General features: G+C 36.8%; 2 protein-coding genes across 3 annotated transcripts; both read left to right on the top strand.

Moving 5' to 3' along the window:
- The first annotated feature begins 25,818 nt into the window (after nucleotides 1-25,818).
- On the top strand, nucleotides 25,819-38,693 carry LOC149815847 (Profilin family protein). Of its 2 annotated transcripts, none has more exons than XM_089989831.1 (10): nucleotides 25,819-25,870; nucleotides 25,966-26,030; nucleotides 32,212-32,344; nucleotides 32,476-32,580; nucleotides 32,991-33,066; nucleotides 33,285-33,391; nucleotides 33,472-33,541; nucleotides 36,849-36,958; nucleotides 37,543-37,657; nucleotides 38,428-38,693. In XM_089989831.1, the coding sequence occupies exons 6-10, from the start codon at nucleotides 33,325-33,327 to the stop codon at nucleotides 38,558-38,560; spliced, it is 495 nt and encodes a 164-aa protein (XP_089845957.1). In that variant the 5' UTR covers nucleotides 25,819-25,870; nucleotides 25,966-26,030; nucleotides 32,212-32,344; nucleotides 32,476-32,580; nucleotides 32,991-33,066; nucleotides 33,285-33,324; the 3' UTR covers nucleotides 38,561-38,693. The 2 variants fall into 2 exon arrangements, with proteins under 2 accessions (XP_089845957.1, XP_089845958.1); XM_089989832.1 differs by having other exon boundaries at nucleotides 37,854-38,440.
- Nucleotides 38,694-60,418: 21,725 nt separating this feature from the next.
- Nucleotides 60,419-62,861, top strand: LOC149815846 (AAA-ATPase At3g28580-like). Its single transcript, XM_089989334.1, has 2 exons — nucleotides 60,419-60,861; nucleotides 61,740-62,861. Exons 1-2 carry the CDS (start codon nucleotides 60,434-60,436, stop codon nucleotides 62,797-62,799), a joined length of 1,488 nt encoding a protein of 495 aa, XP_089845460.1. The 5' UTR covers nucleotides 60,419-60,433; the 3' UTR covers nucleotides 62,800-62,861.
- The last annotated feature ends 9,228 nt before the right edge of the window (nucleotides 62,862-72,089 follow it).

Genomic DNA, 72,089 nt, shown 5'->3' with positions numbered 1-72,089 from the left:
TTCCTTACTCAAAAAGTATTCAGTACATCATCGAATTGCACAGATGAGTGGCCAGATCAAGGTCTCCAATAAGGAGATCAAACAGATTCTTGAAAAGACAGTCCGGCCGGACCGAAATGATTGGTCCCAACACCTAGACGATGCATTATGGGCATACAGAACTGCTTTCAAGACTCTGATTGGCATGTCCTCTTACCGATTAGTCTTTAAAAAGCTATGTCATCTCCTTGTTGAATTGAAACATAGAGCATATTGGGGGATTAAGAAGTTTAATTTTGATATGGCCCAAGCTAGTGCAGAGTGCAAACTATAGATGAGTGAACTCGAGGACTTACGAAACGATAAGTATGAGAGTGCCAAAATCTACAAGGCTTGAACTAAGCATTTTCATGATCAGCATATTTTGAGGAAACAGTTTGAGCCTGGTCAGAAGGTTTGGCTTTTCAATTTGCAACTCCAGTTATTTCAAGGAAAGTTGAAGTCTAGATGGGATGGCCCATTTATAGTCCAGAAAGTTTTTCCGCATGGTGCTATTGATATCTTGGACCCACAAATGGGCAAGAATTTTAAGGTCAATGGGCAACAGTTGAAGCCCTATATTTTTTAGGTCGTTACTAGTCAAGACATCAAGGTCATTGACCTCGTTGATGTGTGAGGCAGTGTGTAATGTATGTATGTTATACCATTAGTGTTTAGGCTGATTTCTTTCTGAGTTTTTCATAGTCTTTTGCATATTTCCTTCTTTCTTGGTTTCTGAGCATATATGATAGATCATGTATACATTTCATTCTGTTTGGGTATGATTTATGAGTTACAGGTGACAACAGATTCCATAACACGAATCAAGTGACTTCTACTCCTTCCCTTACATGTCTTTTGTTTCATAGTGTGCATTCATCTAGTTTCATGTAAGCATGGGAGAGTGCCACTAAGGACAATGTCATTCAAGCATGGGGCGGTGTAGTTTGCACACCCAATTTTTTTTCTTTCTGTCCATGTATCTATATTGATGAAAACTTATAAAAATTAGGCTTTTAAGAAATGAGTTTGAACCTATATGAATGATTTACACAATCTAACATTTTAGAGAATTTTTATGCCCCATGAAAAAAACAATCTGACACTAATTTAGAAAAACATTATTACTTATGTGGATTTTAAAGAAATGATGATAGATGCATGTTAGTTTTATTTTGAATCACAAATATGAATATGCATAGTTTATTTTTTAAAAACTAAGCAAATGAACAACGTTGAAAATAAAAACTCAAAAAGTGAAAAAGTGCATATGTTTAGTTGTTTGATCTCTTTATATTCCCTAGTAGTTGGGCTCAGACACAAGTTGAAGTGTTTGATTCTCATGTCGAAAAGGATAACAAAGAAAATCACTTCTTTATCTAAGTTAATATTTGTAGCCTATTTGGTTCGAACAAGTAGAGTCTGATGGGTGTTTACACCTGATTTCCTAAAGCCATCTGGTTTGAGAGCCACCGACCCGAAAGCCCATTACATGGACTTTATAAATGTTGACATTGCACATGATAAGAAGTAAGCTATACGTAAAATTATAAAAATTTAAGGTCTAGTGACTCGAGCAATTAGGTTTGGGGAATACTTTGTATCTGGTGCCCTAAGGTCGTCTGGCCTGGGAGTCACTGACTCAAAGCTCATTAAACGGGTCACGAAAACTAAAAATTTGATATAGTGCTCAATTAAAAGAAGAAAAAAATATGAAAAAAGTGAAAATTTGAAAAAGAAAAATGAAAGAAAATCAAGAGCATAAAGATAAAGTTCACTGCTTATGAATGATTTTTGAGAAACTTGTGCAAAAAACATATAAGTGAGGATAAATAAACAATGTCATGTGTGTATTCAATTTTCTGATAATAAAGCATAAATGATTACAATATTTAGAAAAGTAAAAGAAAAAACTTATATTCTTTAGTGGCATGTAAAGGCTCTAAATATGTTTTGAAAGTGTAATGGCATGAAATATTCATGAAAACAAACTCTTTAGCTTCCTAATGCTTCTTGAATTTGAATATTTTATATACATGACAAAGATGTTTGTAAGTAGCATCACTGCAAACCCTCACAAGGCCTTACTCGTCCACTAGGGTAACCCAGAGGTTTAAAGGGCTTGTTGCATATGCTAAATGCAACTGTGATTCTTACGAAAGTGAGTTAGGTTTTTGCTTTGTTTGTTTGCTTTTATTTTTCCTGTTCAGGATCAGTTTGCTCGATAACTAACAAATGATAAGCATGGAGAAGTTTTGTTATGCATAATTTTTGTATTTTATATACATATTTTTATGCATGATCCGTCAAAAAAATGCCTTAAAAATCCATTCTTGTCAATGTTTTCAAGAAATTGCTTTAAAATAAAAATAAAGATAAATTTGCCAATTTCAAACCTTCCCTGTATTTTTATAGTGTTTTGATTAGTTTTGCATTTTTTAATGTGTAGTTTAATTAGTTTAGGAGTTTTCAACTAACATTTTATTTTATTTAGAAGTGTCCTTTTTATGAAACACGCTTTTTGAGGAGTATAGTTTTTAGAATTTGTAAAACTTAATTAGAGTTTTCATAAAAATTGGTTTTAACCTAAATTTTTAATATAAAAACCAAATTTCAAGACAAAGGGGGCATCTTTCCTCTAGGGATTCATGCCCCCTTTACCTTCCTCCCTCTCTTCTCTTCTTCCCCTGTTTCGTTCTTGGTCGGTTTCTCCCTCGGTTCTTGCTTCTTCTTTGTTTCATCTTACTTCTAACCTTTGATATTGTCAGCTTCTTCTTATCCCCATCATTGGAGGCACATGCAGCCCGAAGAATGATTGTTTCTTCTTCTCAACCCCTCTGTCGGAAATGGATCGTGAGGTACATTTTTTTGCCCCCGTCTCTCCATAGTTTCTTATTTAGATTAGATTTTTTTTGTTTATTTCGTAGAATACCTGAGTAGTATTTCATTAGTGCATATAATATCGTCGAATCTTCACATATTTGTTGCATCTAGTTTAGATTGATTGCTTTTATCAGTTGCAAAAAGAAAAAGGAAAAAAATCATGTTTAGCATAGCATATAGTTAGTTGCTTTCATATTTATTCTTTATTTCGTTATTTTGTTTCCGTTATTCTTTTTAAGAGGACGCACAGTGCACTGCGAGGGTTGCAGAAATATTTTTACCAGATCTGTCATCATTGGCAGACCTGGTCATATTCACTTAGTCAGACCCAGAACTGTCTGATTAGTGTGAATTGGTGCAGGCCAGTCAGTGTGAATTTTTTTTACACATTGGCTTAGTGATTCGATTTGTCATCCATCGACTGCATCAGATCACATTGAGTCCAGTTGGTCACGAGTTCTTGGTCTAATAATGCAACCTGATACATATACAAGTTCACGTGTGTTAGTCAGATATCGCAGACCAACGTGGGTTGTTGCAGTCGGCCATACAATCGGTTCCCCAGCTCGTGGAGTCTAAAAACATTTTTGTTAAAACTGACTTGCTGGCAGATCAGACATAATCAGGAATTTAATCAACTTTATATGATCTGTAGTTCGCTGCCAGATTAGGTCGATTAAATTCGATTCAACCTCATCAAGATTGTATGCATTAGAAAACACGGTTTGAAAACCGATTCTTGTTTAAGTCTGAGTCGAGTACATCAGTGCAACGCACGCACCTTGTTGCTTGCATTGTTTAGTTAGAATATTTTCTTGAATTATATTAGGTTAAGTCATTTGATGTTTTAGTTGTTTGAGTTTAATCAGTTCACGCTAGAGTATAATGATAGAATTAACTAGTGGTAGCTTTATATGGTTTCTTTCATTATAGTCGTTATTTAAAGAATTTAATTTAGCATTAGTTTAGTTAGTTTATTTTAATTTGTTTCAAGATTAGTTTGTTTGTTAATATAATTGTTACTTAGTTATTTGTTACAAGTTTGTTAGATTAATTTGTTAGAGTCTTGTTTCTTGTTTTGGATTTGACTGACATTAGATTTTGGTATAGTTCTTTGTTTTTTTTGTTTTTTTTATTTTATCTTTTTGTGTTGCAGGGAATGTTTGCGTATGCGATAAGCCTTTCGAGCCCTCAAAGGTCCCTAAAAGGTCCCCTGGAGGTGCCTAAAAGGCCCCTCAAAAGAACCCTTATCAAGTGAGCAAAGAGTAAAGGAGCTTACATATCAAATGCTAGTAGCTCTGGGGTTCAAGTAAAGTAGTGTAGATCAAGGGACTAGAACTCAAGCAATAGAAGACCATTTTTTATTTATTCTTTTTATTTTCTTTTAGTTTTAGGATTATTTAATTTAATTGGGTTTGTAATAAGGCCATTTATTATTTTTTTGAGCCCTCTACAAGAGGGTAACCCATTGTAATTAGTTAGTCATTTTTTATTTTACTTTTAAGGCAATAAAGACTGCGTCTCTGTGGAATACAAGTTGTTTATCTCGTTCCCTAAGTTTGACCCGGATCTCACCCTAGTGTGAGCCGGTTTTTATTATTTGGTGTTTGGCTTTCACAAAACATTTTATCAAAAATATATATTTAAAAATCCATTTCAAAAAATTTACACCACTTGTCATTGTCAGCCCTATCATTTTCCAAGCATCAGAAGCAGTACTAAGTCCATGCATATGCCTTCACATGTATCTATGTTATGATACATCCATGATACCTTCATATGAATATACGATAATGGATTCAACCTTATGAAAATTATTAAAACACACTAAAAATGGTAATTTTGAAAATACAAAGTTACTTTTTAAGGTGAAAATGTAATTTTGATAGTTTTATAAAGTTACGTTTTTAAAAAAAATATTTGACTTTTTAATTCCCTCTAGTTGAAAAGACATGTATTGCTCAAAAAGTAATCTTACATTAAAAAATATCATTATTTTAAAGATATTTTAGCCATTTTTATAAGGTTGAATCTATCTAATGTTAAACCTAACTGGTTTAATGGTAGATTAACCCTAATAAAATTTAAGCTCATGATACATCCAAAGTGTGCATATCTTGTTCTTGAATAAAAAATAATATAATAAAAAACTCGAACATTAATAAAGATATATGTGTAAATATTGGCTATTAATGAAAGTACCAAACTAATGAGCTAGAAATCATAGATGAATGTTGTATTGACTTAATCTAACTACATAGATGTGTTCAGCATGACTCATTTGCTAAGGATCAACCCTTGGATCATGCTTTTTTTATGTAAAAATGTGATCTTTTTGAGTTATGAAATTTTGACACATTGTGAGCATTGATTTTTTTACCCCTTTAAAACCTAATTACATGATTCAAACAAGTTTCCTACTAAACAAACCATGTAGATTACATCCATAACATTTGATCTACAAAAAAGTAAAAAAAAAATGAAGAAAAAAGTGATTTCTTTTCATTTGTTGTGTACCTTCGTTAGTAGCCAATATTAACTCATAAAATATAATTAAAAAAATATATAAGAAAAATTAGAGCCAAGAGGCAACCATCAAAATTATGGCACAATTGATGGCACGCCCCCGCACATTGCGGGGGACCAAAATTGCAAAAAATACACTTTTTTAACAAACATTGTACACGACGGACTTACAGAACGCCGTCCGCCACGTCCATAAAATAGAGTTATTTTTGTTCCATCCTCCTGTTATGAAAAGAACAGGATGGGAAAAAACATACATCTCTCTCTCTCTCTCTCTCTCTCTCTCTCTCTCTTGTGCAGCGATGATGAGCCAAAGGAGGAGTCGGTCCGACTGTAGGGGATTGGTGGTGCTGCCGGGAATGGTGGAAGCCAGTGGTGGCTGTTGGCCGGTCCGGCTGCATCTCTTCTAACAACCCCTCTTCCTGGACGAGTCTGGGATAAAGTTTTCTTTTTCATTCTTTTGAGGGTTTTGATATGTGTAGATCGAAGTCGAACTAGTATGAGAACACATCTTTGATCCAGATTGAAGGGGGTTAACACGAAGGAAGAAGTCTCCTGGTACTGCAGGAAGAGGTTGGCATACATCTACAAGGCCTGGTACTTGCCGCCTCGATCCATGGTAGCATCTCCACTCACATTTTAGGTATGTTGGCATTCTTTGTTAATTCATTAAACTTTAGTTGTATGATGTATCCTATCTTTTATGTTTCTTGTATTATTTAATGTTGCTCGGATGCATATTCTGTAGATTTTGTTAATTTTCAGTTTTTGTACTACGTTCATTCATTTCAGCTGTTTGGATTAATGGGGTCTTTTTTGGGGTTTCTTTGTTGTTCTAGGTAGGCGACGTTCTGCTGCTCGGGGAACGATTCCATCGTTGACCGCACTGACCTAAGTAGTCGAACGACCTCCCGGACTCGCTCGACTGCTCGAACACCGCTTGCAGCGACGAGATTCCAGTGTTTGTCCAAGTTGTACTTACATCATCATCAAACAACGGACATTTGGGACACAACATTCAAGTACAACCCAAACAAAGGTTGGACTTGGTACAGTTGTTACAAAAAAAAAATTTGTTTATTTCGTTCAATCCTAGACAAACCACCAAATATATCCTTAAAGTAACGCTACAGACTTCCACTTCTAAAAGCACAAGAAAAAATCTTTCATTGCTTCCCATACTCCATTCAAAGAAAAGAAAGCAAATGATTCACCACAAGAAGATTTCCGGGACATTCCCACGTCAGATTTCCGGTGAAAATTCTGAAGTTTCGCCGAAAAAGCCACCTCTCTATGCAGTTTGCACCACCAGCCAGGACCATGCTGGGTTTCGCTTCCTTTTCTTTTGGGGGGTTACTGGTCTCAATGTGCTGGATCTTCACCTCCTTCAGCTGGGACTGGAAATGGCCAAGGATATGCAACTAAGGACGTTGGTCCTGTAATGGCCCTGTAGGGTATTTTACTTTAGGATCCTATCCCGGGTCTCAATCGCTAAGTTCAGATTCTTCCTTTCGATCACTTAAATACCTATCACGATCTTGAACACCAAACGGAGAATATCTACCACGGGCAGAAGACTATGAAGAAGGACCTGCAGCTAGCAGGTGCAAAGACAAAGCTTTTTAGTGTCTGTAGTGTAGGTGCTGCTGATCGAACTAATCGACTAATGGTGGTTGTGCTGCTACCTCTGCCTCTAGTTGGTGTTTTTCAACCGATCGACTATGCCTTGACTAGTGGTGTATCCGGCTCTCGATCTGGAGCTACTGGTTTAACAACTGCTATTGGTGGTGGTAGTGGTGCTTCAATAAATCGTCTATTGTATTGCCAATATCAACAACTAGATCGACTGCAGCTGTGGGTTGCCTCCTGTAGGAGCACTGGATTAGTACCTGAAGATGGACATTCTGAGCTGGAGGAGGAGGTGGCTGAGTACCCGAGTCTTATTGTGTGCTACCTGTTGCAGCTCCGTCTTTCCGCACTTGTCTTCTGGCTCCTGTCTCTTCTTCCCGGTGTCCATCGGGTCTTCAAAATTATGAAAGGTTTGTTATGGAGGCTTAAAGAATTGGGTTTCTTAGATACGCTCTTTCTAACATTTCTAATGGTATGACCCCAGAATTGGAAGCAGGTTATATGTTCTCCCCCTGAACAGGGGAGTTAGCTACATCTCATATTCAGGGGTCCCAAAGAGCACCACGTATGTAAGCATGTGCGTCTCTTATCCTCATGTTTGTCAGCATTAATTAGCATTGAAGTTTGATGCGATTGCAAAGACTTAAGTACCCTCTCCTCTATTGGTGCCAAAAAAAATGACAATTCTTGAAAAGGAGTGGTTGTAAAGACTTAAGTGCCCCGAAGATGATTATTTAAGATTCAGTCTCTGCACTGCAGGATTATCCGAGAAAAAAATCTCCCTTGGAGGAGGCCATGAACATCAACCATCTCACTCTCTCTCTCTCCCTTCTCTTTCTGCTTCTGTGCACATCCAGCAGAAGATCCTACATTACTCCATCAAGCACCGACTGACTTGCACATTGACTGTTGTGGAGCCTGATTCAGAGTTTTTACCCTTACAGGAGGAGGGTTTGGAGGCTCCTCCCAGCGTGGGTAGCATCATTCAACTAAATGAGTTATAGATTCTGATTCAGAGCTTTTACCCTTACAGGAGAGGGGTCTGGGGGCTCCTCTCAACCTGGGTAGCATCATTCAACTTGAAGAGTTGTAGAGTCTGATTCAGAGTTTTTACCCTTACAGAAGGGGGGTCTGAGGGCTTCTCCCAGCGTAGGTAGCACCATTCAACTTGAAGAGTTGTGGAGTCTGATTCAGAGTTTTTACCCTTACAGAAGGGGGGTCTAGGGGCTCCTCCCAGCGTGGGTAGCATCATTCAACTTGATGAGTTGTAGAGTCTGATTCAGAGTTTTTGCCCTTATAGGAGGAGGGTTTGGGGGCTCCTCCCAGCGTGGGTAGTATCGTTCAACTTGATTCATTGTGGTGCTGATTTAGAGTTTTTGCCCTTACAGGAGGGGGCCCGGGGGCTCCCCCTGGCACAAGTTCCGGGTGTCGTGGTAAAAAAATGCACAGGGTATCGTGGTGAGAAAGACATATTTTTATTCCAAGCAAGATTAGAAGAAATTAATGGAAAATTCAACAAGGAGCATGCCAGAATCAAAATGTGGATGTCAAGCGAGAATGGTGTTATGCAACTTAAATAACACAGAACAATAGGGGTCTGGTTTTTAGTTAAAATGGGGAATGAAATGACAATAGAAATCGCTGAAAATTACAGAAATAAACTAGACTCAATAACGAACACACCACTTTTTACGGATTTGGAATATGAATATGACCCTGACAAGTTGGTCCTAATTCGGGTAGCGATTTGCTTACTGAATAACACTACAAATTGCTATAGTGATTTGCGAAAGACACTACAAATCGCTATAGTGATTTATGTAAGACACTACAAATTGCTATATCACTATAGTGATTTGCGAAAGACACTACAAATCGCTATAGTGATTTGTAGTGTCTTCCGCAAATCACTATAGTGTTTCGTTGGAGACCCGAAAATACTACAAATTGTTGTAGGAAAGCCCGATAATACTACAAATCATTGTTGGAAGGCCCAAAAAAAATGGTCCAGAGGGCGCTGCCCCGCGAGCCCCCCCCCCCCCCTGCCAGGGGGGAGGCCCCCCTGGACCCCCGCACAGCGGGATCCACGCCGGGGGGGAGCCCCCGGACCCCCCTCATGTAAGGGCAAAAACTCTAAATCAAGCTCTACAACACATCAAGTTGAATGATGTTACCCACGCTGGGAGGAGCCCCCAAACCCCCTCCTATAAGGGCAAAAACTATGAATCAGGCTCCACAACTCATCAAGTTGAACGATGCTACAGTCAGTGTGCAGGTCAGTCGGTGTTTAATGGAGCAATGTAGGATCGTCTGTTGGATGTGCACAGAGAATGGAGAGAGAGTGAGAGGGTTGATGTTCATGGCCTTCTCCAGGGGAAACTCTTTACCTCCCTTGATTTCTTCTCTAGAGAGAGAAAGAGGATTTTACAGTGTTTTACGGAGAAGGAAGAAGAAGAAGATGACGATGAAAAGTTCAAACAGACATTTTTTATGGCTCAGGTTTGTTTCGTTGGATGACCATCGGATCGTCGGCTCACCATTGTTTCGTCGGATTACCATCGGCGAAACGATTAAGGTTCATTTCGCTGGGTAGACTTTGAAGAGTCAACATCATCCTTGACTTTCTGGATGGAGGACATGTTTGTCCTTTTTTTGAACTGTTTGTTTTTTCTTTTTTAAATAAAGGGCATTTTTGTCATTTTCTCAAACCATCGCTTTATGAGAAGAATAGCAAGAAAGGGTACTTAAGTCTTTGCAACCACACCAGACTCTAATGCTAAGTGATGTCAACATACACGGGAATACGAGCCCCATGTGCTTGTATATGTGGTGCTCATTTAGACCCCCGAACACAGACGTGGGATTCAGTGAATCATCGGGGGCAAACATACACCACCCTCTCGAATCCTTGTGCTTCGGCGAGAATTTCTTCCATTCAATGGTTGAGGAGACCGCGGGCGAAAAAGATCCAGTGACCCAACGGACTCATTAAGTGCTCTGTGACATGTGCCCTCCATTTTTTTTCTACGGGGCCCATGGTTGTGAGGACTAGGTATGCACACAGCGAGCTCGAAGCTGGGCGCGCCCAAGTAAAGTGGTGTACAGACTTGGCTCGAGCTCTGCCCGAGCTTTAACCAATGGTGTTCAGGCTTAGCTCGTGCCGAGCTCTGCTCGGTTTGTTTAGCTTGTCCTGAGCACAATGGACCGAGCTAGACCGAGCTCAGCTCGGTTCTTTAGGCTCGTCCTGGGTGCAATGGACCGAGCTATTCTGAGCTCGCTCAGTGGCTCGGTTATTGGTGCTTTGCAACATGAAGGATTCAGTAATTTTCAGATTTTCGGCGTGAAGAAATCCAGACATACAAATCAGCAATAAAACACGAACCAACACCAAAATCAGAAGATGGGTGGAGGCTACAAGTGAAGATATCAAAGCCATGCATCTAGATGGTGAAATTAAACATAAAAAGGTTAAAGCAAAACAGTTCCTTAGTATGTAAAGGAACCATCATCTTGGTGAGGAAAATAGTGAATGTGAGAATGATTTTGTCAACATTATCATATGGTTGACATTTACGTCAACTTCGTATTCTTGCATAGTTCAGTAAAAGTACATAGTCAATAGAAATTCCAACAGAAGCCAATATTCAGCCCTCTCTCTTGCAGCAGTCACACATGCATGCTGCAACAACAGCAATCCTTGTTGCAACTAAACCAGTTGCAACCCCAACAGCAGTCACTTATGCAAACATCACAACAGCCCAAATGTGCCAACAAAATAAATTGTTCTGCTCAGTTGTGCATGGCTACATATCCCAAGACAACAGCTGCACACACATGGCTTCATATCCCATAAATTGTTTTGCTCAACTGCACAAAATATCACTGGTTTTAAATAATTTTTTGCAAAAAAAACTGCTTGTCTGAGTTTCATTTTGTCTACGTGTGTGCCTGCATGCACGTGCACATGCTATTCACCTGAAGCCTGCTATTATTCCACTACAATTTCCACTCAAGCAATAGCTTTGAAATGCTTATTAAATTTTCAAAAACAAACTCTAGTCATATGCTCAAACTTACAGATCAACAGGAAAAAAAAAGGAAAGAAGGCTTACAATTCCTCTTGATATTGTTTTTCATTGTTGTTCAACCCAGTAACAGACGCAAGACTGTAAATAAAACAATAAAAAGATATATAAACCTTAAATATTTTTCTTATGGAATATGTTACCAGATAAATAACATTGATATCCAATTTCAATTTCAATGCAACAAAGAAGTTCATAATCTTAATGCAGAAAAGTGCCTAAAATAAGCAATCTAGAAAAATATTTTTATGTCATGAATGCTTAAAATAAGTTTGAACAATTAAAAAATGGGCGTCAATAATGGCACTTTATTTAAATATAATATTTCTATCATAGTTACCAGTATCATTCTCTGCTAAGGGTTTTTCTCATAGTTTTGTTAAGGGTTTTCTCATAGTTTTGTTTTTAAAGTGGATTTTTTTGGGAAGATCTTGGAATTCTCAAAATTACAAAAGAAACAAAAAGTTTACATCTTCATGCCCAAAACTTCACATCCTCATGCCCAAAATATGAACAATGTTAAAAATAAAGCAAAAGTCAATTACAAATACAAAATTCCAATAGGCACAAAATCTCTGATTACATTCCTCTAAACATACATTATGCGAAAACAACACTAAAAGTAACACTCTAATAGGCACAAAACAAATAAGCCCATATCCAACTTATCAAGCAAACAAAAACAACATATAGGAAAGAAGGATTACTAAGATAAAACATGTATGATGTAACTTACCATAACTATAAAATAAAGTCTACACTTTTAAAGATTAATTTTTGGTGCAAGTGCATCAGTATTTACCTTTCATGCTTAGACAAGATCAACATCACTTCGAAGCATCCAAAGAAATCAATTCTTCTTCATTATCAACCTGAAAAGAAAAATAATTAAATTAATAAATCAATAATACAATAACAAGTATAAAATCAAATCACACAAAAGAAATAACAAACAAGTTTAAATCAATAAATTATTAGTTTTTTTTACCTGTGAACTAGTTATATCCTTGGAACTCCCCTTCAGCCAATCAAAAGTACAAATCAATAATTCTATGGTCGCTAGTAGTAGTCTACTATGAGATTCATCAACTACTCAACCAGTGGTATTAAAAGTTGACTATGAAGCAATTGTAATAATAGGAATAGACAATATATCACGAGTCATCATTTAGAGAATAAAAAATTTTAATTCCTTGCCTTTTCACCATCCCAAAATATCAAAATATCCAAATACTTGAGTTGTTTGCTTAACCAATCCTTCTTCCAAATATATATTCATATTAGATTTGGTACTTTGGAAGGAAACTTTGTTTGACTTGTTAACAAATTCAAAGTAGTCTTTAATCCACTAGTGAAAGTAATACCTCGGAAGGAAACTTGGCTACTACTACCACCATGTATAATGTCAACCCTATTGCTAACTTGGCTACCGTTACCACTACTACCAAATGCATCACGAGTACCATGCTTATTAACATAATCATTATAAACTTCATATAAAATATTGGCAACTGGTTTAATATGCTGCTTGCATTCATTTTCTTCATGATAAACCACTGGAAAAGCAAATTGCAATGCAATTTTCTTTAACCTTGGTTCTGATACTGATGCAAGAGCCATCAATAAGTTGCACTCTTCCCAATACTTGGCAAATTTATCTCTTATTTTTTTTGCCATGGATGCCAAAAATCCAAAATACTTCTTAACATGATCATCTAAGATTGATTTGATCTTTACAATCTCAAGAAAAACAAGTTTGAGGTTGGGTAATATGTTCTAGAGAAAATACAAGTAACATTATAAAAACCTTCAAGAAAACTACATTTGCCTTTAACCTTATCTCAATCTTTGTCTTCAATCACCCAATGAAAGTTTGGATCAACCACCTTATAATGAGCAAAGATGTCCTTGTATATCAAGGCACACTACAACATGAAGTATATGGAGTACCATCAAGTGGGAGCATCCAAAAATAATTTCTTTGATGTAGAAATATCATTCATTTGTTGTAAGTCAAAAATTATGAAGTCTTGATGAAAAAACCTTCATATACTTGATGCTCTATCTAACATAATGAATTTGCTCCTTAATTACTTCAAGATCGTCCAGCGCCATTAAGTTTAAAATATGTGCACATCTCACATGAAATAACTTGCTATCATAAAACAAATCTAAACAACTTTTAACTGTCCTCACAAGCGCATCATTACTAGATACATTGTCTACTATCATTATCAATTTTTTTTCTTAATGTCCACTCATTGAGACTCTTGAGAATGATAGTGGCTAAAGATTTTTCACTGTGAGAAGGTCCTACTTCATTGAAGTTAATTATATATTTTTGTAGCTTTCAATCTTTATCAATGTAGTGAGCTATCAAACACAAATAGAAAACAATCTAGCAAGAAGACCACAAATCTGTAGTGAGGCATATCTTGTCCATGCCACTAAAAATTTCTTTCAACTTTTTTTTCTCCTTATATAATTTTATAATATCCCTTTTAATGGTAGTACAAAACATGTGTTCATGCTTTAGATTGTAGTATTTTAATACTCCATTGAACCCAACATGCTTCAACATTCAAAAGGGATATTCATGTATCACAATCATGGTTGCTATTATTTTCCTTGTAACTCCCAAATCAAACTTTGCACTTGCAACATCCAAATCACAAGTCTTTTATAATTCGTGTCCACCAAAAAATAATAATGATTTGTTTTTTCTTGTCAATATGTCCACTACATATCTTCCTAAAATGCCTCAACATAGTTGTTGTACACCCATCTTTATTAAACAATAAAGCAGTAGTGCAATACTTACACTTCACCTTCTTTACACCCTTACTATCTGTAAACTTCGTGAAGAGATCCCATACATATGAGGTTTTTATTCTTTTCCTTTTAACACCATCTTCAATCCCCAAATACTCATCTTGCACTACTTGTGTTTTAGCTATTTAATTTATCCCATCTTTTGAAGCACTACTATGTTGTTGGGCTCTAAGATCAACTGTAGACATTTGAGTTGAAAGAATTGGCATATATGAAGACTTTTGCATTGAAGATGGGCCAAATTTATTTACTTAGCCTATTGGCTGCTTTCTTTTTGCACCATATCTTTCTTCTTATGACATGTTTTCCTACTTTTTTGTAAAATATTTGATATGAATAAAACATCCAATCATTAACTAGAAAATCAATTTACAAACATCCGTGCACTACTAAAAGAGCATAATAGTTATCTCAAAAATGACTAATGTAACCCTTCCAATTAGTTGCTAATGCAAAATCAATAAAAGAGCATAATACTCATCTCAAAAAAATAAAAGAGAGTAATGACATAAATGAATACATGTTATAATACAGTAAAAAAGGGCCAAAAATGTACAAAGCTCAAAAAATACTATCACTCAAAGTTACACCAAGCACTCACTTTAATTGAACAACAAGTTTACAAGATTTTATGCCCTTACACAAACCTAGTTGCATGAAAAAACAACAAATAGTAAAATGAACAAAGAAAGCAAAAGTTGTAATATCATCAATCTACCAGAAAACAAAAGATTGCCATTAAAAAATATTTCACATTAATTCAAGGTAAGGTTGTAGCAAAATAATTACATATTACCTCAGTACCTAAGAAATATACTGAAAAGAATGCATTCATATCATGCAACTATAAATATTTTGTTACCAACACGACAACTTTTCATACCATAATGATTGTATCATGTTAACTAGTCATGGAATCACAATATTAGTTCCCCCTTCATGATACAAAAATATAGATCAGGTACAAGTAAAAGATGAATTACATATCATATATCAACTAGATCACATGCAGGAACAAGCAACCCACAATAGTGCACACAGTGAACCAAAAAATGAAAATTGTGACCGCTTTAAACTCCCTTGCAGATATCATTTAAATCAGGGAACAACAAGAAAAAGTTACATATAAAGATGAAAAAGTGTATGCATGGACTCATGTATCATACCTATGTTTATGTGAAGCAAACAATGATCCTCTGCCCCCAAATGTTTGGCCAAGCAATACCAATATTCTTTGCCTGGAAAGAAAAAAACCATCAGAAGGAGGAGAACAAAAAAAATACATACACAAGAAAAAAAAGGAGGAAATCAAGCCGACAACATACTGGGGTTAGGTGTTTAAGGTTGATGATAATGAGAATCAAACACCCATCTTGAAGCTACAAACTTCTGCCAAATAAAAAAAAAAAAAAAGAAAAGAGGAGGAAATTGAAAGGATAGAAAAAGAAAAAAATGGAAAGAAACAAAGAGGATGAAGAAGAACAAACGAAAGAAGAGAGAGAGAACCTTTGCTCAAAACAAATATCAGCCCCTCTCCTTGAAGACCTTCTACAGCAAAATAATCAAAATGTCAAGTTGACACATACAAAGAAGAAGAATAAGATGAGGAAGAGGAGGAGGGAGGGGGAGGAGTGCATGTACCTGCCCACATATCATAACAAGGGATGCACTACCGCACAGGTGAGGGGAGTCTGTCTCGAGATAGAGGTGATGGCACTAGAACTCAAAAAAAATCATGATTTTTTTTTCTTTTAAAATTAGCAAAAATACCTTTTTCTTTAGGTTAAACATTCTGGACAGGTTACAATATGAATAATCATCATAACTAAATTAAAATATGAATAACATTCACTATTAAAATTTAATTTAGTTCCAATAATTTAAAATTCATACCAGAGTATTTTTAATCTAAAATAACAATAAATGTTTTTTTCCAAAACTATCTCTGAGAAAAGAAAAGACTGGCTCTCGACGTCATCTCAACATTATGCATCCGCTCCACAACTATACATCATATTTTACCTGAAAACCCATAAAATGGGTTAGAGTCGTGAAAGCTTGGTCAAAAAAATCAATACAGGTAAATTAAAAACAATATACATGAGACATACTATCGTGCATTCAACTATCACAACAGATAAACATCCAATTTTGTTATGCATGTTAACAATTGCATAACAAGATTATATTTCAAAAACCAACAAATATTTTGTGCATGAGCAGATAAACATACACACTTTCCATTGCAGAACATGAGCACTTTCATGCATGAGTGACTTTAATTGCCTTTATTTATTTTTATTTTTACATGATGCATGTCATGCTTAAATAAATGCATAAACATTTGAGTACTACACAGGCTTAACCTGGATCCAGACTGCCACTCAAGAGGGCCGCTCAAGAGGGATATATTCAAACAATTTGTGGCTTAACTCTGATCAGACACCTTTCACCATTCCTAAGTGAGGGACGACATAGTTGAGAGAGAGCTCCCAACAACACCATCCTAATGCATTAAACTTCACTTATGAGTTCCTTAATCTATCATTTTGTGGCTAATTGTGGAGGCTTCCTCTATCTTCGTGGTTGGGGAGGCGCAACCTTCTATGCTCAAAAACTTGTTTCACGAAGCCTAGAGTACTGCTTACCCTCTCATTCTAAGCTCAATAGAATTAATGTTCACATAATTATTCTTTTAATTCATTAATTCTATTATTTATCCATACACATACAAAATAAATCTAATCTAAGCTTCGGAGCTCCAGTTTGGGCTCATGGATGCAGTATTCAATGCCAAAGATGCTATCATGTTACATATACAATTTATAACACATCACATTCATTTAAGCATTCATTCATAGGCATTGATCATGAGTAACCATATATATGCATCCATACACAATTATATAAATAACATAATACATAACATATGCACTTCAATAGTAGTATGCATTCAATCATAAGTATACAATAATAAGCTTTTTAGTGTCATGCCCATTAGGCATTTAGAACCTACGTATATAGAGCATTGCATGTTACATCTGCATGCTCATTCAACATTTAAAACATAGGCTCACTTCATACATTCACTTCATATATTACTTAACTGATTCGAGACTCGCTTAGGCCTATATATGTTCTACTGTTTCGACTATCACTGTTTTGTGTAAATTTTGAGAACAGAGCTAAAACTTCTACGAAATATGCAAAATTTTGTCAGCTTTCTAACTCCATTAATTATTCATAAAAAATCCTCTGGATGAGGGAGATACGATTAATTTACCATATCAATGTCGGATCTTACACACATAGATGAAAATAACATACTCAAGTAAAACTACTAACTATCTTATTTTCTTTTCACTGATCCTCAAACAAAATATGAAATTTCTGGTTTTCTTTTCTTTATATAGGTTGGGGTTAATCAAAACCCCAATTTAATTCATTCAAAGCAGCGACAATTTTGAAACAATATTCACAAGTATTTTCTTTTGAAAAGTTGGTTTTGCTTTTAGAAACAATAACTTAAAGTGTTCTTTCTCAGACCTTTTTTTTTTCAGTCATGACGAACTGAAAACATGTATGGGAGTATATTAGTTCCACAACATCAACGTATGATAAGGATAATTTAATATGCATAAGGACTAAATTTTGTAAGATATATGGGTTATCTCAAAAACAATTTAAAAAATTTGTTTTGAAATACTTTTGTTTTAAATCTTGCGTTACAGTCATAGTTTGAATCCATGGTTCGTCTCACACATCCTTACACATATCATTAGCATGGGATCACGACTATGACATTCACACACACAACCACTTAAACAAGTCAGCCTTCAACACAAAAACGACTTCTCAAAAATGTTTTTGGTATTTCTATACTATATGTAAACTTTAATATATTATCATTTTTTTGTTAGGAACTGAACCAACCCATCCCATTGAGGTCTAATCAGGTTGTTCTTAAGTTAATCAGGTATGGTCCATGAGTAGATCAGTTCGTAATCCCTCGCACGATTGGTTCTGACCAATCGGCCATGCCCGAACAACTCCATAATCATATACTTGTATATATATGTGTGTGTGTGTGTGTGTGTGTGTGTGTGTGTGTGTGTGTGTGTGTTTGTGTGTGTGTGTGTGACCGATGTATAGTTTCAATACTATTCAGCCTCAGAATATGCTTATGCATATGAGCTCCGATCTACGAGTATCGAATAGAACCTCCTACCTTGTTTTATCAAAATCGGTAGGTGTGAAAGTTAAAACGACTAGTTCGATGGCTCGATCCACATAACTTCTTTGATGTGTGGCTGCAATTCATTGATCAACACTCTTTCAATAGAGGTTCAGACCTCCTAAACCCAATGGAGGAAGGTGAGAAGCAAGAGAAAAAAGGGGCAAAAGAGAGAATGAGAGAGAGAAGAGAAGACAAAAAGAACTAAAAAAAATCTGAAGGAGACCAATACAGGGGGGGGGACATGAGCCCCTCCTTGGCCCTTTATAATCCTTTTCTCCCCTTTCTCAAACCTTCATAATTCCTCAAGTTCCAGCCCAAACTTTCTAAATGTCTTTTACTAGTTTTCTAAATTCATTCTTCTATTTTTTTCTTAATTTACTTACTATATTACATAGTTATATATTAGATCTTATAATATATACATATGACATAGCTATACCATGTACATCATATTTTCAAATAAACACATGAGGTCCACAAGCATGGGATGCCCCCCTTGTGCTCTCAAACTTACCAATTTCCAAAACTATTTAGCCTACGTATTACTAGACCACTTATTTGGTAAGTTTTGACTTCTACATTTTTTTTCTTTCTATATTTCATTGTCTATTAGTCCAGACATGAGAACCTTCTAGGATGGGAGGTCCAACCTTATAGGATGTCCTCTTTAATTCTAAGGTCCACACAAGTATCCTTGTGTTGGTTTTTAGAAAGTTTTGAATTTAGTTTTTGATATTTTCTTCATTGCTTGTTTTGTTTTTAGGAAACTTTTAGCAATATATTTTAACTAAGGTTTTAACTTACCAATTTTCAAGAGTAATTCAAACATGAAATACCACATAAGATGGGCCCACATAAGGGTACGCCCACACTATGGACCTCTACCATTTTATCAAACTTGATTAATTTAAGTTTTCATTCCATAAAATCCCTATTTAATATTTTATATTATTTTAGAATTTGGATTTCAAATCCATACAAAACCAAAATCTATTTTCATACAATTACATGAGATACATATCAAATTAAACCTAAATTCATCTGAAATTATATTCAACTTTATTTCGATAAAATTTACTAATTATTCTATTAAAATTCTAATTTTTCATAAGTTTGATTTTAAATATGAATTTCACTCAAATCAACTCTAATTCTTCATAAAGTATCTTTTAAAATCCAACTTAGACTAAATTATATTTTTATCTTTATTTCTCATAAAAATCATCCTTAACATTATTTTATTCATTAAAAATATACTGAAAAATCACAGGTGTTGTATCCAACTTTAATTAAAATTCCAAATTCAATTTCAATAAAGATTCAAATTATTGCATAATTCAAATTTCGTATTGAAATATAATTTAATTATAATTTAGATAAAAATTTGAATCAAAGCCAAATACATTTAGAATATTCGAGATCCATTTATTAAATCTAAATTAAATTCAAATCTGAATACAAATATAAATAAAAATTAAACCTCACAATTAAATTGGGTCCAAACCCATATGGATTTCTATCAATACTAAAGTCTATAAACTCTTTTCCAAAATAAATTCTTTCATCATACTAACTCAGCATGGTTGTACTAATTCTAAACCATCGATTTGGAACATTAAAAAATCATAATTTATTTGATTAAAATATTCTCCAAAAATTATTTATGACCAAAATACCATTTGATAGAATTTCTTCCAACAACAACAACAACTACGCCTTCATCCCAAAACAATTGGGGTCGGCGATATGAACCAACAAAGAAAATCATTCTGGGTCTTCCACATGAATCCTTCTCCTCCATTCATTTCTATCCAATGCCATGCCCTCGATGAGGTTTAAAGCATTCATATCCTTGGTGAGTCAAAACTCACTAAAATAATTTGTTTTAATTATAAAATAAATATGTTAACTAATAAATTATCTGAAATACTTTTAAAAATGCTAATTTTACCCTTATTAGCCAAAAATGAGCAAATGACATGTAATATATCAATAAATAAAATTTAAAAGCCAGAAACATATTTCTAACTTGAAGATAAGGATATTTCCTTTATTTATTTATAACTTTCAAAATTTATAGGTTTTACAACAAACTCCAAAGAATCGATCAGAATTGGATTCAGACTTACCTAATTTCTGAAAAAATCAATTTAACTGTAAGCTGATTGGATGAGTAACCAGGGTTTGGACTTCGATCCAAATGACCCAAGCCCAAAAGGAGCATTTAGAAAAAAAGAAAAGAATATAAGTTATAGGATGAAAATAAAAAGGGAGGAATTTAGAAGAAGAGGATGGGTATAGGGGGTCATTCCTCAAGTAGGGGACCCCTCACCCCATGGAGAGTTGCCCCCCCCCCCCCCTCTCTCTTTTCTCTCCCTTTTACATGATACCCCCCTCCCTCCCTCTCTTTCTCTCTCATCTCTATCTCTAGTCTCTCTCGTTCTATCATTTTTTCATGAAACCACCTGTCCACTAGCTAAGCACCACACACTCGAGTACCGATGCCTGGACCCCACTGTCACTGTCACCCCCATCTCCTCACCCATGAAGGAGAATGAGAGGAAGAAGAAAAAGAGGGAGAGGAACTGGTATGACCCCCCCCCCCTCTTTCTCTCGACTCACATCCCTTTCTCCCTTGTTGTCTCATTGTAGCATCAACAACCCTGCCCTCTCTCTCTCTCTCTCTCTCTCTCTCTCTCTCTCTCTCTCTCTCTCTCTTTGGGATGGTTGATATCATTGGAGAGTCACCGTAGCAGAGCCACCATCATTGATGCCATTGGAGAGTCATCACAACATTGTTATTGACCCCGTGTTGTAGCCCTTGTTGATGCCACACCTACCTGCAAGCCATCACTTGCTGCCATCATTAGCAACATCGTGTCATGCCCTACATGTGTGTTGACACATGATCCTCACCGTAGTCACCCTCGTTGCCGCATACTACATCCCCTTCTGTTGTCAAATTGTCTTTGTTGATGATGTATCGAGGTCAAGGGGGAAGGAATCATGAGGACAAGTTTGGGGAAATCCCTGAATGAAATGTGTTATAGAGGTACGATTCCCCTATCTTTACCAAGGTTCTAGGTATAATTCCTAAGCCCTTACTGGGGTACTACTTATGCAAAGGGTGCATAAGTAGATAACTGTGAACACAAATAGGGCAAGCTGAAAACCTCTTCTTTCTTCCTTTGGTCAAAAAACTTAAAAAATGTTGTTTTGAAGGTCAAAATCATTTAAAGTTATCCTTGTATTGAAAAATGGAGATTTTAGGATGAAAAATATCTCAATAAAAAATGACGTGTCTACAAATGATTCTCTTTGTTGTCAAGTGTGTGAAACTCTATCGGTATCAAAAAAGTAGATACACCGCCCTTGAAAAGTGCAAAAAATCGACTCCGACAAAGTATTTGTGAAAAAAAAAGTTTGTATAGACAAAGACATAGACAGCTTGACAATGCAAGATGATAGTTAAAGGTGTGTATATAGCTCAAGATAAGTGTCTCTCTGTGATGTTGGTCTTATAGGCAAATAGGTCTGGCCAAACGAGGTTGCTATGCAAACTAAGCTTGTACCTTGTTTCACACAAAGGCTTTCCCTTGAACTCGGTGATTGTGAGCAAAAAGTCTTGTTTAAGTGAGGCCAAATGTCGAAACAAGTGCCTTGTATCTTGCAAATTACACAAAATATGAATGATGATTTTGACAAAGATAGAAGCTTCTTTTAGAAAAGATAATGACGCAAACAAGTTTTTGGGGCAAAGACATCGAAAAAACAAAAACTTCTTTTAGAAAAGATTGACAAAGACAAATTTTTTGGAGCAAAAGTATTGAAAAGACTCAGGCATTTTATTTGAAAATGAGATGGAATGATGCTAGTTTTAGAAATGCACCTTTGGAAAAAGATTTGGTTGATGATGGTTTACGTGCCCATCAAATGGGTTTCAAATTGCTTCATCAATTTATGGGATATCCTAAAGACCTAATATCCATCTATCTATAGGATTATCCTAAAATTGGAACTAAGTAGGCTTTTCTAAGGGTTAGATGGGTTTCTACGAGAAAACATGTTAGAGGATGCAAAATGCATGAAATGCATTAGAGAATGCATGAATATGCATGATGCATGAAATAATCACTGAAGAAATTCCCTAGGGGAAGAGAATCATCTTTGTTATTCAGTTGCTGGCAATATATAATGTGTCATTAAAGATCTGGTGATGACAATTCAAATCTAGCTAACATCAAACAATGTGTCATTAGCCAAGCTTCCTCTTTTCTTGACAACAAATCATGTGTCTTCAACTATGCTTTCTCTTTTGCTAATGACACTTCTTGGAATCCGAGATTCTTTTAAGAAACTTGCTTCTTGTACTGATGACCCTTCAGGTACTTGTTGCTTTCTCTGACGACATATTGTTGTCTGTTGATGACAATCAATGTGTCTTTAGCAGGTTTTTGATGATTTTCTTAAGTTCGATGCCTTATGCCATTCCAGACCATCAACAACCCCTTTTCAGTTTGATTTTTCTCTATTTCTATGCACTTTTCCATCTTTAAACATGGTTAAGATCGAGAAAGACATGTGTTTTGACGTTCTAGGATTAGTGCATGAGTACCATCGAATGGGAGAGGGGGATTTGGTGAGGCAATACAAATAAGAACAAATCAAACACATCATCAAACATCTTTATAGAGAAAATAATAGAATTAGAATCAAATCCAAATATTATCAGAACCAAAAAGATACAAAATAACTCACCTCGATGATGCGTGTTGCATGGCCGAACCCATGCCCTGTGACATAATATGCAAAGATGAGCTTCCTCGTCGAATTTGAGATGTGATTACAGAGTTTGATTGCCATATGAGGGACAAAGTCAACAAAAAAAACTAAGAGGACATAAGAGAAACTACTGATATAGGCCAATTTGCACCAAATCTTCACTCATAATCCATTCTCCCTCCTAAATAGAAAAAGCAAATAGTAAGTTGTTGGTGTTCACCTTTCTTTCATTTACCTCAATTTTCTTTGATCTTCCTAGATCCAACAATCTTCTACAAAACAGGATCTCAGTGTGTTAGATAAAGAACAAGAAGAAGATTTATGAGTGCATGGTTGCCTATTTACAGGGGAGAGATAGAGAAAGTTAGTCGGTAGGGAAAGAGACTTGTATCTACAACTCATTCACATAATGCTTATTAGACCTCTTAGAGTGGACATGTTGCAGTATGAGTTTCAGAAGATAGTGCAAAACTGAACTCCAAGATCCACATGCATTTTTCTACAGGCAGTGGGGGCCATCTGAGCTTAGGTAGGACCCATAAGGGTGATGTGGTAGCAGAGGTGGCTTCTCTATATATTGAAAAGTCAAAGGTCACATCTGCTAATCTGGAGGAGGAGGAGGAACTTGACATGTATCATAACTATAGTCAGCAGGTGGGGCCATATAGGGGGCATGAACTGGAGACCACCATGGGATGTCCCCCACTTCTAGAGGCTTCCTAGATCTTTTAGAAAATTAATTAATCATTAATTAGCTCGAGTCTTAATTATTTCTCTTTCTTAATTGTTTAAGAGTTTTAATTAATATAGGAGTCTTGATAGAGATTTGCATATAGGAGCCTCTCTTTTATTAAGTTTCTTGTTCTTGGTAGGATTCGGTATGAAATTACAGTTGGTTTATTATTAGACTCCAGGCCTCCACTCTATAAATAGAGGGCTGGCGAACTCAATTGAATTATGGATTAAATAATATTGATTTATGTCATTTCTCTCCAGTTGTCCCCTCTTTTCTCTCTAGACGTCTCTGCCCCCATTAACGTCTCTCTCTCTCTATTGTCTCTCTCCTCTTTCATGGCTTTTCCTCTCATCACTGAGCTCACATGCGAATCAGACTCGTGGATTCAGTCGTCCACCTTTGCTAAGGGCTCAAGCCCTTCTCATATCCCCGAAGCGTAATGGAGCACCTCTTTACCTATAGAAGCTAATGTTGGAGCCCTATCAATCATGGTTCTGCTGATTAGTCATACTCTCAGTTTTGTCTTAGGTATTTATACACTCCTTAAACCTCTATCATACCTTAAGACCAGTCTCTTTCTCAAAACCACCTAAGCAGTCTAGATCAAGACCGCATCCGAAAGAGCATTGCAGTCTTATTTTGTGGATAATTTTGCCTTTTTTATTTTCCTGCACATACCTTGACTACACCTAAATGTGTAGACCCCTTTAAGACCTTTCTAGACCTGTTAACACAACCTTTGAAACTGATCTCATTCTTAGCTAAGATCCTACCCACGTTTAGAATTTAAAACACAAAAATCACACCCTGTCGATTCAACAGAATGCATAGTTTTGATTGTTTAACCTCACATACCTCTTCAACACTCCAATTTAATCTCTCTGCCCCCCCCCCCAACACCTGTACCAAATCTAAACACGCGTACTTAAACTGTCTTAGAATCTCAGGATCAGATCCTTTCAGATTTGAACCGAAAGCTGTGTCTGAACCGTTCATCGAACCCAAAACAATCCTACCTAATTCAGCCGAATTGACCCTATAGCTTCCCATACCTCCTAAACCATCACCATTAGAGACATTCGATCCTTATCCTTACCACACCATATCAATAAAGGTACAAAACTCCATACACATCAGCCACAGGCTCAAGGGACCCGAAACCATAAGCATGATCCTCTCATTTCTATCAAACTCCACTTAGCATACCCATCTGTTGCCAACTCAGGGTTCTCTTCAAGTTTAAGTTTTGAACCTTCAAAACCAGATCTTGATGAAAGTCTAACATAACAAATGGCTGTTTCTGTGACTTTACCACATCCATATAATGTTAACACAAACTGACCAATCAACACCTAACAAAAAAAGCTTCAGCACAGTAAGCCTCATTTGCCTCCAAGCATATGTGGGTCTCATAGAAAAACCCTCAGCAAATGCCAACACCTGGCAATCAAAAACCTCAACAAATGCTAGTAAGGAGTAGCTAAACACCAAAAAAGATTCACCAAAACATATCTCATTTAAATTTAGTAGTATCGTTAAAAAAAAAAGTAGAACTAAAAGAACCACCGTAAGATGAGCCCTCTATCTTTGGGTGGACAAGCATTGTGGCGTGTAGGGATGGCAGTGGACCGGGGGAAAGCGGGCCCCCGCCCCGCCTCGCCCCATTTGGACCGGGGATGAAGGGTATGAAACGGGGATGGAGGCGGGGGTGGAGGATAAAATCCATCCCCGACGCGGAGGCGGGGCGGGGGTGGACGTGCACTTTTCCCCGCCCCGCCACGATCCCCGCCTAATCCCCGCCCCGACCACTTTTCCCCGCAATATCTCCGCCCCGCCCCGCTTCATCCCCGTTTGGACCGGGGATGAAGGGTATGAAACGGGGATGGAGGCGGGGGTGGAGGATAAAATCCATCCCCGCCGCGGAGGCGGGGCGGGGGTGGAGGATAAAATTTTGAGGCGGGGCGGGGGTGGAAACCTTGTCCCCCGCCCCGCCCCAAAGCTCTTTTAACGAGAAGGGACATTTTTTGTCATTAAAGGCAAAGCCAGGGTTATAAGGAAAACCCTCGCTCTTCGCGCACTTTCGCCTTCCCCCTTGCTCTCCACGCTCCGTGCTCTCGGTGGAGAAATCGATCGAAGATGAAGGTATTCCTCTAGATTTCCAGCGCTACGCCGTCCGATTTTGCCCTAATTCTTGCAGGATTTTGGGTTTCTCACTTCTTTCCCCTCTTGTTGTGCAGTTCAATATCGCTGATCCTACCACCGGTTGCCAGAAGAAGCTGGAAATCGATGATGACCAGAAACTGTGAGTCCTTTTTTCGTCTTTTCTCGGTGATTTTTTTGCTTCAACATCGTTGATTCAGAAACCGTAGCTCGATCTCTGCGTATCTCTGGTTCAGAGATGATAGAAAACCTTATCTTTTGCTTTGTATTGTGTATCTGATGTGTTACCGTGTGCGTTGGTGTTCTTTGATGGATTGTTGATTCTTTTTGTTCTCATCTCTCTCTCTCTCTCAATCCAAACTATCGTGCTACTTTTATTTTTTTGCTATAATAGGAAGCGATATATGTAATGAAAGTGAAGGACTTCTTTAAGTGTACAATAAAGGGAAAAAAGGAAGAAACGTCATGGAGTTTGTGAGCTTGAAAAATACTCTCTAGGGATTGCTATTTTAAGTTGAGGTTTTCAATTATTCGCTTGATTCTGGGAAGATTGTGGTATTTTGTATAGCAAATTGTATATTCAGAATCTGTAGTTATCGCCGATGAAGGGATTGCCACAGTACAATATTTGATTCTAGGCAGTCTTCATTCTGAAGGTAATTAGTGAACGAAGAGGTTACTAGTTGAGAGTTGGGTGTTTTGCCGATGGGAGGGTCAAAATTTTGAATTCTATGTTAATTATTCCTGCAACATGTTTATCATGGGTGGATTGTGATTTTGTTGTGCGTGTGAGATTATTTGTTGCTCTTGGTGAACACGGAGCGTGTAGTGATTTTGATTACTTGACTGTGTGAAGTCGGTACATTGTGCTTGGGTGGATTGTGATTTTGACGTGCGTGTGAGATTGTTTGTTGCTCTTGGCGAACACTGAGCGTGTAGTGATTTTGATTACTTGACTGTGTGAAGTCGGTACGTGGTGCTTGAATGTGTCGTCTGGAGGTGCCCTGGTGAAAGCCACTTCCGTCACTTTTCTAAGTTTGCCAACGTCCAGTTAGATTTTTTTGTGTTGTTTTGTCCAGGTACAACTTTGCTATGCCTTCAGTTTGCTGATGGCAACTTTATTTTTAGAACAAGTCTAGATGTATATAGAGGTCGATGTTTTTTTGTTATTGATTTGAAATTATTTATTATCTAGGATTGCTTGGGGCAAGAGAATCAGTATCTGAAAGCTCGGTTGATTAATGTTTTGTTGCTTCTTGTTCTTTGTTACAATTGTACAATTCTCTTGTTGCTCCACACAGAGAAAACCATATGAAGTTGGATTTCATGTGTCATGGTCATGTAATTTTGATAAAAAGAAGCTATGGGATTATCATGACCTAAATAGTCTGCGAGCATAACATGTAACAAACGAAAATTGTGATGCAAAATTCTTTAACAAAGCTTGCGATCTTGGTTGAGCGTTTCTGTCCTGCAGGGATTGATGGATTGTTAAAACCACCATTAGTAGCAGAATTTGCATGATGGGCCTTCGTGTATATGATTTGGATAGAATAGGGGTTTTCCTTTCTTTTTCATCAGCCATATTCTTACTGTTTGGACTTCAGTGAAATGCTTCCCTGTGACAATAATACCATTCACTTTGGTAATTTGTTAACCTCTATGTCAGATTTTCGCTCATAACTGGTCATATCAGCACCAGACATGATTTTGAAGATTTGGAAGTTGGAACTTATTTCATCCTTTTCAAAAGCAGTTTGCCAAATCTTTTTTCTTGCATACTTGGTTAATCAAATGGGATTTTGCGCAATACCCGTTCAAAATCATACTTGGTTAATCAGATGAAATTTTGAGCAATACCTATCCAAAATCAAACTTCTGTGAACCTCGTTGCTGTTTCCTTTTTATAATTACAAACTATGCTGGCATTGACAACCATTTGTAGTTTATCTTGTCCTTGAATTTTTTGGTCAGTGACTTGTTGTCAGTATCCTTTTTGGATCTTAGTGTTTGATTTTGAAAAGTTATTTTGCTTAGATATGACAACAAGCTTTCTATTTGTGCATGATACTTGGTACCTTAGTACCTTGGAATATGGATTTCATCGAAGATGCTGTTTTTTAATATTTTCAAAAGATGTCCTAATTCTTGGTAAGCCGCTTTAGATGTGTGCTTGCTGTAAATATGGACAGAAAACAAAACTTCATTTTTTTTTAGTTTTTTGTGGTCTTTAGGTGGGCATGTAATTAGTAATGGTGTCCATAAAGTACCACCATACATATTCTCAAGGTAACCTACTTTATCACCAACCGTGTAGTCAACTCTTATGCATTCGAAGGGTAAAATTTTTTACCATGTAAATGAGCATAGACTCTGTGCTAGCTATTCTTACATTCTTTTTCATGCTTATCTTAAATGACGAGGAGGACAACATGTATGGTTTGCATCTGTTCATAAGGAGGATAGGATGATTGCTAGTATTACTTGTCCACTCAATAGAAGGAGTTGACTTGGCATTCCATGGGGCTTGATTTTTGGTGTACTCCTGCAACCAGCTACCTCTCACTAGGACATATTTAGCTGATGTAGAAGTGGCTGGTGCATATCCAAGGTAGCAGAGTTTTAACAATTACAGATAAGCAGTAGCCTTTACACCAAAGAACATGAAAAACCACGTCTGCATTTCTTCTTTGAGAAAATTTTGTTCATTTAAATTTTGGGCCTTTGGCACTAGTTCAAGATTTGCATGTGTAAACAAGGTGATATATACTATTGTGAATTGCATGCCATGGGAGAATTGTGTATGTACTATATATACAAAAATGAAGCACAATAGTGTTTTGCTTTCAAGTCCCACAAAAATATCATCTATTTCCTAGCAGTGAGCATTTGAAAAAGATGTGAAATCTGTTTTCTATTCTTTCAGCTCTGTTTCTGGTGTGCATTAGATAAACACATTGAAACAAAGTCCAATGAAACTGCAGCATGTTTCCTCCATATGGACACTAAGCAGCTTTGCAACATATTCGTCATCTTACTTGGATAAAGATATCAATCTAGATTATGAAATGTGGATGATCTCTATCTGGTTTAAAGCTCCATATTTTGGGTGCAGTGGTTTTGTCAAAACACTGCATTGGTTACAAAGAAACAACACATTTCAACGCCATTCATAGGGCTGGTAAACGAACTGGGCAGCTCACGGCTCAGCTCTGTTCGGCTCATCACAAACTCGTTCATGATCAGTTGGTATATCTGGCGAGCCAAGCTACAAGCAGCTCGTTTAGCTTAGATGAGTCGAACCCGAACACAGGGTGTTTATCTAAGCTCAGCTCGGGAGAACTCGTATAAATAAAAAATATTTTTTTATGTAAAAAATATATTTTAAGTGTAATATATAAAAAATAATGCATAAAATATATATAAAAAGAGAAGAATGAATGAAAATATATACATAAAATATGAACTGTTAAGTGTAATATATAAAATATATATTAGTGTAATATATATATATATATATATTCCATTTATAAATAACATGAAATATTTTTACACGAGCTAGATCCTTTTCGGCTTGTCTCATTCAAAGACTAGCCGAGCTCAAGCTCGGTTCGACTTAAAATGAACACAAACCGAGCCACAATCTTAGTTGTCAAAAGCGATGCCTAGGCACTGCCTAGACTAGCTAGGTGCAGGGCCACCGCCTAGACGGGCTAGGCTAGGCTTATGGGTCTAGGTGGTAGGGCCCTATTTTCCTTCTTAGGCTTTAGGGGCATGGTTATTGGTTGCTAATTTTTTTTTTGTCTCTCTTTCTTTTTCTTCTTCTTCTTCTTCCTCACTCCAAATGCTTTCTTTTTTTCTTATGTCCTTTTCTTCTTCTTTTTTTCCTTTCCTTTTTCACCTTATTTTCTTCTCCTTTTCTTCTAACTCCTCCTTTCACCCCTCTACCTTCCCTTCTTCTTCTTTTTCTTTTTCTTTTTCTTCCTTTCCCTTTTCCTTTTTTCCTTCTTTTTCTTTTTTTTCCTTCTTATTTTTTTCTTTTTTCTTCTTCCTCGTCTCACCCCTCCACTCTCTTCTTTTTTCTTCTTCTTCTTCTTCTTCTTCTTCCTTTTTCCCCTTTTGTTTTCTTTTTCCCTTTTCTAGTTTTGTTCTTTACATGTATGCCTGTGTTTTTCACAAATATATATATATATATATATATATATATATATATATATATGAGGTAATGTTTACCACACTCGTGGGTAAAGAAACCCCTAATGAAAAATTTTAATGTTTGCTACCCTCGTGGGTAAGGAACCCCTTAATGAAAAATCTAATATTTTATTTTCCTCTATTTTTTTTGCACATCTGACCCTTCAGTTGTGATCTATATATTTAGTAGAAATTGACCTTTGGATCATGTTTTTCTGATCCATATGCCAGATTTTATGTGGGTTGAAAAATCAACTGCCTATGATGCACCAAATTTTCAAACCTCAAAAAAACATATTTTTACACTTAAAAACTATGATCTAAGGGTCGATTCCTACTAATTTTGACCATGCTGAACACATCCATGTGGTCAGATTTGGTCAAAACAACTTTCCCCCTATGAGTGTTAACTAAGGGGGGTTCTTTATCGACGAGGGTAGCAAGTTCTATCCCTCTATATATATAATGTTTTGTGTTGAATGCTATGCAATTTTATGAATTTTGCAATGTTACATTTAATTACACACTTTATTCATAGTTACAATCATATATTTGTTACTAAATTTAACTATTTATTGTAATATTCCTGTTTTTCTTGATTTTTATGTAATATTTGTTACTAAATTACAAACGAATAAAATAAATATATATATATATATATATATATATATATTTGTTAAAAAAAATAACAAAACTATATAAAGATAAAAAATATGATTTTCTATTAATTAGGCAACATATCATGATATTTTTGGCATTTAAATCAACAACCAAAATATCTTTTTTTTTATATTTTAATAATATCATCTCACATTTGTCACTATGGAATATGGACGTTATTGTAAGTTTGAGAACTAAGCTCTCAAGTTTTCCCTCGAGGAGTTTTGGTATAGTGGGGTGTGCCCTAGGCCGTTAGACGAGTGGTCGAGGTTCGATTCTTGCGGGTGTCGCTCCCTTGCGCAACTTTTACACGTCTGGAACAACAACTATAAGCATCACAAGCTGAGCCAGCGTAATCAGGTCTTGGATCCCAAACACAGCTCCTTGGAGTCATAATACAGAAAAAAAAAACACAACAATTTTTGCTGCCACCATGTGGACTTGTTTTAAGGATCTCAAAACACCAAATATACCTTTAGTTTTCTGAAACCAACAACATTGCATAGAACTTTTACCTTTTTGAGCCCACCGAAAATAGCCTATACAACAACTAATGAATAACTTGCGAAAGGAGTTCTTGAATACAGAGCAGACATAGGCTACTTGATTCTTCATTCAGCTGGTTCAGCCAAAAAACAAGATGATGCTACCAGACAGCTGAATTATCTAATTCACTGGACCTCATATGCTGAAAGCCTGAAAACTGAAAAGCATGTGAAGACAAGCAGACTTCTGATAAGGAGGCAAGCAGAAGGGGAAAAATGATGGATGTTGCTCTCCGCTTTACAGTTGGGATAGTACAATAATTGGGGAGTAACATATTCTGCTTTTTGAGTGGATGGTACAATTATTTTTGCTCACAATATTTCTAAATCGGGTACAATTATTGGGAGACATTTTTGTTCACTATCTACGTTTTGACATGGCTGGCTTCGGATTCCATTTATGTCTCATCTTCTTGTTCAAGAAGATTTTTATAATCCATTCTGTGCCTCTGACATATACCTTTTGCTTTCTTTTGACACTGTTGGCACTGTTTTACTTCTAATAATGAGTCGAGCCTTGAGCAATTATCTTCAAAAATTCTTGGTGTGCGGAGTTTGCTTGGATATTAAGTATTCATCTCTGAGATATGTAATTTGAGGATATTGCAGGAGATTTATTCTTTGAAACTTTTCACACAGCTCTCCTTCAGAGTCTTCTCTGCTTAATAGATAGTTCACCTTCACAGTTCTCCTTCCAATTATGCTAACCCGTCGGGTCTTGTCAATTTAAACATTTGTTATTGTGATTGCATCAAATAATCTTGATCCTAAAAACTGCTTAACTTTTCTATTAAATAAAACACTTTTTCTTAAAACAAGTGGTTTGAAAAAGTCGGTCTTCGCAGCTCTTGAAAGTGTTTCATTGAAATAATCTTTTATTTTGATAAAAAAAGAAATAATCTTATATTATTTTGTTGCTTTCAGCGATATCCTTCTTTTTTGACGGTTTGGGCTTCGGGCACACCCTCTTCTCCCAGATTCTCTGCCACCGGAATATTAAAATTCAGATTGTGTCCAGCTCTCAAGAAGAACAAGTCTGGGCTTACTAGATGCTAAGGTTGATAAAAGAAAAAGGAAGCGTGGGACTATTTCTAATTGCTTCATTTGTCCATCTTTTATTGAATATGGAAGTGATTTGCACCATTTAGTGTTCTAATGCTTATTGCATTCGTTTTGATGAAATTTTAGGTCTCTTTCTGTTGGGTTTTCTGTTTGGTGAACTGTAAATGGTGGATTGAGGGCATCTGCACCGGTTATGGGAGAAATGGGCTACCAATCACATTGGTTCTTCTGGTGAGCAGAAGGACATACTTCTCTTTTCTTGTGCTTTTCTTCCTTTTCCTTTTTGTGGGTTTTCACCCTTTGAACTTGTAGCGAGTTGTAGGCTCTCTCTCTCTATTGTTTTGGAGTTGTAGGGGAACCATTGAAGACAACTTTACTTCTCAACTATGACCCGAAATTGTCACCCCGCTATGTATCTTTCATGCAAGAACCTGTCTTGCTTTCTTTTCTTTTCGTTTCTTATTATTATTTTGGTATGCTATTTGGTATTGCTACATGCCTTCCATTTCTTATCAATGTAAGTTTGTATTTCTAATCTTGAAAATGTTTTATTGAAATAATCTTATATTTTGATAAAAAAGTAAATAATCTTATATTTTGATAAAAAAGTAAATAATCTTATATTATTTTGCTGATTTCAGTGATATCCTTCTTTGTTAATGGTTTGGGCTTTGGGCACATCCTCTTTTCTCATATCTTCCACCACCGGAAAATCAGGTTCTCTCTCTCTCTCTCTAAGATGGTTATTACCAAAATCCATATTGTGTCCAGCTCTAAAGAAGAACAAGTCTGGACTTACTAGATGCTAATTTAATAAAAGAAAAAGTAAGCATGGAACTATTTCTAATTGCTTAATTTGACCATCTTTTATTTAATATGGAAGTGATAATTTTCACCATTTAGTGTTCTAATGCTTATTATGTTCGTTTGGATAGAATTTTAGGTGTTTCTTTCTGTTCGTTTGGTGAATTGTATATGGTGGATTGGGGGCATCTGCACCGGTTATGGGAGAAATGGGCTACCAATCACATTGGTTTTTCTGGTGAGCAGAAGCGCAGAGTTCTCTTTTCTTCCTTTTCCTTTTTGTGGGTTTTCACCCTTTAAACTTGTTGTGAGTTGTAGGGGAACCATTGAAGGCAGCTTTGCTTCTCAACTATGACCCGCAATTGCCATCCCGTTATGTATCTGTCATGTAAGAATCTATGTCCTGCTTTCTTTTCTTTTCCTTTCCTATTATTATTTTGGTATCCTATTTGGTATTGCTACATGCCTTCCATTTCTTGTCAATGTAAGTTTGTATTTCTAATCTTAACGATTTGCTTCTCTTGTTCACTTGCTTTTTTCTTTCCCCTTTTCTTTTCATTCCCTCATTGAACTGAAAGTATGCGCTTGGTCATTTTTTCTAAAATTTTGCCTGATAATATAGTTTTAAATGTTGGTTGTTTTTTTTGGAATGTTGGAGTTGCATAGTATAATGCTGCTGCAAAGAGCCTGTTGTAGAAAGATAAGATGCTGGAAACATCAAGTGATGATAGAAACTTTACTTGTATAGTTATATAAAAGATGAAGCTATATCACAGGGATATGCTTTTTTGGGCACTGTACCCGTGCTGAATGGATACAGTTTGGATACGGATATGGTCAAACCGTATCCAGCACGGTTTAACCATATCCAACCCATTTTGACTCAAACAGAGCATATTATTTGGCTAAGACTCTCATGAACTCCTACCCTTTTTTGTCTATAACCACATTTGACCATCAATTTTAGGGCAAACATTTGGTCAAACACTATAGAATTTGGCTGCTGCTATTTTTGGCTACGGGTACTGACAGGATATGGTCAAACTGTTTCCAGCATGGTTTGACCGTATCCAACCCATTTTTGACTCAAACAGAGCATATTATTTGGCCAAGACTCTCATAAACTGCTACCCTTTTTTGTCTATAACTGACTCATTTGACCATCATTTTTAGGCCAAACATTTGGTCAAAGACTATAGAATTAAAACTAAAAAAATTAACTGCAATGTGGATAAAGTTCGCACTTCCGACCAGACCACTTAAATCCGGTCTACCACTAACATCAACAACAAAAACATCATCCCCCCCCCCCCTCCACCCACCCACACATCTGTATCCCCGAATCCTGTTTTACAGAAATTGTCGTTTGTACGATCCAAACCTATGCCGTATCCGTATCTATGTGACTTAGCGATGAAGAATAGGTTTTCTCTATAAGAGTGAAGAATGGGATACCATTCTTGTTCCCTAAATTTCTGAATGGTGGTTGCGCTGCAGCCAAGCATCCACAAATACCTGTGTGTTGTCCATATCAAATCTGATGATATCTGTAAGGGCAAACCGAATGATTCTGTCCTGTCTTCTTTTTTATTATGCAGTTGAACCAATAAAAACAGAAGAACTATTTTATGCATGGATCTAGCTTGCCTTTTTCAATATAGTGGATAAGGTGGTAATGTGGATGATCTGCATGAGAGTGGTAATGTGGATGAAGGAATAGAAAATTCAAAGCAGATTGGTAACAAAAACGTTACAACGACATGACCTATATTTATGGTGGCAGGAATTGTCATGTTCAGGTTCAAGACTTATGGTTGACTTTGCATATATTTGATGTTTAGAGTTTCTTTTTGGAAGAATTCAAAGAAGTATATAGGATTAGCCCTGATGCTTTCTTGAAGCAAATGTATAAACTATATGACTAAATTGATGAGATCAACATATGAATTGAAACAACCTTCTCAAAAATGTTTCGAAGCTTCCAAAAACAATCGAAGGATTGTGGTTTTACTAGGCCTACAATTGTATGGTTTTTCTCTTCAGACGTTTCTCCTATATCAAATGAGTCCGGAAAAATGTTTTTCATGGTCATGAACCATGACTGTATGCTTGAGACTCATGAAGGCTTGCCTTGACGTTGAGGCCATGTTGCTTAGCAGGAACTGAACCTTTCGCTCCTTCTAGAGTCCCCTCAACTGTGGATGGATCACCTCCCTTCTTTTCTTTAACCTTGACTTTGGTGCACCACTATAGCTTAGCATTTTAGTAAGATACACAGTCACAATTGTGACTGTGGCTGAAGGAGAGTCAATCTGCACTGCCCTTAAGTGCTGCTGTATATCCCAAAGGATGTTTTCTAATCCTTTGGCATATGTGTAACCATAGGCACTCCACACATCTGGCTAGGTGGGTTGGCTTCAGACATCCAAGTTGATGGATCATGGATGTCATGAGTTCCATATTCGGGGTGTGTGTCCCTTGCTGTATGGCCAAAGCAGTAGGGGCGGCCAAGGGGTTTTAACTACTTAGGGGTTGTCCATATGGCAGAGCGTCAATCTCTTCTGGGCCCCACCACCTGAACTGGTGAGATTTCCCCTTGGCGAATATCAAAAGATAAAGTGTAACCATAGGCAGCTTTCTATCGATAAATTGTTTTGCCCTATCGAATATTAAGGATGGATCCTCTTGCTTACAACAGTAACTAGCGAAAGTTGAATTCAAGAAAGTTTCAAGTCTTCATCCTAACAATAGGTTGAGGTTGAGGTTGATACCGATAATTTATGGGGTAGGCTCCACCTGTGATGAGAAAGTCTTAGAATACTCTTGGTTGCACCAGAAAAGTTTCACAACTCTCGGTTCGGAAAATGCATGAACATTGCACTCTCCTTGATTTATCCTGTTGAGAATTTTCTTGACCTTTTTGATAATTTTTTCATTTTTACTAAATTATTTTATCATTTTGAAAATGTTTAAGACTTTGTCCTCCAACTCTCCTGAAAACTGAATTGCGTCCATGTGTCTCTTGCTTCTTGACATCAATGGCCTTCAAACCAGGTTTTGTTTTGTGACTTTGCTCTCTCCTGGTTTCTTATAGCTTCGTTAGTGATAGATTATCATTATCTTTCAGTTCAATTTTATGAAAGCCAAATGCAGCCAATAGTTTTGACAACTTTCATCTTTTGTGTGAATAATTTAGTCTTTTGTTGCTTCCATGTTTCTTAAGGTGAGTATATTTCATGGACTGGGTACGTGTGTGGGTACGGGTATGGGTACCGTATGACACAATAATTCCAGAAAATGTGGGTACGGAGACATGGCTATATATATATATATATATATATATACAAACAACAACAAACAACAACAACTACGCCTTCATCCCAAAACAATTGGGGTATATATATATATATACAAACAATATATATATATATATATATCTAAAATATATAATATATACTGAAAATATAAAGTTATAAACTGAAAATATAAGTACAAACTTGTATGTACGAAGGGTAAAATGTTGTGCCCGGGTGTCGATGCATGTCGACACGGGTACGGAGGAAAAAATGGAGTGCCCGGGTACCATAGCATGGATTATGGATAAACAACTTCCTTGTCTATGAAGCTGCATGTATTACTATGTTTTAAACTTTTAATGCTTAAATTGTACTTAATGTATTTGCTTATTCCTGCAGAGCAGAACAATATGGGATCAAAATGAGGCCGGATGAGATGCGTCCCTTTCTTGACTATATCAAACGGGACAACCTTCAGATGGAATGCTTTGTCATTGGAGCCAATGAATGTGAGTCCTCTTTTGCTGAGAAACTTGTGTATGGCTAAATTTTTTATGGTTTACATTCAGATCTTCCATATGAGAAGTTGAAGGCATTACTGTCCCTAGATAATGCCTTACTGATTTTCCTTTCCATACTCTATTGATTGACTCGTCTCAAAGCATACTCAACCTGCCTTGATGGAGACAAACCAGTTGAGTCTGACATTTAAGACATTGACTTCCAATAGAAACTAGGTTGTCCTTGAGTGTTATTTTTTGTCTGCTTTTCCATTTCTTTTTATATCTTCATTTCTTCTAGATTTTCATGGTTAATCTGCCATTTGTGAAATGACTTAATCATTATCTTGAAGCCTTTGGTCCAAGTTCTTGTTTTGTACTTCAGAGAACAATTTATGCATCTGTAAGGTATCTGTTACAGTTGGCCTGCTATAATGAATTCCTTCTGTTTTTAGAATAAACTGCTGCTAAAATAATTGAAAGCTGGAAAGGTGGATGTCACCATGTCCTTTGCCGCATCCAAGATTTTCATTTTTGTTCGTTCCCTCCCCATTGTGGTTTTCTAAAGGATTGTTATTACGAGTTATTGACAGATTTGGTTACATCAATCCATGAGAGCTGGTTTTGCGCGAGGTGCATAAATACATCTAAGCCAACTGGTGAAGGAGCCATTGTTATGCAGACTGCTTCATTCATCTTGGTTGCAATGTCTCTCTCTCTCTCTCTCTCTCTCTCTCTCTCTCTCTCTCTCTCTCTCGCACACACACACACACACACACATGCCCGTGCACTTGCGTGCATGGGGACAACTTCATAGTCAAACATCGATTGTCCTGATCTTAATAATTATAGTCCTTGTACTGACATTTGATCTTGTCTTTGCATATCCTGAATCCACTTCTAGGTATGACGGTTCTATCAGTGCTGCTTCTCAGGCAATGGTGGCCGTTGATCAACTTGTTTGGCAGCTAAATAGAAGAAACACCTAATGTAGAGTTTCTTTTCGGAGACTCATCATGCAATCCAGAACCTAAATTTTCTGTGCAGGTTACAACTAATTGTACAGAAATTAGGGAGCCCCAGGTGTCGATCAAATGAATCAAGACTTGCATTTATTGGGTTATGGGCATAGATTGTGTCTCACATCCTCTGTTCTTCAGTAGTACACAATGCATCTATGTTGATACTGCAACCATTGTGCATTTTGTTGTTTGAATGAACATGGGCCTACCACTTTGTGCACCAATGACCTGAGAATATTGGGTCGACTTTTTTTTTCCTTCTTTTCACTCTGTATCACCAACAGTGTGCCTGCCCCCTTTGAGTGTGTTTCCCTTACTCAAAATTTTGGGGTCAATGTCCAACATACATTTCTAAAGGGCAGTGTGTAGATGTGGTGAAACAGTGACCTTAATGCTCCCAATGCAAAATCACCACCAAACTTCCAGTATTTAATTAAGACCCATTGTTTCTTGCAGTTGTCATGGGAAATTGGGTGAAACAAACATCCAAGCATCAAGGTGGGAAAGTGCTATATTGACAACCACATTTTCATGTGTAGATCTCTTCATACTGGCTGTGCCTCTTTTTCATTATAGACCTCTTTCATGAGAATGAAACGAACAGACTTTAAGAGCGTATGTGACAGTAGACTAGAAAGAGTAGTTGGGAGAGTAATGTGTTTGATGTGATTCATGGGGCACACCCAAAAATTGAGTAAAAAAGTCCAGACTTTTTTTTACCGTGATGTCAAACATGCCTAAATGTTTCTGACTGCATTTTACCTGGGTTTATATCTGGTATTAGTGAAGATACGGAACTATTGAGATGAAAATCATAGGTTCAAGATGTATCAACTCAATCTGATCACATAGATGTGCTCAACCTGGTTTGTTTGCTAAGGATCAAGCTTTGGATCATATTTTTCTAGAGGAAAAATACAATTTTTTTGAGTTATAAAGTTTTAGCACATTGTGAGCTGTTGATTTTTTAATCCCTTTAAAAACCTGCTCCTTATAATCACATCATTCAAAATATATTTCCTATTAAACAAATCATGGAGATCACTCCTGTACCATTTGATCTATAAAAAGTAGTAAAATTTTGAAGACAATAGTGATTTCTACACAATAGTATCAAATATTTACCTTGTTTCCACTATATGCTCTCATGACATGATCACACCAAGATGGATATGTATGGTCCTGCAATTAGGTTTTCAACGTGTTGGATCCGTAGCAGCAGATCACATTCTTGGGAAAGGATTGGGGGGGGGGGTGCGGATCTTGTGGTATTTTGTAAAAAAAAAATCCTCAGTCGAATGGATTTGTCTATGGCTGCTCGCTTGCCTGAGCATGTAAATTGCGCCCATTTCTTTTGTTTGGATTATGGAAAGGTCAATTCATGGTGAAAGCAATCCGCCTCACTCAAAATTTAGGATTTTATCGGCACTTTTAAAAAGTTAATGCAAAAATGCCAACCCCCACCCTAACCATATTTGTCATAAATATGGTGGATATTCTGAGAATATCATGAATTTTATCATGATAATTTCAGGAACCAGTAAAGCCCCAATAGAATTGTGTATATTATCGTGACATTGATGCTTTTTATTTGAAAAGTTTACTCTATATTTTCGTATTTTAAAAAAGTATATTAAGCCTTATATATGGGCAGATATGTTCTGATATTTTCCTTAGGAAAACATAAACTTTTTCCTAAAAATCAAAATAAGGACCATTTAGTTTTGGGTGGCTTTCTCATGCTTTCGAAAAAGATAATCATAACCAACGCCGCTTGTCTGGTAGGAGCAACTAGTGCACGTCACGTTGTGTTGGGATGTTGCAAGTTCGAATCCCAATGGTATCGTTGTATAACTGGTAGGGGTCTGCCTACCATTGTTTATGAAATAAAGGACACAAAATCAACTGGTACAAATTATCAGGGTAGATCCCTACCTGATATCTCTTAAGCCCCATGTGGCAGAGGGATTCGAACCTTGGCCTTCAGCTTGGCACAGGGCCCCGCTTACCACATGGGATACCACCTCGGTGGTCTCCCCATTGTGTACATGGAATATAAGACATTGGTCCCTTGAGTGCAGTACCATCTCGGAAGACCTCATCCTTTAGAACGTGCCTCAGAATTGAAGGGTTGCTTGAGGTTTTCAATCAAAGTAATCCAAAAATGTATTTTTTGTTTGGGATTGTACATGGTGCACTCGGCATAGTGACAAATGTTTTTATCGGCAATTTCTCGTTTTCAAAAACTCACAAGAAATTGAGAAAATTTCATACATCTCATGTTTTTTTTGGCAAATTCTCAGCAATAAAAAAATAAATTTAAAAATAAAAATATTATTTTATAAGAAAATATTAATAAAAACTATTTAAAAATAAAAATACATGATTTTTTTGCAATAAATAGCCGTTTAAAACGTAAATACAGCGTTTAAATCACGATATTTATGTTTTTTTCACAAATCTCATGATATTTTGAAAATCTCGCGAGAAATTGCCGTTTAAAACTTTCAGGCAATTTCTCGAGATATTATCGCAAGATTTTTGTAAATCTCGCGATATTTGTCACTATGGCACTCGATCATATCATGTTCTCGAGCTTTAATTGATCAATCACAATGGATGTGTTCGACATGGTTCATTTATTAGGGCTCAGGATTGTGTACACAAAATGTACATACTTCTTTAATAATGAAATTTTGGTATATTGAGGACTGCCTATTTTTAATAATCTTAAAAAGGTCATACTCACACAATCAATTGGAATGTTTAATGTTAATTAAAAAATACATAAATTAAATATTTATCTTATTTAAAATAAAATAAATTTTTAAATGCTATTAATAATAAATTAAAAAAACTCTAAAATCTAATTAAATATTCATGCTATTAAAAAAACAAAATGAAAACCTCAATCCCAACAAACATCATTCATGGTTTTCATACATAAACTAATTGAAACAAAAAATAACAATACTCTCAAATTTCTATCTAAAATCAAGCATGTGGATCATGTATAATGTTGATTAAAATAATACAGAAATAACTAATTAATATTCATCTCATTAAAAACCTAAATGATATTTGAAAAAAAAAACACAAAAAACCCTTAACTTAAATGCTAATGAAAACCCTAGAGGTCACAACATCATCACTTATGCATTTATTCTATTAAACAATGTAGAATCATGCTTAATGTTAATTAAAAATACAAAAATATAAAAATACCAAAATTAAATATTCATCTTATTTAAAAATAAAATAAAAATCTAAATGCTTTTAAAAAATATAAAAACTTTAAAATCTAATTAAATATTCATGCTATTTAAAAAATATTAAATAAAAACCTCAATTTTAGCAAACATCATTTGTAGTTCTCATGCATAAACTAATTGAAACAAAAAATAACTGAACTCCTAAATTTCTAACTAAAATCAAACATGTGAATCATGTATAATGTTGATTAAAAAATATAGAAATAACTAATTAATATTCATCTAATTAAAAACATAAATACTAATTAAAAAAGACACAAAAAACCCTAAACCTAAACGCTAATTGAAATCCTGATTCTTGAAGCATCAATTATACATTTAGGGTTCAACTTACCACTATGATCTGTGGGGTCATGGGCAGGGGCCAAGCCTTAAAGAGGGGGCCATAGGTGGGATCGCACCATCGTAGGGAGGACGAAGCTGAGGCTGAGAGAGAGAGACGAAAGTAATTCAACATTACCACTCATGAAGATCAACAAAATGTTGAACCCATGAACTGAACAAGAGCAAAAGCCAAAACACAAAGAAATCACAAGAGAAAAGAACATCAGACAGATAAAACGGGCTCACACCGGAACCACTTGCCCAGATTGCGGCAAAGGAGAGTTAGCGTCAGCAGGAGGGAGCGGAAGATCACTAAGATGCGTACGCAAGATCGCATAAACATCTACCAAGATTTTATGCACCAAGTTTTGAATGTTAACTGAAATTTGACGAAAATGAGCATCGTTTCGCTCCATCCAAACAAACCACCAAGAAGTAAGCAACCACATCCGCCAGATGAACCTCCACCTCTTGCTGCGCCTAATACAAACCGGCCCCAAGATCAGATCTAGCGCAAAGGACTCCTCCTTAACAAACACTTCCGGCTGAGAGAGAGAGAGAGAGAGAGAGAGAGAGAGAGATTGCTTGCTGATGTGGCTTGTGGGGTCATGGGCAGGGGCGAAACCTCAAAGGAAAAGAGAGAGAGGGGGGCACAAGTTGGGTTGCTGGGATGGTAGAGGTTCAGAGAGAGTGAGTTAAGGATCTGCTTAGGCCTTAGGGTATCGGGGGGAATGGAGATGGATTTGGGAAAGGGAATGGCCAAGGAGAGTTGTCGCCCGTCAGCCCCCCTTTCGGTCAGGCACCAGTGCCCACCTTGACTTGATCAGGGTGGGCACTTCCCACCCTAACTCATACCCCCTTGGGGATTTCTGTGTGCCCACCCTCCCCTTAACGTGGCTCTGCCCATGTTTCCAGACCCAAGATGCATGACCTTTTTCCATTCAAACCACAAAGAGTTTATTTTGAGGTACTTAGCCTAAATAAGATTTGTCCAAGGGTTCAGATTCTTGCAAGCAACATTCCATGAAGCTTTAGTTAATAAAACAACATTGACCTCACTTATTCTACGCAGCCTAAAGCCAACTCATAAGATGAATGTGATCGCTATGGTATGACCCACCCCATAAAAAGGTTATCATAGCTCTCTATTTGATGCAGTATCATCTCGGGGAGTTGAAAACACGAAAAAGAGGCCAGCACCGCTCTGGTCTGACCCACCCCACAAAATTTTTCTCATCATTTTCTCTGTTTGATGCAGTACCATCTTGGGGATTTGAAAACACATCATCCAATAAACTGGAAAAGAGCCCAACACCAATTTTTAACAGTAAAATTTGTGCAGCCAAAGAAAGTATTTTTCCACTCCATTATTCAATCTTTTTTGAAATTTTTGTAGTAAAGGCTGACAAAGAGTAGATTTTAGACAAAGCAGGTTATATGTCCCCCCCCCCCCCCGTACAGGGCAGTTAGCTACATCTCATGTTTGGGGGTCCCAATGAGTGCCACGTATATAAGATCAAGTCCGGCTAGTATCCCCATGTGTGTTCGCATCACTTAGCATCGAAATTTGGTGCGATCGCAAAAACTTAAGTACCCTTTACCGCCATTCTCTTCCTGGAATGAACATAAATGCCCTCCATCTAGAAAATTGAATCGTCGGTTCATGAAAAGGATAAAACTGCCCTCCATCTAAAAAAGTGAAATGACGCATAGTGATCGTGCCAAAATTTTCATAAAAATTTGCGTGTGTAGGAAGCTTTATCTCTAGGATTTAAAAAGTCAAAAGAATTCATTTTCTCCCTAAGTAGAAAAGTCTATCGAAGCATCCTTTGCCTTCATCTGTTGTCGCCGGATCATCCGTTGCCTTCTTCTATTGCTGCCGGAGCATCCTTTGCTTTCTTCTGCTACCACCAGAGCATCATTTTCCGTCTTACGCACAGTGGCAGCATCGTTGCCACCATCTGTTGCATCTACCTTTTGGGTGTTTCTTACTCTACAATTGGATTACCCAAACTCCTATCGTTTCGGTGATTTTCGTATAAGTTTTCGTTATGCAATCGAAAGGATTTGTAAATCTGAATGCTAAATCTTACTACTGGGTCGTCGTCTCCATGCTAAATAACACCTTGTATCATACGAAAAGAAATTGATTTGTACATATCTACCTTGTGGGCATCAAAAAATTGTTTCAACGATATGTACTTATGAAGGTTGTGATTTATACAATGATTTGTAAGTTTGAATCTGTGATTATTTATACATTCAAAGCAATAGCGATGTGTATTTATGAAGATTCCTTGATTTGTACTTAAGTTTGCTAAATCTTACAATGATGTTTACTTATGAAGCCAAATATTGCGACGATTTATAATGATGGAGATTGTTTAACAAATGGGACAATTTGTATTATTATATACATGAGGAGGCGGTTGTAACATATAATGATGCAATTAAATTAATGTGTTGTGCAGGTTAGCAATGTCTGCGGCTCATCAGAGAAGAAATACCTCATCGTTCTATGGGTTGTGTATTAGAGAAGTTGTCCGTCAGTCTCATCTATCTAAGCGTTTTAAAATGTACCAAAATATACTCAAGATTGAGAATGATAAAGACATGGAAAAAACATTGGAATTGTATTATGTGGAGGATTATCCATCAGATATTAAGGTGGAGGACCAAAGGAAGAATGAGAAAGAACTAAAGATGCAGAAGAAGAATGACCAAGAGAAGGCAAAGCAAATAAATAAGGAGGAGAATGAAAAGAAAAGGCAAAGGAAGAAGGCAAAGGAGATAGAAAGGCAAAAAAAAGAATGAGGAGGAGAGGGAAAGGCAATGGAAGAATATACAGGAGGATGCTAAGACGAAAGTGCGAAAGCTGTTGAAGGAACATACAATTATGCGAAAGAGGGTAAAGCAAGCGAAGGAGGCGGAAGAGGAGAGGCAAATGAAATTGAATAAGGAGGAGGAAGAGAAGAAAAGGAAGAAGCTTTAGGATGAGGAAGAAAAGGAAAGGCGAAGGAAGGAGAAGGAGTTTGGGGAAGAGAAAGAAAGGCGACAGAAGGAGGAGGAAGAGGAAAAGAAGCAAAGAGAAAGAAAGGAGAAGGAAAAGGAGGAAGAAAAGGAAAGAGAAAGGAAGAAACAGGAGGAGGAAGTGGAGGAAAAAAGGAAACAACATGAGGAAGAGAAGGAAAGGTGACAGAAGGAGAAGGAGGATGAGAAAAAGAAGGAAAGAGAAATGAAGGAGAAGGAGGAGGAGGAAGAAAAGGAAAAAGAAAGGAAGAAGGAGGAGGAGGAAGTGGAGGAAAGAAGGAAACAACATGAGGAAGAGAAGGAAAGGCGACGGAAGGAGAAGGAGAACGAGGAAAAGAAGGAAAGATAAAGGAAGGAGAAGAAGGAAGAGGAAGAAAAGAAAAGAGAAAGGAAGAAGCAGGAGGAGGAAGTGGAGGAAAGGGAAAGGAAAAAGTATGAGGAAGAAAAGGAAAGGGAAATGAAGGAACAAATTGAAAAGCAGATGATAGAGGTGATGGAGCAAGAGACGGTAGTAGTAGAAAAGCAGTTGAATGCAGTGGACCAACAAGAAAGGCCTAGGTTGGAGGGATGGGTTGAAGAGGAGAAAAGTGCAACCAAGGTACATAAATTTGTCCTGTCTTTCAAGATTTAATGTGTTAGCGTTTACTATGTGTAGCGATTTTTGTATAGCGATTACTGTGATAGGTATTACTATGTATAGCGATTACTGTGATAGTGTGTGTGCAACCAATATTATTTATAGCGATTAGTAGAATATTATTTATAAGTGCAAATGAGACTAATTTATAATTGGTATGAATAATATGCTATTGTGTGTTACAGGGAGGTCAGAAGAGAAGTAGAGCACCAGGTAAAAAGCTCGGAGGGCGGTATCAGTGGCTTGTAGTTCTGTCGTGGTATGGTCAACTGAGTGCATATCAGAAGGACCGATTACGAAATATGCACTTCGGTGGCCTTCTCGACCAGCATTATTTTGAAACGTGTCGGAACACCATGACCCACCTAGTAAATAAGTTGAATGATAAGACAAACACATTCCAGTTTGATTCTTTTGAGATCACCATGACCCTAGAAGATGTGGCGTGGAACACTGGCCTTAAGTGCGTTGGCAGTGTTGTCCTATTACGAGATTCAAACTATAACGCAAGAAAAAAATGCACGACCCTTCTAGGAATGTTGATGGACAAATGGATTCAATGTATTTCTAGTGGATTCAATTCCACATCAATGAAAGTCTCTTTTTTTCGTAATAAATGGGAAGGTCGGTCCGCTATTGTGCATCTGAAAGAGATGACCAAGAGTTGCGCGGCTTTCTTCTTTATTTTTTTGGTCTTACTTTATTTTCCGATTGTTCTGGTTCGAGAATAAGTTACATGTGGTTGCAGTACCTGGAAGACTTAGACGCAGTCGACAACTATGCATGGGGTGTCGCTATACTCGCACACTTGTACAATCAACTTTATCGTGCGAGTAGGGGTATGAAAACCGTCGGAGGGTTTTGGCCATTTGTTCAGGTATTTGTTTATTACATATTTAGTACTTGTAGACAAAGCTCACTGAAGGTTGTAGTGTTACTAATATATTATTTTTGTTAGGCTTGAACGTGGGAACATATTATCGCATTGCATCCTCAGTGTGGCCCTGCGATTTGTGGTTTTCCAAAGATCAGTCAGTGGTCTAGAATAAATGTCACAGTGCATAATGCTAAGTCTATTTTAGATGGGCTGCAACTAAATGAGGTAAATGATCTAAAATTGTTTACAATCGGTTCAGCATTTATCATTCAATATTACAAATTGTTGAAATGTTTAGCATTTTTAATTAATCATGGCTGCAGGATTTTGTCTTCGTTAGTACAAATCATTGTCGCCATAGCATTTATCTTTTAGTACTGTAAATATTAATAATCGTAAGCATTCTTAGTAATAGTCATTGTAATATATTTATCACTCGTTAGTAAAAAGAATTACCAATGTACATGTTGTGTGGAGACCGTATGGAGATGGGGAGGACGAGGACCAAGAGGTTGCTGCCGAGGCTGCGAGACTATCTGACCGCGATATCTGGTTGTTTAGCAATTATGAAGCCGAGTTGCAGTATGGTAGTTGAGTTCTCCTACAATCTGGCTTGGGACAGTCTATCCCAAAGAAGCCTTTGGAAGTGAGAAGGAAGATGAATAGTGGTGGGGGTAGGAACGTGAATTGGCACCAACAATACATGGACGAATTATTTATTTGGAACACAGGAGGTGTCTGTGCCATAGTGTATGATTATAAAGGACGATAATTTGATCCCTTCTATTTCCAAAGATATTCGAAACCTATGCGGCGAAATCTGGAGTTTGAGAAAATTGGGAACCCATGCATGGTAGACTTAAATGATTAAAGTCAACAATGATAAGAAATGTTTGCTGCTCAGAAATCGCAATAGTCCTCGTCGTCATTGAATGAAAATCACAAAACACATATGCGATTTACAAAGGTTAACAATGGCTTGTTTGCTACTCAGAAATCGCTCCTTTGATGATCTACCATAAATGCAAATCGAAATGATAATGGTCATCATCGATAAGAAATGATTGATGTTGAGCAATCACTGTATTTTTCTCCCTCCTTGAAAGAAAATCACAAAATAGATTTGTGATGTATGCAGTCAATAAAGCATGGTAATGTTCGTTCGTCTTAAATGATAAAAGTCAACAGCGATAAGAAAAGTTTGTTGCTCAGAAATTGCTGTTGATGATTGTCTGTAAATTCAAATTGCTTAATAGGTTCGCGGCCAACAACGACTTGTAATATTCGCCCTTCGAAAATAACATCATCTATAAGAAAAATTTGATGTTCCTAAATCGCCTTACTTCTCAACCTCCACGAATGAAAAACGCAAGATAGATTTGCGATGTACGCAGACAACAATGGCTGGCCAAGTTCGTCAGTGTTAAACAATAATAGTCAACAGCGATAAAGAAACCAGGGTAGTGGTTCATCAATCGGCACTTTCCTCGTCGATGTTCATTGCAAATCGCAAAACTCATCTGCGATGTATGCGGTCAACAAAAGCATATAATCGACATTCAGAAATGATGAAAGTCAACATCGATAAGAAATGTTCGATGTTCAGCAAACGTTGAATTCCTCTCCTTCAATAAATGAAAATCGCAAAATAGATTTGCGATGTATGCGGTCAACAATGGTTGTCCAAGTTCGCCCTTAAATGTACGATATAGAACATTCGTTGTTTAGAAATTGCAATTTTCCTCGTCGTCAATGAATACAAATTGCAGAACTCATATGTGATTCATGCGGCCAAAAATGGCTATTATGGCTCAATCTCCGTGAATGCGATGTATTTTTTCAACAATGGTTGAACTCGTTCGCCCCTCTTAAATGATAAAAGTCAACAGCGATAAGGAACGTTTGTTGTTCAGAAATCACAATATTACTCGTCGTCGTTGAATGAAAATCGTACATGAGATTTTTGATGTATGCGGTCAACAACGGCCGAACAAGTTCGCCCGTCTTAAATGATAATAGTAAACAACGAAAAGGAATGTTTGTTGTTCAAAAATCGCAATATAACTCATCGTCATTGAATGAAAATCGCAAAATGCATATGCGATTTATGCGATCAACAAAGGCCTGTAAATGACGTTCGAAAATGATAATGGTCAGCATCGATAAGAAATGATTGACGTTGAGCAATCGTTGTATTTCTCTCCCTCCTTGAAAGAAAATCGCAAAATAGATTTGCGATGTATGCGGTCAACAAAGCATGGTAAAGTTCGCCCGTCTTAAATGATAAAAGTCAACAGCGATAAGAAATGTTTGCTACTCAGAAATCACAATAGTCCTCGTCGTCATTGAATGAAAATCGCAAAACACATATGCGATTTACAAAGGTCAACAATGGCTTGTTTGCTGCTCAGAAATCGCTCCTTTGCTGATCTACCGTAAATGCAAATCGAAATGATAACGATCATCATCGATAAGAAATGATTGATGTTCAGCAATCACTGTATTTTTCTCCCTCCTTGAAAGAAAATCGCAAAATAGATTTGCGATATATGTTGTCAACAAAGCATGGTAATGTTCGCCCATCTTAAATGATAAAAGTCAATAGCGATAAGAAAAGTTTGCTGCTTAGAAATCGTTGTTAATGATTGTCTGTAAATTTAAATCGCCTAATAGGTTCGCGGCCAACAACGGCTTGTAATATTAAACCTTCGAAAATGACATCATCGATAAGAAAAAATTGATGTTCCTAAATCGCTTTACTTTTCAACCTCCGTGAATGAAAAATGCAAAATAGATTTGCGATGTACGCAGTCAACAATGGTTGGCCAGGTTCTTTGGTCAGTGGAACATCCACCAAAGAAGTTGGGCAAAAACTCAGCCAATCACTCTGGGACAACATTAAACGGATGCACGATGAATTCGCACAAGGCAACATGATCAGTAATTTTGTTCGTATGAAACCAGTAGCAGTTATCTATTTACGTAAGCCATGTGTATATACGTTAACAAGTTCATATTTGCTGCAAACAGACTGTATCCAATTTCGCCAGGTATATTAAAAGGAATGCAACAAGCAAAACTATAAGCATCGTCAACCCTTATTTCATGGTATATCGGTTCTATTTTATGTTTATTTTGGTTAATGATTTCCTCAAGTTGATTTGTGTTTTAACATTGCTATTAACAATGTTTTGGTCAACAGACTATCGTACGTCGATTGCCATACTCCACTGGATTTCAAGACGGCCTACCATACTAGGTTAACGATAATCATTGTGGAGACCTTTTGTCTAGTGAAAAAGTATGTAAACAAACCTCTTGTGCAAGGTTACGACATAACAGTCCTAACACCATTTGTACGATCGAGTTGCAGATATTGATTCCTACACTCTGGCAATCTGAAAAGCATTGAGTCTTATACGTGATGGATTTACATGAAAAACAACTATGGTGTTACAATTCGTTGGACTTAGACAGTGGTTATGGCTTGACATTTCGCATTTCATAAGATTTCATCTATTAGGGTATCGTATCATGTACGGGGGTCATGAATTAACTTTTGTTTGCATCAATCACATATCGGTTTCGTCAAAGACATTTTGGGAGTTGACATTAGCGAGTGGATCTATCGCATGGCAGACCATGCTCCTTTACAAAACAATATCGTTGATTATGGTGTATTTATAGTGAAGTGTATTGAAGCGATATATAATGGTGGAGAACCTTATTTCGACATTGTATGTTATTTATTGCCCTCTATTATTGGGGATTCAATGTATATATATTGGGGCCACATTACATTTTTTTGCAGGTTGATATGCCTGGATTCCGCAAAGAACTATGCAAAAAATTGATGGCGTTTCTAATTGCGAAAGAAGAAATAACTCAGCTGGCAAAAGGACCTAAAAGGCAACGAACGACGGGACCCTCCACGCAAGAGTAATTTGATGTTCATCAACTTCAAGAAGATTTTATAGACAATACCAACAACTTTTGTATAACTATGTCGAAATTTGACTGAGTTTAAAAATGTGGAAGACAAAAATATTTTGCCAACTGGACTACTTACAGGGAAACAAACGGCACGATCCAGCCAGGATTAATATGATGTAAATAGATTTCTAAGAGATTTTATAGACTGTGTACACCAATCTGTGTATGCAAATTTTGTAAGACTGTATAGAAATTATGTAAATCTCTCTCGGTTGAAATAAAATTTGAATTTTACTAAACACGCTTATAAATTGTTGTAATGCTTCATCTACGTAAATTAAAATCGTAGTCTAGATTAGCGATGTGTGCGATGAACAAATGCTTGTAATGTGCGCCCTTCGTAAATGAAAATATAATAAGCGATAAAAGATATTTGTTGTTCAGAAATCATTGTATTATTCAACCTCTGTGATTGAAAATCGCAAAAATAGATCTACGATGTATGCGGTGAATAGACCGAATTGCAAAAATTGTTCCTCACTAGTGGTTCGGCCACAGACGATGGCATAGGGTGCTCCCATTGTACCGTCTTTCTCAGGCCAAGGCCGATTTTCAGAGACTCCGACATTGGTGTGCTCTTCACAATATGCTTGATCATCTTCAGTTCTGGCACTGTCCCCTTGAAGGAGGCGAGGGTCTACATGATAAATCGCCTTAAAGTATTTGTCATGAAGTATATCGAAGATTAGGCAGGTATTTTTCTAATTGTGAAGTATGGTTTCTGAACAATGTAGGATTAAACAATAGGAATAGATCAAATAGATGGACATCTGCATCACATGCCCTGTCTATCATACAGATAGCCACTATAATCATCATCGAAGATCATACAAATCTTTTCTCATGGCGTGAAACAACTACGTTATCGGCCTCAAAACCCATCTATCAAGCATAGGTAGAAGGAACACAAAAGAAACAAGAAGAAAGAAAAATGCAAGGAAGAAGAAGAAAGAGAAGAAGAACAAGAAGAAAAATAAGAACAAGAAGAAGTAGAAGGCAGAGTAGAAAAAAGAAGAAGAAGAAGAAGAAGTTGCGCTGCCGTAGAAAAGAAAGAGATTAGGGTTTTAGCTTGAAGGGTAAGGTCGGGTAGGGTTTTATATATATATCTATATTAAGGTTTAGGGTTTAGTAATATATTTAGGGTTTAGTAATATATTAAGGGTTTAGGGTTTAGCATTTAGGGTTTGGGTTTAGGGTTTATGATTTAAGGTTTGGGGTTTATGATTTAGGGTTTAGGGTTTAGTAATATATTAAGGGTTTAGGGTTTATATTGTAGGGATTGGGGTTTAGGGTTTATGATTTAAGGTTTGGGGTTTAAGGTTTAGGAATTGAGGTTTAGGGTTTATCAATTTAAGGTCTGGGGTTTAGGGTTTAGGGTTTAATGTTCAGGGTTCAGTAATATCCTAAATATTTGATGGATCAGGCTCCGCGATTAGTATTTATGATATATGAAGTTACCACGATTGTTGTTGTCTAGGGTTTGTGAGGCATAACAGTACTTACGTTGATCGTATCGATTTGTAATATGAATAAGCGATTATGCTGAATTATCGTATCGATTTGTAGTATATTATGTGATATTTGCATCGATTTGTGTATTCAAATCGTTGATCAGTTAACGATTTCTAATAAAATTGTTGTACAATGTCTGGTGTAGCGATTTGCTAGTATGGCCAATGTCTATGTCAACGATTTCTCCTATTCACTTTTACGGGCGATTGAGAAAGATGGTTTAAGGATTTTGATTTGTTGCTTCAACGATAAAAAATGATTTAGATTCTCGAATAGAAATGATTTCGTTTGAAAATAAAAACAAACACATATCTTTGTCGTTGTAACTTCGTAACTATAAATTCACATGATTTACATGAATTACAACCACTTTCGTATATAAAAAATATTAATAGTTGGTTACAATGTTTATGAACAGCTGAGGAAACATCCTCTTCAATGTAAAGGGGCTCAGTAGTAATGGCATCCCACTATACCATATTTCTCAGTAAACGAGCTCTGTTGTTTTGTTAAACTCTTAAGAAATCAGACAATATGAAAATTGGGTCATGAAAAGAGGCATGACAACTAACTTAATAGTCACACACGATTCCTGTGTCCCATAGCTCAATTTGGCATTCATCTGAGTTTGTCATGAAATAGAAAATATAAGACACTACATTAAGTTTCACAAGAAATGCAAACCTCCTCCTAACATTGATTACATACCAAAAGACTTGTAAAACTGAAGCTATCATTCCCGGAAATCTAGTCAGGAGGAATGAAGGTGACAACATTGGAAATTACGTTTGTAGGGTATTGTTGCATGTTGGAAATTACATGAGTTAGATATTGATAAGTTTTACATAATGCAATTTACATAAAAAGCAATATAATGTCTTAAATACCTGTTAAAGTGAAGGCCTTTGTTGCTTTTGATTACAATTAGGTTGTTTCTTAGACCTTTCTTGCCAACCAATTCTAGTGCACCCTTTGCCCTCCGACGACTGCGATCAGAGGCAGGTTTTCTTTTGATACCCTTTGCTTGGTGAATATTTTCATCATAATCAATAATGTTTACTACTGACTTATTGAAGATGATGTTTACATTTTGGCGCAACTTCTCGGGAGTGTCAAGGGAAGCATGATTTTCATCTAAGTTGTTTGATCCCATTAACTTGGACTGGTATCCATGAGCTGCAACGGACTGAAGGTGAATTAACTGCACATTTTCAAGTAACTCCCTTGACGCTTTTCTCATGCATACATAGCTTTTTTCACTTCTCGATGCCAAATCAGCAACATGCATAAATGACCTACACAGTTGTTGGTAACGGGAAGCTATGTGACACTTCTCGTCAACATCAGATTGACTGACAAGATCCATATCCAAGAGTTCAATCTTTGCTTGTCTCCTCCATCTCTGCCTTACATATGACTCAGGTATTTCTAGTATCTTCTCTTGAATAAGTGCCTTTAATGCATGACGGTATAAAATACCTTTGAATTCATACATTTTGTACGTATATTCAACTTTTTTGTTGTCAACATTATACGTGACATGTGCTTCTTGCCTTTTCTGATGCTCTTCGTCATCCCATAAAATATGGTATTTGTCTATATTCTCGGTTTACACAAGTCTTTCTATGTTGTAATTCATGACATGTTTAACCTCTTTCTTAATCCATTCAAATACAACTAGTGTATACAGATCTGCAGGTCGCATCAATATTTTCATGCCCAAAGTTACAGGTCGTGTATTGAAGCATTTCACGCCTTGTTCAAGCTCATTTTGTCTTATATCGTTTATAAATAATTTATATTGTTTCATGAAGTGAAACATTGTTAAACATGAATACAGGATTTTCTTCAGCGTAGCATGCATAGATTCAGCTCTTTGTGTGCTTATCATACATGCACAAAAGTATTGTCTTCCATATGCCAATGCCCACTTCTCTTTTTCTGCATATAAATTTTATAACCAAAGGCAGTCTTTAAGGTCGTATATATTAATCATTTCCTCTCAATCTGACATAAAGTCGACCTCGTCTACGCTCTCAACTACACACCTTGTAAAGTCTTTGTCAAACCATGTCTTCTGATTAAATATGTATCCTATGTTCTTTGCTGCATTTTGAAAGATATGCCACAAACATAAGCGGTGATGTACATTTGGCCACACATGAAACACTGCGGCCGCAATTGCCTGATCACCATCTGTAAGTACAGCTTTAGGTTGCTTCTCATTCATTGCCTATGTAAATACTCTGAACAACCATTCAAAGCTTTTTTTGGTCTGGTCATATAAAAAAGTGCCGCCTAATATACAACTCTGTGCGTAATGATTCACTCCCACAAATTGCGCAAATGGCCATTGTTCAGTATTAATCATCACTGTCATATCAAATACAAGCACATCATTAAAGCATTCATAATCTACTATTGACTTTGAATCTGCCCAAAACATATTCACATCATATCCATCTTTATCCAGTTGCATTGCACTAAAGAAACCAGGGTCAATGCTTGATTTCTTTTGTAAGTAATCAACCAAACAACATATTTCTCCATTCTTCATGTTATCTGTCATATTCATTCTCAAGTAGTTTCTTAGATCCATAGGTGTGAATGGCACATTATCGTGACCACCATCTATGTGGGAAAACAAATTGTATGTCTTCCTTGGTGCAATGTCGACGATATTAGCTATTTCAGTCATTACAGCATGCGCTACAGTTACTTTACAATGTGACCTTAACATAGAAGTCATAAATGATGCAGATAAATAATGATTATAATCACTGATTAAAGTATAAACTACATATTTCTCATTCGAAAGTTTTTTTAACACCATTCTCGTTGGACATCCATATCTTGATTCTGGCATGCTCCTTGTTGGATTTCCAATTGATTTCTTCCAACCTTGCTTTGAACAAACATATGTCTTTTTCACCACGACACTTTGTGCATTTTTTGACCAAGAAAACCTTCTAACACTGAAGTCAACTTTTAAGGCATAATCATTGTAAAATTTATATGCAGCTTCCTCATTATTAAACTACATTCCTTATACGGAAACATAGTCAAGTGTACTATCATGTACATTATCAGTGCCTGCATTTTTATTAAGTGTACTATCATGATCGTCTACCTCATTATCAAATTACATTTCTTTAACTGAGACATTCAAGTCAATAGTGAATCTAATGTTTGCACCCTCCTTATCATGTGCATCATTAGTGCACATGTTCACTTCTTAAGGTGCGTCATTATTATAGATGTTCAATTTTTCATATCTTTTAAATGATTGAGATAGATCGTCTTCTTTACAACTAGATGATAAGCTCACCACTGTTATAAGCAATATATCAATTTGCATTAGCAAGCACATACGTTTACTACGATTTAATCAGGATGCATATAACAACGGATATCGATAAGGTTAAGCAAGTCAAAGAAACGATTTAATGAATCACAGTATAAAAGCAATTGCGGTTTGTTATTTGCTTATACTAAGCATTCAGTTGTTACTTATCATGCCAATAAAAGAAACGACGTGTCGTACATGTGTGTTGACGATAACGCTTTCATTATATCCACGAGGTTGTGAAGCGAGTTCAATAGAAATCGCTAACTGAGCAGCGATTTGAATACGAAAATTGCCACCTCAAGCATGTAAAAATGTATTTCTGCACGCACACATTTTCAAAGTCTGTCGACAAATATCTTACAAATACATACTACAAAACATATAATATCTTACAAATCGATATACATATCGAATAATATATAGCAAATCGATACGACAATTTAGCATAATAACTTACAAATTGACAATATAAAACCATAATATCTTAAAAATCGATAAATATATTATAATTTGATACGAAAATTGAGCATAATAGCAAACAAATCGATATTAAATAACAAAATAATACCTCACAAATCGGTAGTATGTTACTAATACCGCGGTTTGAGATTCAATGCATATACTGAGTGAATGGAGGACACCTAATGGGGTAGAGGCCCTTCCTTGCATTTGTAAACAAGCATTCTTGTCAACAGTTCCCAACGTCTTACAGATATCGATAAGTTTTCAACCATCGTAAGGACAAGGTCTATCTTCAATAACAAAACAATGCCTTAATGGCACACAAGACGACATATGTTCTTCATCGATAGCATGATGAGATGGAAAGCTACTCATGATGCCTTAATGGCACTGGTTGGAATGTTTGTGCGCCATTGCTTTCTTCCATAATGCCTAACGACAACGAAAAAGAAGAGAAGACACAAGAATGTTTTGTAACACAAGGCAGTAACGAGAAGACGACAATGTGTTGGAGACGATGGCAAAGTTTGCGTTGTCAATAGGAGCTCATGTTACAACAGATGGCGCAAGACTTTACTGAATAGGCTGAAAATGAAACGTCTCGACTTTCAATAGTTAGCATCAAACTTTCTAGATGGAGGACTTTTTGGTCCTTTTCTCGAACCGTCGTTTCTCAACTTTTGAATGAATGATATTTTTGTCATTTTCTAGAATCATCGTTTCATGGCAAGAATAGCAAGAAAGGGTACTTAAGTCTTTGCAACCAAACCGGACTCTGGTGCTAAGTGATGCCGACTTACACGGGATTACGAGCACCATGTGCTTACATACGTGGTGCTCATTCGAACCCCCAAACACGAGATGTGGGATTCAGTGCATCATCGGGGGAGAACATACACCACCCTCTCCCTTCTTATATATGCAGAGAGAGAGAGAGAGGTTTCAATCTAATTTATATTTTGGAAAAAGGACTCAACTTTTTGCCTATAATTTCAAAATGGGCCTCAGGTTTCCGAAATTCCTCATATAGGATTTTTTCTTGAAAATTGATAAATAAAGGTGCACTTTTATTGTTATTATCTACAAGTTCAGGCAAAATTATAAGTCTGATTACAATAATAACCTTTACAATCAAATGTTCAACTTATTTACCCTTTCTTGGTTATGATGATGAATATATGAATATTTTTCAATTCCAAAAGATAATATGGGAAACCCAAAAAGATACTTGTTTCTCGTAGATGGATGTTAATCTGAGTCCATGTTTGAAAGTTTTTAAGAAATTTAAGAAAAAATGAAGCTTATTTTTAAAATTAAGAGTAAAAAGTGTGTTCGAAGCTTTCAAAGGTAGGCCACGTAAGGTAGAGTGGTCGTGAGGCTCACCCAAGATTTCTAGAGAGTTATAAATAAAAAACTATGGTCAATAATTAATGAATTAAAAGCTATATCAGGGTCAATCCTCATTAACTTGTATGCTTCTCTTTGTTTTTTTAACCTCATTAATACTCTCTCTCTCTCTCTCTCTCTATATATATATATATATATATATATATGTCAAAATAGACCTTTTCTTAAGGGTATAATCTTGAATTGGGCAAATTAAAAATAGAAAAGACCTTGCGAATTAACCACAGGTATATCTGCTTTTACTTAATCATAAAAGGAATGATCTATGCATTTGAATTACCAAATCTTTTTGCTATGAATCAGAATTCTAAAAGTTTTGGGATATATATATATATATAAGGGTAGGTGACTGATGTTTTTTTTGTGCCGTGAGATTGTTTTTATTTTTTCTAAAATCTGACAATATAAATGTGATTTACATGCATCATTTTGTAGGAATCAACTTTTGGATTTTTCGTTTCCAACCTTTAGTTAGGTTTTTATAAGATTAAAAAATCAACTGTCTACAATTCTAAAATATAATTAATGCTTAAAAATTTATTTTTTCTCAAAAAACAAAATCCAAGTGTGATTTTCTAGTAAATCGATATCACGAAGAACACATTTGTATGGTCAGATTTTTAAAAACAACTTGAACACCCTTAAACTTCCGGTGGAGCCCCACTACTACCGTGCTTACGTGATCCACCTCTAAAGCTACGGATACACCCACTACCACCATGCCTTATTTTTTTTTGGAATATGTTTATATATACATATTAAAACCTGTGCGGTGGTGCTTTTGGTCATTTCCTCTGGCTGAAGAAACCCTCCCATCCAGGGGTGTCAACCGGTCGAGTTTGGTTAGAACTGAAGTAGAACCAGACTTGGACCTGATTTTTCGGTATCATATTGGGTCTGGACTCAGGTCTAATCAGATCCATTATAAGAGAAACCATACTCGGACTCAATAAGAATTACATAAACCAGATCCAGACCATACCCGATAAAATAATATTTTTTATCATTTTTACATTGAAAATTTGTGGGTCTTAATGGGAACTCAGGTCGGGCTAGAGTCTGGTATAAAATTTTACAAACTCTATCTAGATCCATGTATTAATCGGATCTTCAGAACCCGAGTCTTAATCGGGTTTTCTTATTTAGCACCATACCTGGATCCTATAGGTTTGGTCGTGATCGGGCCCGGTACCGTTGACACCCTACTCCCATCCAATGCATTGGTTGTCCTCTTGTGTGGGCAGTCCAAGCGTGCAAAAGGAAGCTTCCTTTTCCTCCGTAGGAGACTTCCAAGTAGGGATGTCAGTGGACTGTGGGAAAGCGGGGCCCTGCCCCGCCTCGCCCCGTTTGGACCGGGGATGAAGGGTATGAAACGGGGATGGAGGCAGGGACGAAGGTTAAAATTCATCCCCGTCCGGGGGTGGAGGCGGGGATGGACGTGCACTTTTCCCCGCCTCATCCCCGCCCCGACCACTTTTCCCCGCAATATCCCCGCCCCGCCCTGCCTCACCCCGTTTGAACCGGGGATGGAGGACATGAAACGGGGATGGAGGATAAAATCCATTCCCGGCCGGGGATGGAGGCGGGGGTGGAGGATAAAATCTTGAGGCGGGGCGGGGGTGGAGACCTTGTCCCCTGCCCCGCCCCGCCCCACTGCCATCCCTACTTCCAGGGAGCAATGGGGAATATCACCAGTTACATCTCTCTTGTTTTTTGCTTCGTGCATAGAAAATTAAGCGCAACGGCCGACCTCAATTTTTTGCCTGTAATTTCAAAATGGGCCTCAGGTTTTTGAAATTCCTAATATAGGATGTTTTCTTTAAAATTGATAAAACAAAGGTGTACTTTTATTATTATTATCTACAAGTTCAGGCAAAATTATAAGTCTGATTACAATAATAACCTTTATAATCAAATGTTCAACTTATTTACCCTTCTTCTTGGTTATGATGATGAATATATGAATATTTTTCAATTCCAAAAGATAATATGGGAAACCCAAAAATATTATGGATGTTAATCAGAGTCCATATTTGACAGTTTTCAGGGAATTTAAGAAAAAATGAAGCTCATTTTTTAAAATTAAGAGTAAAATGTGTGTTTGTAGCTTTCAGAGGTGGGCCACGTAAGATAGAGTGGCCGTGGGCTCAGTCAAGATTTCTTGAGAGTTAAAACAAAAAAACTATGGTAAATAATTAATGAATTAAAAGCTATATCAGGGTAAATCCTCATTAAACTGACTGTATGCTTCTCTTTTTCTTTTTTACCCTCATTAATACTCTTTATATAAATATATGTGTGTGGCAAAATAGACTTTTTTCTTAAGGTTATAATCATGAATTGAGCAAATTAAAACTAGAAAAGACCTTGCGAACTAACCACAAGTATATCTGCTTTTAGTTAATCATAAAAGGAATGATGTATGTATTTGAATTACCAAATCTTTTTGCTACGAGTCAGAATTATAAAAGTTTTGATATATATATATATATATATATATATATATATAAGGGTAGGTGCTGACGTGTGCCTATCGAGCTTTGAAAAGTTTGGTTGCTAATTTTTTTTTCAATTCTGACCATATAGATGTGATATATATACTTTATTTTGTGGGAATAACTTTTGAATTGTCCGATTCCAATGCCAAGTTAAGTTTTAATAAGATTAAAACGTCAAAGGTCTTCAAATTTTAAAACACAATTACTGCTTAAAAATTTATTTTTTTTCTCAAAAATACATTATCCAATTTTTTAATAAATCGATCACGATGAACACATCTGTATGATCAGATTTTTAAAAACAACTTGAAAACCCCTTTCCAACCTAAGTAGCAGGCACACGGTAAACACAAAAAAGAGTCAGACACCTATCTTTTTTTTCATATATATATATATATATATATATATATATATATATATATATATATATATATATATATATATATATATATATATGATGAAGTGAAAAAAACTCCCGATGGGGCCCCACCACTACCATGCTTACGTGACCCACCTTTAAAGCTACCGATACACTCACTAGTCACTACCACCATGCGCGGTGCTGTGCTTTGGTCATTTCCTATGGCTGAAGAAACCCTCCCATTTAAGGTGTCAAAGGGTCGGGTTTGGTTCAAACTCAAGTAGAATCTGAGCTAAAACCTGATTTTTTGGTATGATATTTGGTCTGTATAAGAAAACCCATACTCAGACCCAATAAAAACTAAGATCCAGATCATACTTGATAAAATAATATTTTTTTATAATTTTTACATTAAAAATTATGGGTCTTAATCGAAACTCGGGTCAAGCCTGAGTCTGGTATACAATTTTACAAACCATGTAATTGGTTCACGGCCACAAACTTGCAGGGAGCAACCGAAAGATTGACAACGTCATTGCTGACGTCATAAGCTTACACATGATCACAACATTATTGGTGACGTCATAAGTTTACACGTGATGCGCCGACCCTAAGTGATGCCGACACACATGAGGATAGATAGCTACTCATAGAAGGGTTGGTGTATAAACATAACAAATAACAAATCAGAAAGTAGAGGAAAGAAGGAGATCTTTAATTTCCAGGATTGAAGCAACACAATGGAGCTTGCTCAGACATGGACCAACTGGGGTTCTGTCCTAGCCTCCTTCATGTTCATAGCTGCCTTTGCCAAAGACTACCTTCCTTTCTCCCCTGGCAAACTCTTGATGAAGGTGTCTCAGAGGCTCTTTGGTTTCCTCTATCCATACGTGGAGATCAGTATCGACGATCTGGTCGCTGACTGGTTCACAAGGAACAGCAAGGTCTTCAACCTTGTCTCCACCTACCTTGCAGCAAACTCCTCCAAGTCGGCCAGGAAACTAAGAGCCAACTTGGACAAAGACACTGAGAACCTCAACTTGAGCATGGATGAGCACCAAGAGATCACAGATGAGTTCCAAGGCATCACTGTCTGGTGGTCATCCCACAAAACTTCTCCTCGTCCCTCTCCCTTCTCTTTCTCTTACGGCCAGTCTGAGGAACGCAGGTACCGTAGTTACAGGAAACTTCTTAAAACTTTTAGAAGGACGAAGCTATATGCTTAGTAAAAAAAATTTTTTTTAAAGGAAGGCATGATTCGTAGGTTCTGTGTGGGAGCCCAATTATTATGGGAGGGAAGATAAGTTAACGAGGGTTTAATTAATGCCACCTACTCCACTGTGGTTTGAGAACTTTGATTTGAGAGTGGAGATTGGCCATTTTTAACTATATCTTCACAAGAATTAGGGATGGCAGTGGACCGGGGGATGACTGCCCCACCCCTCCTCGCCTTCTTTGGTCAGGGGATGAAGGGCATGAAACGGGGATGGAGGCGGGGATGAATGTTAAAATCTATTCCCGTGCGAGGTTGGACTTACGCTTTCCCCCGCCCCGTCTCAATCCCCCACTTTTCTCCACCCCGCCCCTTTCCCAATCCTTTAAGAGATGACTATAGACCTAGGAAAAACGGGCATCGCCCTGTCTCACCCCCGTTTGGACCTGGGATGAAGGACATGAAACGGGAATATTGGAGACATGGGTGGAGGTTAAAATCCATCGCCATGCAGGGATGGAGGCGGAGTTGAAGGTTCAGATTTTGAAAAAGGGGGAGGGGGTGGAGACCTTGTCCCCTGCCCTCCGGTCCACTGCAATCCCTAAGAAGAATGTAGTTGAGAACTCAGTCTCATCACCCATTTTTTTCTGTGCTCAAATCCCTCCTTTCACCAGCTCCTAAACATAGCCTTAATTATGTTGTCATTAAAAAATTATATCTTTTGTCACTTTTCTTCTGTTGTTTTTTACTCGCTTCCCTTTGGCTTCCTAAATGCTTCCAGATTCATAAATTGAAGCATTCCTTAAACACTTCTTACTCTGATAATTATGCAGGTATTATGTGCTCACCTACAACAAGCGTCACAGGGAACTGATCATAAACTCCTACATCAAGCACGTCTTCGATGAGGCTAAAGCCATCGATGTGAAGAACCGGCGGAGGAAGCTCTTCACCAACACACCAAGTAATGATCATTCATTCAGCTCCAAGAAGCGTGGATGGAGTCCTGTTATCTTTAATCACCCTGCCTCATTCGATACGCTAGCGATGGACCACAACAAGAAAGCCGAGATCAAAGAAGATCTCGAATTCTTCAGGAACAGCAAGGATTACTACGCCAAGATCGGGAAACCATGGAAACGTGGTTACTTGCTATATGGTCCCCCCGGAACCGGTAAGTCTACCCTGATTGCAGCCATAGCTAACTATATGGACTATGATGTCTACGACCTCGAGCTAACGGCCGTCAAGAGCAACACTAACTTGAGGAAGCTCTTGATCGAAACAAGCAGTAAGTCGATCATCGTGCTCGAAGATATAGATTGCTCTTTGGATCTTACGGCTGACCGGAAGAAGAAGAAGAAGGCGGGCGACGAGGAGGCGGACGGCGAAAAGGGAAACATTCCGGGAATGGGTTTCCGGGAGAAGGAAGACAGCAATGTGACACTGTCGGGGCTGCTGAACTTCATTGATGGGTTGTGGTCTTCATGCGGTGAGGAGAGGCTGATAATCTTCACTACCAACCACATAGAGAAGTTGGACCCTGCCTTGATCAGGACAGGCAGGATGGACAAGCACATAGAGATGTCTTACTGCACCTTTGAAGGGTTCACTGTTCTTGCCAAGAATTTCCTGGACTTGGATTCACATGATCTCTTTAAAGAAGTTAGGGAGCTCTTTGAGGTTGATGGGGTGGAGGTGACACCTGCTGATGTTGCAGAGAGGCTGATGCCCAGGACCACGCAGGAGAAATCAAGCAAGACTCCTTGTCTCAGGAAGGTGATAGAGTTCATGAAGAAGGCAAAGGAGGACAAGTTGAAGGAGAAGGATGGGGATCCTCAAGAGACCACTGTGGAAGAGAATGGCATCACTGCAAGCGAAGGGAGTGATTAGACCACCGGTTTAGGTTTAGTTCAGGACAGTTCATTGTATTTTTGCTATTTTGCTACAAAAGAGCAAAAACCCTAGTTCATTCTATTTTGCTACAAAATTGTGGGCTGCACATGGGCTGGGCCAGAGCAGCCTAACCAGCTTTTACATGTGTCAGCACCTGGCCCAGCTGATGTAACGAGTATCCTATGAAGTCTTTGAAGAATAATTTTTAAGATTTTTTTAATTTTTTGTGTAATTTTTATCTTTTTTAAATTCAGTTTCAACAAAATCAAACTTAATTAGATCCAACATTGAGCGGGTTTAGATCCAACTAATAATGCTGGTTGAGTCCATTAAAGGCTTGGGACTAAGGACTCACCCCCATTTAATGCATAGGATAAAACGGTTTTAATGTTTTATTCAATATTTTAGTTGAGTAGTACTAGATAGTGGGTGGGCTTTAATTAGAACTTACTCACTTATTTCTTTTTCTATAAATACGAACCCCTTGTAATAGTTTATGATATGAGTTTTTTAATGAGAAAAAAAAATGTTTTTGAAAACTTGTCTACTTTGTTTGTCTTCTTGTGAGAGAGAGATACAGACGCTAAGTGAGAAAGTGAGTGGGTGTGAGATAACTAATTGTGTGCTTGTGCGCTTGAGTTGTATGCCGGATCAACTTTGCCACCATCGAGTGCTATATGTTTCATTTGTGCTTCTTGGCCAGCCCGTGCTGGTGCTAACAAGATGCAGAACTCCTGGTCGATTACCCACCCATCCTTCCATATGCTATCATTCTCGTTGAGCCCATTGGTCGGATTTTGCTGACAAAGGACCACCCTTTGATGTTGTGGGCTCTAATATTGTCCACATCAGGCCCTGACATTTGATATCATAGTGTAGGTTGCTAAACTTCTCAATTCGGCATGATCTATGGCGTGAAGTGAAGATGGAACTGAAACTGCCCTAGTAGTTTGCATTCGACCCCAAAGGTGCTGCATAGATTACGCATTTTTTTGAGACACCATATAAACCTCCTTTAACTAAATACTCTTAATGTACATTCGCAAACGTGTGTCTTGACATTTACAAACAAGTGTTGACATACATATGCAAATGTGTCTCCTTTAACTAAAATCACATAAGGTTTGAAATGTATATCCACAAAAGTCTAACATTGACAAAAGTCTCACATTCACAAGCATTATATGTGGAACTCATGTTAATGCAAGACAAATATAATTAAGATATGAATGTCCTTTGCATGCAAATGTCCTCACACATTCGCAGACACTCGCTCAAAGATTCACGAATATCCTCTATATATATGTACCTTATGATTTTATTTGTGGACATCCTAAACATTTGCATATTCAACATGAGGTTCACAAATATTCTCATGGGTTTGATGTAAATCTCCTCATCCTCGCACGTAACATTTGTGAACCTCTTCATGTGCATTAAATATGATGCTTCATATATATATGAACGCTCAGTTTTGCATTTGAGGACTATTTTTGGATAAAATTAAGGTTTTTGTGGTCCTAATCTATTTCAGCTGACAATCTTTTTTGGTGAATCACCAACATCTTTGTTTTATCTACATTGTGTGCAATATATCATTGGTGACTTTTTAAGTGTCCATCATATCATTAGCGGCGAGATATTCTAGTAAGCACATGTTTTGCTCCTTGTAATGGTTAAATCGGTTATTTTTTGAAATTATGTCATGAATCAATTATTTGTTGAAATATGGGCATAAATCAATTATTTTATGAAACAAGTGCATGGTTCTTAAGTTATCTTTGCATATTCAATGTTCAAATTTTTTTATTTAATTCAATTCAATAACATTGATATTAAATTTGGTTTTTTATATGTTGTTTATCTTGTATTATAAAGATGATTGAGGAATTATTGCATGATTTTAAAGTTATTTTTGTATTTTCAATAGCTTATTCTGTTGTTTTTTGTATTTCAATTTCATGTGATAACCTATTTCAATAGCTTATTTTGTTTGTCCTTTGCTTGCTTGTTTACCTCTATCATTGAATTTGTTTGTGTAGAAAATTACTCATTTATTATAAAATTAACAAGCGAAGAGATTGTCATGGAGATAATAATACATACACCAACACCTACTGATGGAACAAAACAACAAATAGAATACCCATTGGTTGATCTGTCCTACTATAAAGTATGAAAGAGACTTGGCACATGGATTGAAAGAAAACCTGCTCTGTGACCAAGAGCATGGGTGTCCAACATATTTCATAAAAAATGCAGCATTAGTAAGATGTGGCCGAGATTGCTGCATTCAAATGAGAAGCATAAAACATGTTCATTGTCATTAAGAAAACTTTTGCTGTAAAAAAAAAGTTGAAGTAGTAGTGTCCAGAATAATGTCTCACATCTAGGAAGCATCTAATGAGGGGATGTTAGTGAGTAGTGAATAGTGAAGTGTAAGGAGCCATTAACTTCGGAGTCTTTAGTAGTTGCTAACCTGCAGGCTCGGTTGGAGGAAGTAGGTTATACAACATATCTAGAGGATTTAGATTGCGATTTGCTGCGAATCAGGTTGGAAAAGAAATATAACAGAGCCAAATCACACAAGCCAAGCTCACACTAAGCTTGAAATAGACTTACAGGGACCTAATCATCAATTTTGGATTTTTAGCACTTTTCAAAATTTATTTTGATCAAGTTTAAAGCCATTTTGCTCCAAAATTTAGTTTTTGAGCATCTAGATAATATTGTTGAATTTTGAGATTTTTTGTATCATGAAATTTCAACTTTTGGGTTCTTATGGATTTCTTGCCAGGTCTGAATTTAGGTCCAGTAGCCCGTTAGGATCCGTTTAGTCTACTGGAGGGTGTATGGGTCTGACAGAGTAGATTATTTTTATTTTATTTCTAAAAATGTTTATCAGGACTATGATTGGACCCATTGGGTGGCCCAACTCTGTTTTTGGATCCAAAACCTGATTGGGTCAATTTCTAGTTGTTAGACCCAAATAAACTCCATTGGGGGGACCTGGGCGGCATTTCTTAGTCCCAAAAAGAAAAAGATTTTGCATCCTCCCTCTCCCTTCATATATAAGCAAATTGTGAACAACGTAAATAGGGTCTTCTTCTTTAACATTTGCTGATTGCTGAAATTGCCTATTGAGATTTGATCATGTGGTGGTGCATTGCTCCTTCTGATTTGCCTCGTTGAAAAGTCACTCTGTGCATGGACTATCCATGGAAAGATGATTGAACGTTGAACAACTACTGGTCCATTCAAGTGTTGTGTTAGAGTTAAGGAGTGTGAAGGTTACTTGGTCAACAACATCATCGTTGAAGCTAAGGACATGTTCTTCTTTGCCCACATTTTTGTTGAGAACTACTTGTTTATCATGAACTGTTATGCTAGTTAGCGTCTATGTTGATTCAGTCTTGTTAATTGAACGAGTTGAATATGATTTTCATATTGTCAATCTAAACTGTTAGTAGTGTTGTTTAGTACAGGCTTTGTTGAATCATGAATTTCATGTTGAACTTTTAACCCTAAAATGTTGTTAATGGGCTGATTGAGGGACACACACCAAATGTTGGGTGAAACGATCCAACTGAGCTATTTTCGTTTAGATCTTTTTTGCTAGAATATTTTATTCACATAATCTGTTAGATTGTCTCTCTGCTCGACTATATTTTAGTTCAGTTCAGATATTGTTTGTTGGGTTGGTATGACTATTCCTATTTGTTGATTTAGTCTTTGTTTAGTTCCTGTTTACTCATTACGTACCTTGTGTGTGTAGGCATCACCTAAGTCTCGTATCAGTCTACTGTCGTTGTCAGTTTGGTATCAAAGTGCAGGCTGTTGGGTTTTCTAATTTGGCATGATCCGAACATCACTGTAATGTCAAGATGTAGGCGTGAACAAGGAGCACATATGGAGCAGAATGATGAGGAAGATGATCATGACGTGAGGTGGTGCAACCACGAGCAGCAGAGGTAGCTGGACACGCTTACGCAAAAGCTGGCAGCAATGGAGGCATCTTATATGCGACGAGAAGAAGAAGAAGAAGCATACAACAAAGGGCATCATTTGGCAAACTCATCATCATTGTCCTCACAACACCATCCTAGTCCGGTACACACTACCAACTGGGCAGTAGGTATGAAGCTTGAACTTCTCGAGTTTTATGGTTCTTATACACTTGAAGAATTTTTAGATTGAATAAGTAATGTCAATAAAATCATGAACTTCAAGGAAGTCCCAAACCACAAGCATGTTGTTCTCATCGCCATTCACCTCAAGGGCAGGTCAACTGCTTGGTGGCTCGAGGGTAAGCAAAGTTGACACAACCAAGGCAAGGCCTCAATCTCTACATGGGCACACTTGGAGCGAAAATTGTGTGCATAACTTTTATCTCACAATTATCATAGAGAATTGTACCAGAGATATCAAAAATCTCAAGCAGGGTACACGTAGCATAGATTAATACACTGATGAGTTTCATGAGTTGGTTGCACAAAACCATCTCATGGAAGAAGAGGAGAAACTTGTCTCAAAATACATTGGAGGTCTTAACCTCTAAATCCAGGACATGCTTAATTTTATTGATTATTTGACAGTGTTTGAGGCACATCAACGTGCCAAACATTAGGAGAGGATGCTCCAACGAAGGTCCACGAGTAGAATAGGCCCTACGACTAAGGCCCCTAGTCGTGCACCCCTTGCACAGACTAGCAAATTGACTCCTACTGACTGACCTACACCCGAACCTAATTTCAGAAAGAGTCTAGCCAAATCTCCCTCCCAATCGAGGCATGTGGGGGGGACTAGTAGCACTATTAAGTGTTACACTTGTGGAGGCATGGCACATAGGGCATCATAATAACAGTCCAAGACCCTTTTCATGGATAAGGTGCAAGAAGAATCTTTGCAGGAATGTGAGGGTGAACCAGTTTGCGATGAAGAGGTGGATGAAAATTCTATAGTGGAGACACTCTACATGGATCAGGGTGAGGCTTTAATCACTCGCCGCATTTGTTTGGCTTTCCGACAGAACTTGGGAGACTGTTGGTGAAGAACCAACATATTTTAGTTTGCCTGCACTATAACTAAAAAAGTTTCCAGATTTATTATTGATTTTGGGTGATGTGAGAATGTTATATCTATAGAAGTGTTGATGTTAGGGTAACTTGCCAATGTCTAGTAAAATTTTCTATAACTAATACATACTTTAATCAGGTTTGGTGTGATGTGCTCCCTATAGATGTTAGTCACCTTATTTTGGGCAAGCCTTGATAATATGATTGGTCAATTATGCATAATGGTGAACCAATATATACTCCTTCATGTTCGAAGGTAGAAAGATCAACCTTGCCTATCTAGAGACCTCCCTACTCAACCCCTAGCACCTAAACCTAACCCATCTGAACCATTCACAGTAGTTTTAGCTAGGCATGAGCTAAGAGAGTCCCTAACCGAAGTCAATACCTTCTACATTCTCCTAGTGTCAGAACTAGCCAGGGAAACCTGTGAGGTCGATCCTTGAGTACAACCCCTCTTGGATCAATATAGAGACATCTTCCTCAAGGAATTACCCCTAGGATTACCTCCTTTGTGTGAGGTTTAGCATTAGATGTATCTCTAACCTAGAGCATCTTTACCTTATTTACCTCACTATTGTATGAGTCCCACTGAGGATGAGGAATTACATACCCAGGTAAAAGAGTTACTGCAGAGAGGATACATGAGGGAAAACCTCAGTCCTTGCACAATCCCTACATTACTTGTTCCAAAAAAGAATGGGATTTGGCACATGTGTATAGATAGTAGGGCCATCAATAACATAATTGTCAAATATAGGTTTCTCATTCCTAGACTAGATGATCTCCTTGACTAGTTGTTAGGAGTGCATGTATTCTCTAAATTATATCTTCATAGTGGATACCATCATATTAGAATTAGGCCAGGAGATGAGTGAAAGACTGCATTCAAAACCAAAGATGGATTATACAAGTGGCTTGTCATGCCCTTCAGGTTATCGAATACATCTTCTAAATTTATGTGCATTATAAACCAAGTTTTGAGATCATACATAGGAAAGTTTATTGTTGTTTATTTTGATGATATTTTAATTTACAACAAAAAAGTTATAGAGCATTTATCATATCTATAATCTATATTTTTATTTTGCAAAAGGAAGATTTTTATGTTGCCCCTGATAAATGTTTGTTTTTGGTAGAAGTTTAAATTTTAGGATATGTTGTATCTAGTAGAGGCATTTCTATAGATCCAGTAAAGGTCAAATCTATTAGAGATTGCCCTACTCCTAATTCGATTACTGTTCTTTCATGGTCTAGCTTTATTTTGTCATCGATTTATTCTTTATTTTATTAGTGTAGCAGCTCCTCTTGATGACTATATAAAGGGAAAATCATTTCAGTGGACACCTAATTATGTTCTACTTTTGCTTTAGCTCTTCCTAGTTTTGAATTTTTGTTTGAATTATCTTGTGATGCATCTGGATTAGGTATAGGCACAATACTTAGTTAAGACGGTAGGTTTGTAGCTTATTTTAATGAAAAACTGAATGATGCAAAATTAAAATATAGCACTTATGATAAAGAATTTTATGCAGTCATTCATTCTCTCATGCATTGGCATCACTATCTCATTCATCAAGAGTTTATTTTGCATATTGATCATGAAGCATTAAAATATATCAATGGGCAAAATAAGTTGAATTCCAGTAGAGCCAAATAAGTTGAATATCTGCAAGAATTTTCTTTTGTCTTAAAGCATAAAGCAAGTAATGATAATGTAGTGGCAGATGCTCTCAACAAAAATCATCCCTTTTATCTACCATGAGAGCTTTTGTATAGGGATTCGATGAGTTTTATTTCTTATATGCCAATGATTCTTATTTCTCTAATATCATTCCTGAACCATCGAAAGGTAAGCATGATGAGTATTCTCTTGCATATGGATTTTTATTCAAAAGAAATTCATTATGTATATCGTATTACTCTTTGCATGCTAGGCTTATTGTAGATTTACACAATGAAGGACATTTTGGCATAGACAAATCCCTCCAACTTGTTGCAACATCATACTTTTGGCCTCACATGCATAGGGACTTCGTCAGGTTTATGGATAGGTGCAGGATATGTCACGTTACAAAAGGTAATGCTTCAAATGCTAGATTATATTTACCATTGCTTATTCTTGATAATTATGGATTTTGTGTTAGGATTGCCTAAATCTAGGCATGGTTTGGATTATGTGTTTGTTATTGTTGATATGTACTCAAAGATGAAACATTTCATACCATGTAGAAAAACTATGGATGCATCTATTATAGCAGATTTATTTTTCAAAGACATAAATTGCATGGCATTCCTAGGACTATTACTCCAGATAGAGACAAGATTTGTAGGGCATTTTTTGATACAATTGCAGAAGAGATTAGTTACATCACTCCATTTTATCATTGTTTATCATCCACAAACATATGGACAAGCTGAGGTAGTTAATAAATCACTTGTTAATTTGCTTCGTGCACTTGTAGGAGATAAACCCAAATCTTGGTCGAGCATATTATCACAAGCTGAATTTGCATTCAATAGGTTTGTTAATTGTACTATAGGTTTTAGTCCTTTTGAAATTTTGTATAGAGAAAACTCATCTTCTGCAACTGATTTAGCACCTATTTCAAACACTAGATTGATCCATATAATGGTTCAGGATTGTGTCGATGCTCTCTAAGAAATTCATGAACAGGCAAAGAAAAATATTATTGAAAATACAACCAAATACAAGGAAGCTATGGACAAAAAGAGGAGACATGTATTATTTGAACTCGATGATTTTCTGTGGAGTTGTTTTAACTAAGGAAAGAATGCCTCGTGATATGCATGGTAAATTAGCAAGTCATCATATTGGTCCCTTTGAAATTGTTGAACGAATTAATAAAAATGCTTATAGGTTGAATGTACCATCTTATTATAATACTTCAGATATATTCAATGTTAAACATCTTTCAAGGTACTATAGTGATTCAACTAATGAGGAGAAGACTTTGAGGACGAATCCTTTTGAGCTCAAGGGAACCGATGCAACACATCGAAACGATTTGAAAGATGATTTGGTATTAACTAGGTTAGAAAAAGAAATACAACAGAGCCAAATCACACAAGCCAAGCTCATAGCCAGCTTGAAATAGGCTTACTGGGACCATACATCAATTCTGGATTTTTTACACTTTCTAAAATTTATTTTGACCATGTTCAAAACTATTTTGCTCTGAAATTTAGTTTTTGAGCATCTAGATAATATTGTTGAATTTTGTGATTTTTATAGCAGGAAATTTCAACTTTTGAGTTTTTTTACATAATCTTTGCCAGAAATGGATTTAGGTCTAGTAGCCCGTTAGGATCTATTTGGGCTACTGGGGCTGTATGGGTTTGATAAGGTAGATTTTTTTTATTTTAATTTTATTTCTAAAATATTGAGAAAAACTTTGATTGGACCCATTGAGCAGACCAATTTCATCATTGGGTCCAAAACATGTTGATTGGTCAATTTCTAGTTGTTAGACCCAAATCAGCTCCATTGAGGGGACTTAAATGACGTTCCTTAGTCCCAAAAAGAAAAAGATGTTGAAGCCTCACTCTCCCTTCCTATATCAGCAAAACATGATCAACGTAAAAATGAACTTCTTCTTAAATGTTTGTTGATTGTTGAAATTGCCTATATATTGAGATTTGATTGTGTGGTGGTGTATTGTCTCTTTGAATTCACCTCATCAAAAAGTCACTGTGCATGTGGACTGTCTGTGAGAAGACGAGCGAATCTTGATTAGCTTTTGGTCCATCTAAGTGTTGTGTTGGAGCTAAGGAGCACAAAGGTTACTTGTCCATCGACATCATCACTAGAGCTAAGGATGTGTTCTTCTTGGCTGACATTTTTGTTGAGAACTGCTCATTTATTGTGAATTGTTATGCTAGTTAAGCATCTATGTTGATTCAGTGTTGTTAATCAAACTAGTTGAATATGATTTCCATTTTTTTCATCTTAACTATTTATAGTGTTGTTTAGGATAGGTTTTGTTGATTCACGGATTTCTATTTGACTGCTTAAGCCTAAAACGTTGTTAATAGACTCAAGACATGGTTTTTTTTAATTTTAATCAATAAAAACTTTTTAATGTTTCTATTAATAAAAATATATTTTTATTAAAAAACTTTGAAAAAAATAAAAAATATTATTAAAATGCTAAAATAATGGTTATGCGTGTTGACGTCCCTGCAACCATG

Source organism: Nuphar pumila, chromosome 15, assembly GCF_984573655.1.
Source record: "Nuphar pumila chromosome 15, dmNupPumi1.hap1.1, whole genome shotgun sequence".
In the NCBI taxonomy this organism is placed as follows: domain Eukaryota; kingdom Viridiplantae; phylum Streptophyta; class Magnoliopsida; order Nymphaeales; family Nymphaeaceae; genus Nuphar; species Nuphar pumila.
This window is presented reverse-complemented; position numbering and strand designations above follow the sequence as displayed.

What these genes read in the sequence shown, in the direction of transcription:
- LOC149815847 (XM_089989831.1), top strand. Translation starts at nt 33,325, where the DNA reads ATGGTGGATTGGGGGCATCTGCACCGGTTATGGGAGAAATGGGCTACC. An exon ending in TCCCGTTATGTATCTGTCAT is followed by an intron (nt 33,542 to 36,848) that starts GTAAGAATCTAT and finishes TTATTCCTGCAG; the next exon opens with AGCAGAACAATATGGGATCA. An exon ending in TCATTCATCTTGGTTGCAAT is followed by an intron (nt 37,658 to 38,427) that starts GTCTCTCTCTCT and finishes TGTTTCTTGCAG; the next exon opens with TTGTCATGGGAAATTGGGTG.
- LOC149815846 (XM_089989334.1), top strand. Translation starts at nt 60,434, where the DNA reads ATGGAGCTTGCTCAGACATGGACCAACTGGGGTTCTGTCCTAGCCTCC. An exon ending in GGCCAGTCTGAGGAACGCAG is followed by an intron (nt 60,862 to 61,739) that starts GTACCGTAGTTA and finishes ATAATTATGCAG; the next exon opens with GTATTATGTGCTCACCTACA.